The 68,777-nt window shown below is 37.2% G+C and overlaps 1 long non-coding RNA gene across 1 annotated transcript; it reads right to left on the reverse strand.

Annotated features, from left to right (window-relative positions):
• Positions 1-4,207: 4,207 nt before the first annotated feature.
• On the reverse strand, positions 4,208-26,279 carry LOC121735574. Its single transcript, XR_006036883.1, has 3 exons — positions 26,269-26,279; positions 22,484-22,489; positions 4,208-4,509 (listed from the first exon to the last, which is right to left on the reverse strand). It is a non-coding gene; the product is annotated as an uncharacterized LOC121735574 (long non-coding RNA).
• Between the last annotated feature and the right edge of the window lie 42,498 nt (positions 26,280-68,777).

Genomic DNA, 68,777 nt, shown 5'->3' on the forward strand with positions numbered 1-68,777 from the left:
GTATACAACATTTAAGAAGAAATTGATCTAATTTTGTTTGTTTACGTTTACATTTCTGCGTATATACCAGGGCCGCTTCATGCATAATTTATCTCACATTGTTCCAAATAAAATTATTTCCAACACTCAAGCGGCTTATGAATCGAATAAGCCCACTCATTCGTACATTTTCATTAATTAACATCACACGAGGAGGTTTAAACCAATCTTCAGAACAATTGGCTTTCCTCCGGTTTAGGGTGACAATGGTTTTGCGTTTTGAGAGAATAAAAAACTCAGGACGTGGTTGAAAATTTTGAGGGGACACAATACACAAAAAAATTTGAGGGAACAATACACAAATAATATTATCTACTAGAGACGTACTCAGAGCTATTATATTACTTTCCTATGTTACTTTACTAGAGGTTCTATTTAATGAAGATTTTGATGTAACATTACTGATACTAGTAGTAACTAAAACTATTGAAAACTGTTGAAAACTTTTTACAAATCCAATCTGCAGTTTTCGTAATACAAATAATAATTAATAGTCCCATAATTTTTTAAACTGGACTTTAAGATTTGTGGAGAAATGAAGGAAATAAAAAATCAGGAACAATGGAGTTACAAAGTTTTTCGTGCCTAATTATTAAATAGCTTGTATAAAGTAATACTTATAGTAAATTTATTTATTTGTTTTTGAAAATTAACGAAGACTAGACCCCAGTGGAATTTTTGCAATACATATTACATACCTCTTACTTTTACTACTAATAACTCTTTCTGCAAAAATAAATATAATTCTTATTCTTATGCCATGAAGTGGAATTGTGGGGACCTGTCCGCAAATTTCCAGAACGTGTGGTGACTGTGTGTGGAACAGTACGTGTATTACTCTTATTCAAACTTTTGAATAGAGTTTTCACAAGACGGGGGGAGGGGGGAATGGGGTGCTAATGATAACAGAAACTTCGCTTTTGCGGGTAAACACAATTTTATTTGGATTGCTCAATCGCTTGAGTGGGATGGACCTGAGCACTTAGAAAAATCGGCCAAGTGCGAGTCGGACTCGCGCACGAAGGGTTCCGTACTGCATATACTATATGTATACTGTGGTTATAGAGCAAACAAAGACCAAAAATCGTGTTTTTGTATGGGAGCACCCCTTAATTTTTTATTTTAATATTATTCTTAAATATTAAAGTAGACATAATATAATAAGGGCTTTGTGAAAATATCAAGTGCCTACTTGTTGCCATTATTGATATCGAGCAAAAAAGGCCAAAAAAATCACGTTTGTTGTATGGGAGCCCCCTTTAAATATTAATTTTATTTTGCTTTCATATGTGTCGTTATAGCGGCAACGGATATACACAATCTGTGAAAATTTCAGAACTCTAGCTATAGCAGTTCTTGAGATACAGCCTGGAGATAGACAGACAGACAGACGGACAGACAGACATCGAAGTATCATGGATACGGTCCCGTTTTCACCCTTTGGGCACGGAACCCTAAAAATGGATTCGATTGTTTTTAGTTACATATCAACATTTCTGATATGTAACTAAAAACAATCGAATCCATTTTTCTATAGCTTTTGACATAAAGCGCCAATTACATAATATTACTAGCTACCGGCAAACGTTTCTTTGCCATATAAAGTATTTCGCCCGTATTATTTTATTGAAATGACTAAATAAGTATATCACCATGGCAACGTCCATCGCTATCCTCCTGGACTTTCACGAATATTTCAAGGCAAAAAATTAGCCAAATCGGTTCAGCCGTTCACGAGATTCAGCGAGACTAACAAAAAATAGAAATATTTTTTAAAAATCCTAAACTTGATGAAACCTTTAATTTACCATACGTCTGATACCGTCAATTTCTGCACATCTATTATAACTTTGCAATCATACTATTAAGTGGCCTGACACCAAAATATCCTCCAGGATGGCACCCCATTATAAATATCCACTGCCCAAAAAACGACCAACGAAAGGCTTTAAAAAAGGTTGAAAAATGAAGCGAAGCAATTGCCAAAAAAACTGAAAACTAGCGCTCGGAGCTCCAATCCGAAACTGCCAAAAACCGTAATATATTCGTACACAATAACAAATGAAGACGTTGGATGAAGTGGATAACTAATATCTTGTAACATAAAAGCAGGGCTCATTTTTTCTCTTATAATTTGAACAAAACCTTGTAACTTAGCTAAATCATCTGGCTAACAGATCTAGCTACACAAAATCTACATTTTTGTTATTTCAAATCATTTTTCCGGTCCTATAAAAGCCTTTATTAATGCGAAAAACGAAATTGTTCAAATTGTTTGTTACCCACCCGATTTTAAAGCATCTATTTAGGCGAAAAACGAAAATTTTAAAATTGTCAGTTATCCACTTCATCCGCTTGCGTCTTCAATACAATAACCCTCCCTAAGACAAATAAAAATCCTCCTTAGACGAGATTTCGGCAACAATGCTTAATCATCGCGAACTCACGATACATTCATTAAGGCGGCTTTTGTTCTCGATGTATTTGGGGAAGGCAAAAATTATAACATACAGTGTATCGTGGGGCGAGGCGACGCGGAATAAGTGGCAAAATTTCGTTAGGGCTGTCACTTGCGAGTTTAAATTTAAAATGTGTTTACATATTTTAAAATTTAAACTGTGCGTTTATCTCGTAAACAAACAATAAATGTCTGGGTAAGAAGTCGTCTATTTGCTTAGTAAAATCGAAATAAAATATAATTATATTATACAAAGCAAAACAAAATAATAAATAGGTATGCTTAAAACGCATGCAGATTTTTATTAGATTTATTTTCATCTTACGTTCACAGTATCGAGTGATACATAACTGTGGCAGCGTTAGTTCTGTTTTCCATATTCATTTAAATCATATTCATTTACAATATTCCAATCCATTTATTCAATCTGAATGTAAACGGTTACTGGAATGCATAGTGCTCCACTCCAGTGGCCGTTTACATTTTTCCAGTAGCGCTGGATTGAATTACTGGATTTGAACGATGTACACCGGCCATTATATTATGTGATCAAAGTGAACCTATTGCCCGAGGTGGGACCACTTTCGTGTAATCGCCGTGAAATGGCAATCACTGGAGCATCCGGTATACAGCTTATTAAAATTAAAAAGCTTAAAACAGAAATCCAGAAGTAAATACATAATCTTAGTAGGTACCTCTAATAGATATTCACATTAAGAAAGGACATATTTTGATAGTTTCTGTCAGACTCAGGATAGGTCACAAGTCCATAGGATAAGGTGTCTATACCAAATTTCATCAAAATTCTATTAACGATTAAAACCACATTTTTCCAGGATTACCGACGGATACATTATTTAAATCTATAAAATTTGTATCAACAAATAATAAAATATAAATTAAAAAGTATAGAATATGCACCAAAATAATAATTTAAAATAATTTAAATAAATATTTTTGGCAGCCCTACATTATATTCACGATTTAAGGCGCCTCCGCTAATGCTAAGAAAACACCGATCTACAGGGTGATGTAAATTCATTCGGAGCACAAATAAATAAAATGTTGCCTCATACGTTTGCATAAAAGGAATTTAAAATACGTGCTAGCGGAACCATAAAATAAGTTCTGTATATTCTTCTGAATACTAAGAAATAAACTATAGAGCTATTATTTCCTTTGTCTTCTTGAAATCTTAAAACAGGCCTACTTTTGGTTTAAAAACTGTGGTTGTGGAAGTGTAAAATTCTTAACATCATATGCCATAGCCGCCATTCTGTTCCAAATCAGTCGCAATTCAGTCGCAACTCAGTCCAAATTCAGTTCCAATTCAGTCACAACTTTGCCACAATAATAAGTAGTATTTTAAAAAGATAAAACCGACTTCAAATTGTACGTAATTAAGAATTAAAATTCCCTATCTCCAAAATTACTAAACCGATTTTGATGAAACTTGCAGTATTTCCTAAGTTGAACAATACCTAGTTCAACAAAAAAAGAATCACTTAAATCGGACTAGTAGTTCCGGAGATATGCGTGCACAAACTTAAAAACATACATACATACACTTTTGAAATTTGGCACATTTGTTCAGAAGCCGCAATTAACATTATACAAAAACTGAACAGTTCTGTAAATATTACATACATACGCGTCGAATTGATAAATCCTTTTTTTGAAGTCGGTTAAAAAATTAGTTTCAAGTTGCAATTTTAACCGATTCGTTGCCACCTTCATTTTCACGACTTCTTACCACAGGCCAAGCAGTTTGTTCGATGACGCGCCATAAGCGTCACCGGCCCTGCTGAACGATGACGCCCCACGTGCGGCATTGGCCACTGGTTGTGTTTTATGCACATTCAGACTAAGGAATTGTAATTACAGTATAATGAATTAGTTTTAACGTGTTTTTTAACAATCCTTGTATGCCGCGCCTGGCGCGTCATCGGCCTCACTGAATCTTTTTAAATGACGCGCTGGGCACGGCAGTGGCCACGAATCGGTTAATCGAGCTTGAGATGACTAATTTATGTTCAGTTAAGTCTGAGTTGAGTACAGGCACAGGACAGCAGCTGGTTGTAGACTGTAGCATTCATAAACTTATAATATACTGGTAGTATTCATAAACTTATAATATTATAAGTTTATGGTAGTATAATAATACTACCATAAATTAATAAATTTAAAAAAAAAATTGAAATTGACTTCCCAGTGAAAACAATAACATTATTTATTGCTAAAAGAACTGAAAAGTATAAAATATTTCTTGCTCTTTAGTAGTGCCTCTTTTAGAATTCGCCTAAACCTCAACTAAGGGTGGGTTGCACCAGAGGGTGGTTATAGTTAGGGTTAAGGTTATCGTCAAATATAGCGTCCATTATGGACTTTTACTAGGGATTTGACAGTTTATTTGACATTTTGTTATGGTTAAAGTTAAAGTTATAGTTACAGTAAGTTGGTGCAACCCACCCTAAGTATTAAATTTCTGTTAAACAAAAACTTTTGTTTTCAAGGCTTTTGGCTTATTTATTTGAAACATACTTATTTTTATTACTTAACAATAATAAAATAGGTACTTATTATGTTTTCAATTTTTAAAGGAACCTAAGGACGTGAAATATCAATACGTCGTAGTAAATTGCTTCTGCTATTTGATACTAGATGGCGCTGCAATACACGTCTCAACTATTGAGTAAAGAAAAATAATGAAAATATTTTAATTATATTTACTTACCCAAAAACATATCACCCCTACTATAATATCTGTTACCGTAACTAAATAAATTATTTAAAAAAAACGGGATAAGTACAATTACTTCGTAGTCGATGATCCGTCAGTCTGTCACCAGGTTGTATCTCAAGAACTGTGATACCTAGTTATAACTTTCAAAAAATATTATGTTTCATACACACATTAAAAAAGTCTAGGGATATCGCATTGAATATTTAAATATGGTCAGGAATGTTACATAAACACTGTTATGTTTTTTTTATAATAAATAAATAAAACTTTTAAAAGAAGATACCACTATCTTCTTTTAAAAGTAGGAAGCATCCAATCCAGCCATTCATGGCAGACTTAGAAAAATGGCTTTCCTAAGCCTGCCATGGCTGTCTGGATTCGTCCCATCAGGTGTCACCATTGTAAACGATGCTGAACGGCGAGAAGAACCAAAACATAATCTTACAAATGCAGATAACTTTCTGATTCTTCTGAGTCCTATTTTCTTCTGATTAATTCCTTTGCGGATCCCAAGACAGTTTGAGCAATGTGTCCCTCGGGCTCCCTGAAATCATATCAAAGGTTTTCGTGGTTGGATACCGCTGTCGATCCTGGCGACACAGGAGATACAGTGGTGGGAATGTGTGGTGGGCCAACGCCCTTTTAAAAAATGCAGATAACTGAATCATTCACAACGGACTGTCACCAGCAGTATTTCCGGATCAATACGAACTGCAAACCTTCAAGAAGAGAGCGTATTCCCTCCGCAGGCAACACACCTGCACGGTAGTTGCTACCCGTCAGGTGACCCGTTTGCTCGTTTGCCCCCTTATTTTATAAAAATAAATCAAGAACATAACCCCCTTTGTACAGTCGGTACAGTAATCTCGTTAGCCCGACATATCTGATCATCATCAGCGCCACTTGACGTGCATTGTTCAGTTGTCAATACATCAATAGTTATCGCATTGTTTTGATTAACACGATGACTGTACCGATTTTAATGAAACTTTAATTGGTAAAGTTATCACTGCCTAGATCTCGGGATATCTAGATTGCCTGAGCTACCTCATGGTGAGCATGGTCTCGAGTGTGTTATGTCTTTCAGTGCCGTCTCTAGCCCATGAGGCGCCCGTGTGCAAACATTACCCTAGCGCCCCCTAACAAGCGCGCGCGGTCAAAATGAAATGGGTACAAAGTAAAAGTACAGTTTGTCCGGCCGCTTAAGGGTGAGGACTCTAAGCGGTGGCTTCTTTCGTTCCACCAGACAAACTATACCAGCACATCAAGTTACCACATAAGTACTGTCAAATTTCTCCAATATAAAATAGATTACAAACTCTATTGTTATTTGTTTGTAGATTGAAGTTTTTTTTGGTTTTGACCATGATATTGTACTCTTCAGTCTTGACTGAACTTAAATTTCATGTTCTACATCACATCATCACAACATCGGTATTAATTCGATTTCATTGAAGAACTCTAACTTCTCTACATCCGAAGAGCCAGCATGGCACAGTTTGTTTTCTAAATTAGAACACTGTGCTTTTTTATATCTAAATTCAAATCCTCCCACTACCTATTTTGAAAAAACTAGCGATAGGACACTCACTATTACACCAAATAATATAATCTTCATTTATGTGTTTTAAGGTTCATTTCACGTTGAAAAATAAAGATTATAATATTTATAGCTGAGCCGCACATGGCGCGCCTTGCTTTGCTGTAATTCTACAAATATAAGAAGCGCTTTGGATATTACACAAAAATGTTTGCAAACTGGAGTTCTTTTTACGTTGGTCAATAAAAAGTGGGCCGTGGCGCTCGGCGCCCCTGGGACTGCGGCGCCCGTGTGCACCGCACACGTTGCACCTAAGGGAAAGACGCCCCTGATGTCTTTGATCTTATTCTCAAGTAAAAACTTCTTGAGAGGCGTTTTGCGATGAGCCATATCAAATGTTCCTGATTGAGGGAAGGGAAGAGAGGGTTTATTTGGTTATGTTATATTTTCTGTCGACAATCCCGATCTGTTGTTTTTTATACGAGACAATCTTGTGGATTTTGCTACTTCAACGACTTTGTGGGCGGTCTAGAATGAATACCTACTGAACACGTCAAATTAAGTAAGTAACTATTTAAATATTTTGTCACAACTCATAATCTTCTCACTTCATCTTGTTCTCGCTAGCCCCTCATAATAATTATGGTGGATTACAAAGATGTAATGTATGTGAGTAAAGATTGGGCAATAGGTGGCTTAAAGGTTGCTTCGGTAACCTAAGGCTGCTTCGAGGACCAAAAGTTGCTGCGGAGAGCTGAGGTTGCTTTAAGTAAAGAGTTTATAATAACGTTTAGAAGCCTTTACGTTAGCCCATATCGGATAAAATTAAGGAACTTCCTATAACATCAACGACGTCGATCGTAGACGAATATTATTATCACGATCGTCTGTATTTGTCCATCATTGAACAGCTATGTCCATACTATGCGCTTTCGTCTTCAATTTTCGTCATCTTATTTCATTCACTTTCGTTTTGGCGCATTCAATAATTCGTCAACGAACGCAACCCAAGTTCTGTCATTTTTAATAACAAAGCGAAAGTTTTGGATATGGTCAGAGATCATGCGTCGCGGGCATGCCTCACGTTCACTGTTGACTGCCCTATAACGCATGCCCCCGACGAACAGAAAAAGGCACAGTGTGGACAAAGATAGTGTCTGTCAGAGCATCACAGTTCACAATCATGGTGGCCAACTTCACAAGCATGTGGCTTATGGCAAAACTTTGGCATTTCCACTGTTACAATTACTCTTTTCTATCGCTGTATCGTTCACGCTGCCTCCATGTTTCCCACGGCGTACATCACTTTTCCTATAAAGCATCACAATTTACAAAACATATTTTCAACCCTATGTTACTCCAGTAAGGTTAAAATTACCTTGCACGTGATTAGCATGATTTGTTGTTTCTTTACAGTTTTATAAGCTATCCGCAGTTGGATTATCAGCTTTGTCTGGTTGAGATAGAGTTGATTTTGTATTGTGGGATATTGTCCAGCGTAGCGAATGTGTACAATATTTAAATATTTCGTGAATCATGCGCATTCGTGTGTATAATTACGTTTTTATCGTGGTTCAACTAATCGGTCAGGGGTGCTCAACCTTTAATGGGAAATCGTTGGATGACCTGAAAGTAAATACCAGGACGTGGGATTATTTTATTACGAAATCCATACTAATAATATTATAAATGCGAAAGTGTGTCTGTGTATCTGACTGCCTTTTCACGCTCAAAACGCTGAACCGATTTTGCTGAAATTTAGAGATAAGTACTTTAAATCCCTGAAAAAAAAGAAAGAAATAAAAAAATATATTTTGATCTCAATACACAGTACACATATGACACAACTATAATAATATCAACAACACAGAGCAAACAAGTTATATAATAATAAATAAATTGTGACTAAAAAGTCCCAGTTCGGCTTAGGTCATGAGTCATGTCATGACGTATGTCTATTGTCTAATACTTTACACCGGTTTTCAACTGAACCGCTAAGTGAAACATTCGCATTTCTTCTGAGATAATCCTATCTTGTAATTATATACATTTTTGTCCATATCTATAGTAGAGTTTTATGAAGTGTTCATTATTCTTTTTTTTTTTGACCTTAGAGAGCCATGCTTCGGCATGAATGGGCCAGCTCGACCGGAGAAATACCACGGGCTCACAGAAAACCGGCGTGAAACAGCGCTTGCACTGTGATTCGCCGAGTGAGTGAGTTTACCGGAAGCCCAATCCCCTACCCTTTTCCCTTCACTGCCCTCTCCTATTTCCTTCCCTACCCTCCCCTTTTCCCTTCCCTATCCTCCCCTATTACCCTATGCCTTCTTAAAAGGCCGGCAACGCACCTGCAGCTCTTCTGATGCTGCGAGTGTCCATGGGCGACGGAAGTTGCTTTTCATCAGGTGACACGTTTGCTCGTTTGCCCCCTTATATCATAAAAAAAAATCTCTTGTGTACTATCTATCTGTAATTCTACATTTCTTAATATCTTGTCGTAGGCTTCTGGCAAACTTACTTACTTTTCCACTGTGTTGTCTAATTTATGCTAGTTTTAAAATCATGTACATAAAGAATAAAGAAGGTTGGGCACCCCTGCATAACGGTTGCGTAGCGTAGTGGCGGATTTGCATCGGGTCGATGTCACGACACTTATCTCTGGCCACTGGCCTTATTAAACGGTCACTTTTTAACCTGACGAATTACACAACTAACGCCTCCGTGGTCCAGTGGTTTAAAGGCTCTTGACGGAGGTTGTGGGTTCGATTTCCGCGTTGAAAGTTTCTAAGTTTGGCTGAGAGTTGGGACATTGCAGATTGGTTGGCTGAGTAAGAGGATCCATGCGTTGGATGACATTGTACAAGTCCTGCGTCGGATCTGTCGACAGTCCTGTCAGTCATCCGTCCCACTGAGTAGTAGGTTGTGAGTAATAGCTTGATTACACCTACCGGGTAGAAGGGCGAGACAGTGGACTCGGTCAAGCACTCGGTGCTTTCGGCCAATTTGATCTTGCCCCTCTACTTGGTGGATTTAAGCCTTAAAAAAACAGCTCTTGTGTATATACGTAGACTTGGGCACTATAAAATGAAATAAAAAATGGTCCATGCGTTGGATGGACACGTAAAATCTCTATGACTCACGAGAGTAATGGAAGAAAGAGTGCTCTCGCGTATTGCGCATACACTTGAGCACTATAAAATCACTCCAGAGTCCTACTGCATTGATTTCTATGATATCCGCCACTGTCACTGAAAATAATGTGGAAAAATAATAATAAATTTAGCAATGTTGTATTTCAAGAATTAATTCCCTTCTCAAATACATTGAGTGGCTAGAACAACGTAGAACAGTCTAAATTAATAGCTTATAACTGGTTCGCAATCTAGATTCTAAAATCTAGACTAGAACTTAGAAGGTGTGTCTAAAACCCTTGACATACATGAGATAGGTGACCAGTAGCGGCAAACTACGCCCTGATAAGAGTATAGTGTTGATTTTTTTATACATGTGTGTGTATATGTGGAAATATTTCAAATCTAGAACCTTATGGCTATAATAATAAGATCGAAATGTTACTGGTCTATCGTATTGCACTATGTTACATGCCTCACATATAGTATGTATGTCATACAGTGGGCGTATCATGTTTAGTCTATTGTGACATATGATATATGAAATTATGAATGCTACGAGCATTCATAAGACAAAATTAATAATGTCTAGGAATATTTTGTAACTGTTTTAAAGATCTGTTTCACACAATTTTTAATTAATTACAATGTTCTACAACCATTCAATATTATGAACGTAACTTAACGTGTGTAAAGAATATGGCCATACTCCACTCCTAAAAAAAATAACCTGACATAACTTTGTTAATCTAAAACCCTTATTAAAACGTCAATCTTCTGATGTTGCGAGTATCCATGGGCGACGGTAGTTGCTTTTCATCAGGTGACCCGTTTGATCGTTTGCCCCCTCATTTTATAAGAAAGGGCCGACATGCTTGTGTATTGTATAGCTACCAACTACATACAGAAGAAATCACACACAATGATAGATTGTCTCGTAAAGTTAGGCGTAGTCTCTTTACAAGTGTGTGAGTGTGACATTGCGTTGTTTGTTGGTGGGTTGTACAGCTCTATCTTTCTTCTATAATATTCTGGTTCCAATACTTAACTGAACAAATAAATAAATAACTGTGTACAGGGTTATTGGTTACAGTAACTGCTCTAATACTAGGCACTTTAATCAACATCCGACTTCTATATCTGTATGCGACATATCCATATTCATATTGCAATCGGCCCCCACACGACGATTAGCCGATTTAGATAAAACCTGCTCTAAAATATACCAATTATCTACAACACATGCGAAAACCACCCTTACTCCCCACACATAAGAGCTACGAACACAAATCAAAACGCATTCATACGATACACTGCGAGAAAATTTCAATTGTATCAATTACATAGAAATTAATGTTGTGAGCCAATTTAGATCGTATCACGGGGGCGTAAGGGATATTTTCGGGGGGCGTACCGAAATGTCGATAGTACAAAATGGTCTGTCATAGATTTATACGGGTTCAATCTGGGACAACATGGTACAGGACCTATGACCCAAGAGATGACAGTATTATAGGTGAAGTATGCTCCCATGTTACCTTTGTTGTTACCGACTTGTCTGGCATCATCATCGTTCCAAATAACGAAGCAAGCTACAGCCTACAAGACTTATTTCGCGCGGATTGGTCCGCATGCGGGTAACATGCTCCTGGAAACGAACGTGTTGTCCAGGAAAAACATAAGTATCTATAGCCCATATGCGTTTGTGTTTGTGATTGTGGGCAACTTACATCCTTGTGCGGGCGATAGTCCGCATGTGACAATGCAATATAAAAATTAAAAATTAAAAAAAAACGTGTTTTTTTTACTTCTTTTTTTAAAACTGTTATTTAATTTGTACTTTTCTCTGATCGATGACTGTAACACCTTCCATAAAGTCTTTGTCCTTACAGTTTTTTCCAATTGTCTTATTATTATTTTTTTTATACAGAAGCAATAAAGACCAACCTATGCTTCTTTCTCAATTCAAAGCATCTTTATCCATCTAAAGATACATCAGCAATAAAGACTACGCTTCTTTCTCAACTCAAAGCATCTTTGTCCACCTAAATCCTTTCAGCAACTAAGTACAACATACATACAGAAACTTTAGACTTATTACTATGGATTTCACAACACATTCGTGCATAACAATTCTCGATTCCAATTCAAACTTTAATATGTCCGATTCCGATACGAAACTCGCTAATCTCCCAATAATCGATACATCGAGTTAGAATCGGAATAGAATATATTAATACGTGGCGGAGTTAGTTTGGAGATGTCTGCTGCGAAATCACTGCAACAATGCGCCTAGCTCTGATTTGCTTATAGATGATGGTTCGATTTGTGTGGATACGGTCAGAGATGAGAATTTATTGGAAAACAGCAATAAATTGCATTTTTTTTGGCAACACGCTGATTTGTCACGGAGCTAGCTAGTTTATAGTTGAAACACTGTTTACGTTAACTTTTAATAAAAATATAGCTGATTACATTAACTATCTAATAAATAATAATATCTTACAAAACAGCCCACGAAAGCTTACACAGTTAATCGCATTGCTTTCATCATCAAGAGCTAAGCTCTAAGATAGTAGATACTGGAACATCCAGTATCTACTATCTTAGAGCTTAGGAAAGCTAGTAGCCTTCCACGTAGGAAACAAAAATTGTGTGTCAACATAGAATCCAGAAGATCCATGCGCAAGTATCAAAAAGGCGTCAATCCTGTGCCTTTTTTATAGTCGTATCGGTCACCCATTGGGGTAACACGTAAACACTAGAACTTAGGCGCTAAAATAGTAAACAGCCCATGGGGTGCTCCTGATTTCATACAACCGGCCACAGGCACCGAAACCATTTTAAGACACCCTGTCGTATACGCTTAGTTTCTACACGACGCATGAGTCTTTCTTTGCTCTCTTAAAAATATCTCACACGTCGGAAAGAAACCGGTCACCGTCACCGAAACACATAGATCCACATGGCCGGCCGGAAACGCGAGGTTATTCGGTCTCACACGTAGCCACCGCGCCGGAACCAAACTGTTCACCGTCACCAAAACCGTGAAATGAACACCCAGTCGTATCCACATAGTCTCAACGCGGCCGGAGACGCGCGGACAGACATCGCAAAGTCCGCTGGATCGGCTTATCGCAGCGCATTTCCCGCCTCGACTATGCGTCTCCATACCATATTGTACATTTTGTACAAGTTTTGGAGTAATAGAAATTAGATGTAGAGGCTTAGAACTCACAATATTTGTGATAACGAACATGATCTTAACTCAATTTGTCCAAAAACTTGACTACTTAATTGCACTTTTCGTGGTAATGTGTCACTATACGAAATTGAAACATTTTGTCCAAGTTTTGGGAAAGAAATTAGATGTAGAGGCTTAGAAGAACTAATTCAGGATGATAGACAATTATTATTATTGTTAGTTACATTTCGTGTGGATGTTAGCAATTTGTGTCACTTACAAGACGTGACATTACAAGTGAAGAGGTAACAGATACACACACTTTCACATTTATTAGTATTGATTTAGTCCCGGAAAAAGTCACCAAATAGTTTTCGCAAAAATAGTATGTATTCGGTGCGTTTTTTTTCGAACGAATTTCGGCTCAACCAACACGTCTTAAACATAAAGGTCCATTCATCAACCTAAAAACTTGGAACAACTCCACCTACACGTTTGATCATCTCTAAACCATAATCCCGAAACCATAACATGAGGTATACTCGTCATTATAATATCCCATCCCGCCATTCCGCAATCCCGCAATCCCGATCTGGATCCCGCGCGTGACTCGCGCAGACATTTTATTACCATAATTTAAAACAAATATCTGATTGTACAATAAAGTGTTAAGTGAGGGATGCACACGCGAAGTTTGCGCTTTTGCACGACTCGTATGTTGAGCATTTTCATAATTTGTTGTCCAAGGTTAAATTTCTAATAATGAATTAGAGAATTAAGGCTCATAGTTTTGGGGCATTAATGGGAGTTTGGGAAAATCGTTGTGTCATTTTCTCATCTATGTAGGTAAGAAAACGATAAAATATATCTATTTTGGACATTTTGCCGATTTCGTTTTTTACATGAAATGTTACAAGTGGATATTTAAAAAGCTTATATTTCAAAACTATGATTGATCTGTTTTTATTTACTTCATTATTTAATAGTGGCGAGGTGTTTGTCACTAATCTCCATTTCAATCGGCATACTTCTCAAATTTTGGTAAACGTCATCCAATAACTTATATTAATTCATAAAAGCTTGGGCTTACCCGTGAGGAGGTGACGATTAAAAGTAGCTCTAACAACAATTTCATTGTAGTTCTATAATCAAAGGTTAGGAGCATATTTTGTCTATAATACTTAAATACTGGCAACATTTTGATATGCAAATGTTGCTCGCGTCGAAGAATTAGTTCCATTTAAGGCCCTATTCTAAATTTATCATAGTAAACGTTTCTCGCCTGGCCTGTCACCTCTATTTGAATTCTCCGCAAGTGTTGTCCTTAATAAACACTCCGGCAGTCACGGACCGCTCGGCCTATCGCGGCACACATGTCGGGCTAAGCGCATGCACTTATTTACTGGTGTGTGCACGAGTAAATAGTCTAGGAGGTGGAGGAGAAAAATATTTTATAGTATTTTAATAAACATAATATATAATATAATATAAAATAAACATAAGTAGGGAGCTTACACAAAAAACTCGTTATTAAGAGCCGAAATACAATTAATGAAAAAATGAGACACTTTTAAAAAAAACTTATTTTCAAGAGCCAAGATACAAACGACTAAATGAGACACAAAATATATTTTTTCACTTCTAAACATAATAAAATTAAAGAAGTGACACTACTTTTACTGTTGATAATCGTAATAAAATGTCGGATATTATAAAATTCTACACGTTTTATCATAATAATTATTATCTTACTCTACTATTTCTTTCCAAACCTTACTGAAGTTATAAGTAAATTCTTTGAACATAAAAACTGTCGGCAGAAGTGAACACTAAACAGCACTGGCCGACATTTATTTTTGCAGCGTGATAATACAATAAGAACGGGAATCTCTCATATTATTATGGATTACGCTGCGCCGGTGGTCTTCCACCTTCCAAATTTTCGATAAAATACTGTCCTGACGTTAACAACCTATTACAAAAAAGTTCACAACGTCACTAAACTCACTGCAAAACTAAATTAGCCACGAACCAGTTAACACTATCAAAATGAATTCAGCTCCTATCCTATAGGGCTAAGAACTGTCGTTCTGCGTGGTTCGTGCGGCATGCCCCGGGCATCTCAGACGCAATCTTTATAAGGTGGTAAAACATATATTTAATGCTAAACGCCCGACACGATCGCCTGAGAAACGACCGCTACTAAACCTGCTTCATATAATAACAAATTATTGCAGATCGCGCTTAGACTATGACGGGTGGGTTATGAGATTTTTGTGGTACTTTTACAGTATGGATCTTAGACTATGTTCCTTTGTTCATAGAAAACATGATTTTTATACAGCTTTGTATAAGGACATTACACTTTTTTACAGAAATTTCGAAAATTGAAAAAGTAAAGTGCTATTTTACTATTCTTGTGCTTGTATTGTTAAAGTCAAGAGTGTCACGTTTTCTCAAACTTAAGGCAAGACTGTCACTTTTTCGATCGAAGCCACATTATCTTTAAGCTTATTGTTATAAATTGATTTAGTTTAATTAAACGGTTTCGGTGGGATCCAGATCCACTTAATCATTGGCAGGAAGGTCCAGGCCGTAAATCTCCGATCTGGGTAATGTGTTTCTGTTCGCCCCTGGACAGAACCTGCCCTTAAGATATCTCGTCAGACAGTTCTGCCATTCCTTTGTATGTGGATTTGTATGGAGCGGTTAAATTATTGTGTAAATTCTAATTGTGTTGTTGTATTTGACCGCCAAATAATTCTTATTTATTTATTAAAGACTTAACAGCAGACCTCCAGGTTACTTCCGCACTTGGTTCAGATTGGGTGCATGATTTAGTTTTAGATAATATTTAATTTTAAGTTATGTTTTTTGATACTTAACTAACCCTAAATTTTTAAGTCTGTTATACTAACCAATGCACCATTATAAATAGTAGTCTGAAATAAAGATATTTGTATTAAGTTTCAAAAGGAGAGACTACAAATTTAGTATGTTTAAAAATTTGTTTGAATTCTAAATCATTCAATTTAGATAGAGATGCCTGGTTAACTTCTCCGCATTACGCTTAAGATAAACAAAATGTGATAACTATTATAAGTAAACTGGCTACGATCTTTCCAATAAAAAAGAAACACGTTTCAAATATTACGTCTGATAATATTATTAAATCAGACGTAATTTTTGAAACGTGTTTTTTTTTGTATTGTTGCATAATTATGCAAAATTGCTGCCTCTAAAATTTGAAATCGGGCACAATTTTTTATATATTTTTTGGAATAAAATACTAATAAACCTCTATATGGTTACGCGATACCCATGGAGATTTAAAATTTTGAGATAAAACAGCTCCATACAATTCCTAACAAAGTTATCGTTTGAGGCGCGTGATATATCCCCGTCTTCAGGAAGGGTTAAGGCCTGAGCCCATTTACAAATCACAAACACTGACCACCCCCATCCCACCCCACACCCTACTCCCACCCCCACAATTATATATAACCGCTTTATACACCTTTAACTTGAAATATGGTGGATTTCGGACACCCCTTAATTGTCTTGAATCGTCTGGGGAATGGTAATATCAATCTTGAACAATTTCCATACTCGCATATGGACCGCCACTATTATGCGATATGCGTCCAATTTTAACGTTCTTGGACTCCACTTACATTGTAGATATGTATTAGAAAACTTTTCCAAATTGGTCTAAGAATCCGTAGAAATTTTGAACAGAAAACGACATACGTGGGAGAGCCATGCTTCGGCACGAATGGGCCGGCTCGACCGGATAAATACCACGTTCTCACAGAAAACCGGCGTGAAACAGCGCTTGCGCTGTGTTTCGACGAGTGAGTGAGTTTACCGGAGGCCCAATCCCCTAACCCCTACCCTATTCCCTTCCCTACCCTTAACTATTCCCTTCCCTTCCCTTCCCTACCCTCCCCTATTACTCTATTCCCTCTTAAAAGGTCGGCAACGCACTTGCAGCTCTTCTGATGCTGCGAGTGTCCATGGGCGACGGAAGTTGCTTTCCATCAGGTGACCCGTTTGCTCGTTTGCCCCCTTATTTCATAAAAAAAAAACATTTTCTAACTTTTTTATGTTGTGTTCCTATTTATTTGAACAAATATATAGTTTTAAGTGAAAACTTCTTTAACGACGTAGTGCACATGCTGGGAAGGGTAAAAAGTGTGAAACTTACGTCAGGACTCGTGACCTGGCCATTTAGCCGAAACTTTATCGTTTTCGCTTCGTTATAGAATCGCCGATCAAAATGTATGGAATTGACATATTAAGACGAATCGAACGTTAACGTCATATTAACGAACGTTTCTAATAACGTAGACTATAGTCGTCATAAATAGTAACATTTAAATTGAATTTTTGTCGGCCGCGATAAAGATCGGGAAGGCGCCTTCAAATTATCTCCGCTGTTTGTCTATACTTTCATTTATATATATTGTATTTCTACTGTAGCCATGCTACGGCTGCTGATTTAAAATTCGTCAACATGGATGTAGACTAGATTATTAGCGAGGCGTAATATCCCCGCTGTTTACCGCACCGGAAAAATTTATGTCTACTGCGGAAAAAACAGTAGGTTTTGTCTTTACTTGTGTCGGCACTTCCGAAGTGCAACCCGTTATTGTTCCATAAAAACCAGTGGTTTTCGAAGATTCTTGTAACCTAATACATTTAAGTCGACTTTAAACGTATACGTATAGGCCTTATTTAGCCTTATTATAAGCTAATAACTCCTTAGTTACACTCGCGGACCTTTGAATGAAACCGATATAATGCCTCTAAAACATGCTTTCTCATGCGAAAAACAGACCTACGGAACCCTAAAAAGTACACCTATTGTCAATAAATTAACCATAGAAGTCCATTACTTACTTTAAATAGGTCAGCCTACTGCCTACCCCCACATTTGAATAACTATCACCGTCTAATTCCTTAGATAAAGGCGGCCATGTTGGCACGACCGTTTCCGCCGGAAGTCCAACTTGGACGGATATTCAAACTTCACAGGAAGTGAATGGAATTTCAACATATATTTCAAAATTGGAATTGCTTTTGTGATTTGGGATTGAGCGATATGCTATACATATCAATATAATATTATATTTGTCATAAGATACTGTAGACTGCTAGTGTTGACTGAGACTTAGGGCTGGTATAAATAGTCAGCACTTAAGATGTATCTCGATCTCGAGACACGGTTCAGGCTCTGTGATTTGGACCAATCATAGAGCCGAACCGCGTCTTGAGACCGGGTCGCTAAGTACTGACTATTTATACCGGCCTTCCGTTCCGTTCCTTTCGGCCCGTCACCATTCATTTATCGAGGTGGATCCAAATATTTTTTCGGAATATAGACTCTTCTTAGATCTTTATCTAGATAGATCTAGATAGATCTTTTTTCTTATCCTGAGACTCGAAGAATTTGCACATCAAAATTCCCTAATCTTGACTCAGCCTCTGAAGCGTAAGGAGAAAGAAGTGCGGTCTCTCAAGTCAAATTTATAATTCAAGGCTGACAAGCTAGGATTGGTATTAAGTTGAACTATGAAAGTGGTTTATTAAAAAGGGCCGTAGACACTTTTTCCAACGACTATTAGAAGTAACAAAATAATTAGTGTTTCGAACAATAGCGTAAAGGCGAAATTCGAAATAGTTTGAACATAAATTTCCAATAATCGCGAAATGAGAATCGCCGCCAATTTAGATGTTCGTCTAATTAGAGACGGTCACTTGAGCCAGACTAGTTGTAAGGGCGGGAACGCACGAGATGTAATAGTTAAAGCAGCTTATTATACACCTATGTAGTTCGAATGTTGGCCTCATTAACTAAACTTAGGTTTAAAAATGATCCGTATAATTTCATTTTGATCTAATTTGGATAAAAGCAGTACCTACTTTAAAAAAAGTTAAGATGCTTTAATAGTTGCTAAATTCACCTAATATATGTAAGTTACGATCCGATATTACCTGTATGTAGTCTGCAGATATAAATTATTATTTTTAACAAAAAATAAAAACAATAACATTACTTATTATTAAATTAACTATGTAAAATGAATTTCCGCCGCGCGGTAGAAAGAGGGGGATATTATTCTAGAATAATAGGGAGGGGCATATTATTCTAGAAAATATCGTAAGATGGTGTGAGGGTAGCCCTAGAGCTAACCTCACACCATCTTATGAATTTTCCATTAGTTTTCGTGTCCTTTCAACTCAACTCCAAAAAGTACACAATTCCACAATTTTTTAAATTCTTCTTATTTGTCTTTTCTTTACGCATAATTATATTATTATTATTATGTCTTCACGTAGCGATAAATTCGCTTAGTGACATTATGACATTTAGATCAATCATGTTTATAGCAAAACACCCCTGATTTAATTACAACTTAATTACAATGCGCTCATGTATATTCAGCCTTACAATAAGTTAGAGGGTAATCAATTAAAATAATATTTGGACGAGCGGTATGGAGGCGGCGTTATACATTAGGACTGTCCGAGAAAGGCCGAAATGTGGTCACTCCCAAATATATCTTGGGATTTCATCCCAATTATCGGAAGCTACCTAGGATTGTGAAAATTGGCCATTGTTAGGAAAGGCAGAAATGTGATCATCCGGTACAAAATTATAATGATGCCAAATATAATATTATTTCTTATGTTTTGGGGATTAAACTAGTAGGTACTATTCAACAGTCGAAAGATGAGACTAATGGTCACTCACTCAGAGACATTTAAGGGCCAACCCACACGTACCACAACCACTCCACGTCGCAACGACAAAATGCCGTCAAGCAGTGGTGTCGCTGCAGCTTTTTGTAGTTGCGTTGTGGTAACGACAAAATATCGATGTGGTTGCGTTGTCGCCAGTAGTTGCGATGTGGTTACGTACGAAAGTCAATGAAACGGAGGGAGGGAAGAGCGCGGGCGGTGTGCGCGCACTGACGTTTCATCGACGCAACGTTGTGGTTGCGATGTGGTCGGTATCACACAAGTGGTCGACAACGACTGCAAAATTTGATACGTATGAATAGTCCCAGTAGCTCATTTACAATACGAAATATGGCGCGTATATTTCCAACCATGTGGTGTGGTCGTGGTTGTCGTGTGGTTCTGGTACGGATTAGCCCTAATGATTAACATTGATTTAATGAAGATTTTGATATACTGAATACAATATATTATTATGTCAAACTCTTGATTAAATTACTGCTAAATAATCATCTTCTCCGTGGCAGTTAAACTTTGATAAAAATATTATAATGTTTTAATAAACTTTGATTGAAATTTTAATTCCTTGGTACGAAATAAAATATTATAAGTAATACTCTCTTTTATGTTATACTATGATGAGTATAATTACTCTTAGGACATCTTAGGACTGGCGATCAAAGTGAAATGAAGAATTATTCAAATCGCCAAATCATTAATTATTCTCTAAGACATACGTCAGAGGGGTCAAGATATGCCGAATTAATATTCATATACCAGGTGGACGTCACGAGCTGAGAAGGGTGGACTTAAGGAATGGACAGTGGTTAGGGAGTAGTTTGCAGAGGGGAAAATATTTGTTGATGCCTACGAGTAACTTGAAATGTTAAACGAGATTTAAATAAAATAGGAAAAAGGAAGGAAGTAATGTTCCCACAAGTCATATTTGTAAAATTACTAATGAATTGTGACAGGTGAGTGTAAAAATTTCATTTTACTAAGGGTTCCGTACAAAACGCTTTTAGTTAAGTATTTTTTTATAATATTTTGTGTTCAGCGTCTACATATTATAAAATACTATTATTATTTGATTAGCTGGACCACTATCATGATTTATAAACGGTGAGATAGAGAAATCTATGGGTCCGGTTATTGCAATTTGTGTCCCCTAAAAATCTGTCGTTCTATTCGTTCCACTTTTGATCCTCGAGCAAATCAGAAAATTGTAAGTTTATCCTACTAGTCGGCGCCGAATCTATATCTATACATATAAATAAAATTGGAGTGTCTGTTTGTAATATTAAAATAAGCGTTTTTTACTACATGCATATGAATATTTAGACGGTACTTACATCAAAATGACAATTTTTAGAATTTTTGTCTGTCTGTATGTCTGTCTGTTTGTTCCGGCTAATCTCCGAAATGGCTGGACCGATTTTGACGGGACTTTTATTGGCAGATAGCTGATGTAATAAGGAGTAACTTAGGCTACTTTTTAACCGACTTCCAAAAAGGAGGAGGACATATTTTTACTTTTTTATTTTTAACCTATGTATTTTACATTTTGTTGACGCGGACGAAGTCGCGGGTAACAGCTAGTTTTAAATAAGAGTAGATTACTTTATTTTCGCCGCCCCATGTACCTTATCTGTAGTTCCTCTATGGACGCTGTCGCCTTTAGCCGCGCGTGGCCTACAACGACCTATTTATATTATAATAAATCCGGGGCTAATACTAGTAGACCGTACGTACTAGGTAGCATCGTAGCTCCCGAACCACTTTTTTGTAGTTACTCCTCTAGATAGTATCATACAGTAGGTATAATAGTTTGTCGTCTCTACCCCTAATCTGCTCTTCACCAGGGTGGCACCAAGAAGCCGGGTCGTCTTATCTGCCCACGCCGGGAGCGGCTGATGGATTAACTCCATTGTTTCACGGAATCCGTAATTGCGGTTTACATACTGTTTTGTTTAACGTCATAGCTAAGGTTTTTTCTGTTTCTTTTAATTCCAGATGATATTTCTAGGCCAAACAGCGCGCGCGTAGTACTGAATCGCGCAATTATAGTTCGTAAGATCGGTGAGACTTAAATACAACGTCTGAAATGACAGTCTACGGCCTGACTGAACATACTTAGCTTAGTTAAAAGAGTCTTCTTTGGGGATCTCACGCGTGTTCTCACCGCGTGTGACCCTGGTGTGATATTGCCACGTATTGTTGGACATTACTCCATCTAATATTATAAATGCGAAAGTGTTTGTCTTTCTATCATCTTCTGTTCTCTCTTCACGCTTAAAGTTTAAACAGCTGAACAAATTTTTTGAATCCAAATATCACATGCGTGAATTCTTCAAAAATTACTATGTCTAAATGGAAGACGAATCAAAATTTACAAGCTGAATAGAACTTTTTTGGTAGTCGGTTAAAAGCTTTATGCTTCCATCACACAGTTATTACAGCGTCTTAAGCATATATTATTGGAGACCCCTTCAATTAAGGTGGGAGGGTTTGTTTTTAAGATTTGCAACGGTCGAGCGGCCAACAATAACTTGGCTTAATTTAGTTTACGTTGATAAGGGTCCGACCCTTTGTACTTCAGGTGGTCAGCGGAACTGGGACAAATATTTAAACTATCAGTTACAGACTCCTGAAGATTTATGGTGTATTATCATCAGCAGGAAGGATGGTGTGCTATCTTTATCTGATAAGGATACACTATCTTTTCCTGGGTTTGGCGAGAAACACCCAGAAATTACATTCCAATTACTAGATTTTGTTCAAGGAGATTGCTTATTTGCTTTACATGTATTTGCAAAATTCGTTGAAATTACTAGATTCCTATATTATAATAGTAGTCTTCAATATTAGAACAAAATCTTTTCCTATAAGGGTGTGCATTGACTGTAAAGGCTTTGTGAAACAACAGAATTTTCCAATTTTGTATATTATTGTTCTAAGTAAGTAGGAGTAAATGCATACTGAAATTTATTTCCAAGGGTCTATATGTACCATCGAGGATATTGATTCCTAGGCAGTTGACGGACCAACGTCATGTGGTCGGCTTATATCAATTCAATGTTAGCTGTGATCGGTCGGATGGGTTTGACGTAACGCGACCAAATTACTTAGGTCCGCTATCTGCCTATGGAACCAACTTCTCTGATAAAACATTATACATTTGGATTCATGCTAAAAACTGGCTACTTGTTAACATTATTTTTAGATCAAAAGGGTCGTCCACGAAACAACTAAAAAAACTTTTCATTTACAGCCCTAAAAACCGAATAAAAAAACTTCCTCGCGACAAAGTTACATAGAATACATCTATAATAGTTTCACGACGTGTAAAGGTTTCGGTATCTTAGACAATAGGGCTGCCACAATAGCCTTTGTCTTCCACTTTAATTATTAAAAGTGCAGTTTTAAACGTTTTCTTTTTAACTTTGTATAATGTGTTGCACCTGGCGTTTCTTGCCTTTTTACAATTATGAATAAAAGAACAATTTGCAATATTACTTTTAGTCTAGTCCTGGTTGATATTTAATGTTAGAGCTATTGTTGTATTTATCGTGGTGCACGTTTCGAAGAATTTCACTGAATATACAGTATATGATAATAGAGAAAATTAACAAAAATGCGTAATATGCTACTTAAATATACAAAATTAATTTATTCACTTTTAGTGTGTTTTATGCAAAAATTTCCCCTAAACCATCAGTAGAAAGCCCTTGTTGCTCTCCAGGAGTGCCACCTACAGAAGCTAAAACAAAACAGCAGGCATGCATTTTCGGTGCAGTAGAAAGTTAGGGGGATATAACTTCCTCTCTTACGGCGGCAGTGTACTTTTACGACTTGATCAAATCACGTGTACTAAGTCCTAACGCGAGTGTACCATTTTTTACCCACCCAAAAAACCGCTAAGGAAGTTTTCACTCCAAAAATGTTTTCTTTACCGCAATCACTTAAGTTTTTCAGTGGCCAACCAACACACGATCATTTCCCTGTACAGTTGTGAACAATAAATCAAAAACTTATTTCACTCGAACAGAAGCGCGTTGTCATCGCACACTTTTCCGAGCGAGTGTCTTCCCAAGATGTAAGTCATTCCCACCACACATGTCAGGAGAAATCCGTCTTTAGTGGCCACAGAATAGAGTTGGGTTGTGAGGAATGTTTGGGAATGAAACACACGGTAAGAAATTGCACCGAGCATACTAAAATGCTCGCTAAAGGACATACAGAGAGGCTGTATGGGTGAGGAGTTTGGCTGACTATATTGTATCTTTCGACAGCAATGCATTACGCGAAAGTCGTATAAAATGTACTGTCAAACAAACATTTTGTCACAATCACCCTCCAGTGACGTTCGGACTCGTTCGTTTGCATGCTAGTCCGACTGGACTCGCGCATACACCAGGGACTGCACGAGTCTAGTCCGGTTGGCCTGGGGTCGGTCGACGGGATTAATTAGTCTTGTCTTATCATTATCGACATTATGGAGGCCTTTTACGTAGACTGTATAAAACCTTACCTTTACGTATAAGACAAAAGACTAAAATTAGGCTTATAACTTTTTTCCTATGAAACACAGCAAAACAGAGCAAAGAAATTATATATGTAATTGATTGTACTGTCGGTTCTTGGTGGAAATTCATGTTGTACACTAATAAAACACACTTTTCTTGCACTTTTTCCACTATACCGACGTTAAACTTACACCTGATGATGAATAATTTCGAAACCGGTCGTGTTATTTGTTAAAAGTTATAATAATATCTAAATATAGTGGAAAAAGTGCAAGAAAAGTGTGTTTTATTAGTGTACAAAAGAAATTATACTTTTTCTTTTCAAGACCGAGCCGCTCGACAGAACATCACCCCGTGTGTCAACAGGAAAGGGTAGGGTGTGCTGTAGCATAAATGATCACCAGTAGACGAAGACAAATGGCCCCACAAACTGAAGATAAGGTAGGCTGAAATTAGCTTCGTTTTAGTTGTGCTCGTTAAAGGGTGGGAAAATGGAACTCCATTTGAAGTGTTAAGGATCGAAGTTTGACCAATACTTTTGAAATACTGCTGTCAAATCGTTCTGTAGGGACAAAAAGGTTCCAATAGGTACGTTGTGTTAAATGCACGGATGTAAAAAAAATAGGGACGTAACCTAGTCTAATCACGAGTGAAGCATAGCTATGGCCGCGTGTGTAGGATGTGTGCGTGTCATTGGTGCAGTCACTCAATGTACAATGACAGCGGGTTGTAATAGCTAGTTGCGTGTGTGAGTGTCGGTCACGTGTACAATAAACGAAATTGTCGTACCTTGCATGCTTCACGTCTTTATAGTGTAATGCTACGTCCGTATTTTTTTTACGTCCATGGTAAAATGAAGAAAAATAACAACCCTTATTTAAATTTTATAAGAGTCAGAAAACAGAATACAACCTACCAAATCACTGAAAGTTGCTTTCAGCCTTCCATGAAATAGATAAACCTAAATTTTCTAGCACTGAGCGTGCTAATGATAATGATAAATGCTATAAGAACACTCTCAATTTCCAAGTAAGAGAACTAGGTTAACATTGATGCACTTGTTTGGACGCTACGATGCCCCAAACATACACTGTCAGACAGACAAGTAGACAGACACGTCAAACGTTTAACACCCCTTCTTTGGTCGGGGGTTAAAAATGGATAGATTCCTTCAAGGCACTTCCACCTAAATCGCTATTTACATTACCTCTCATTAACTTTCCGGCCACCCAAGATGGCGGAGTTGGCCGGAGTTGGCCGAGTAACGAGGTGTTACCCCACCTGCCGGCCCGCACGTCAGGCCGATTGTCCGAAAATTAGCTTTGACCGCATATAAATACATTAAGATAATCTCGGCACCCGTACAAGGCATGAGCGGGAGCGTTGTATCGAAGTTTTAGGTATAATATAATTTAACATATATAGTCTTTACTCTTTTATAACATTATTAGCTAAAATTTTTGTTGCCTTTTCACACTAAAATTATGGTAAAAACAGATATTGATGTACTACACAGAATTTAGTATGGAAATAGTTTAAGTTACAGTAAAGAATCTGACTCTTTGGAAAAAAGGTAGTTGGAATTTGGATATGCAATTAGTTAGCTTTAAATAGGGAGTGAACTTTAATTTTTAAGTCAAGTTGCTTAAACATAATAATAATAATAATCATTTTATTTTCAGATGTTATCCATAGTATTTTTTTAAGTCATTACGTTACCAAACATTACCAGAACATTGTACAAATCATCACTTTAAATGTTATTAATTTTACGGTTCACATTAAAATTATGACAAAACCTATCCTATTTTTAGTCCCATTAAGATTTTTATCCATTTATCTTGAATGGGACAGTCAAATCTTGCATATATCATTTGCAGGATGCTGTTGCTGCTTTCACGTAAGCGCTGACGCATAGACGCTACTTTTTTGCGAATAATCGCATAAAAATCGTCCGTACGTGCTTCACAAAACATTGAAGAAGCACTACAGAAGCGAGGCAGCCGCAACAACACCCTGAAAATGTCATTGTACACGAAGGGCACTGGCTGTCCGACGCCGATGACGAAACCACAAGCTACTCGAAAAAAAGGATTGACAATAGGCCTTGAAAAAAGTTATCTTAACTTCACACGAGCAGCGCGCAAATCTGCGTGCCAGCATGTTGCCTCGAACAGCCAGAGCCCTTCGCTCCCGCTCTATATCATCGTCATCTGACAAATCATCTGCAACTACATGTCCTAAGTATCTAAAAGTTTTTGCAAACTCTAATGCAACATTATTCAACCTTATTGGCTGGTTATGAGCTATTTTATCTCCACTGCTTTTAAAGACAAGGACTTTGCTCTTATACTTGAGCCCATGATCCTCCGCATATGCCTCTCACAACGATAAAAGCTTTCTAACTGACCCAACTGATGGGCCCAGGAATTATCCATTTTAATTTGCTCTTGCCTATCTTGACACCATTTGAGCTTTTGTTTAAACTCTTTTCTGTTATTACACATATCAAAAAAGGCACGGCCTTGAGCTGGTTTACCAGCTTCCACCCAAGCCAAAAACTTTAACCTGGCCTGTCTGTGGAAATAGGCTACGTGTTTGTTCCAACCAGCTATGTAACCGCCCTTCCTACGGGTTTTACCACGCTTACCAGTAACGATCGCAGCACTTGAGAGAGTAGAGACAAGCTCGAGGTACATTTTAGCTATAACATTTCTATGTTTCTTATCCGAGCACATCCCATCACAGCAATGTGATAACTCATCCGGAAAATGTCTATTCCTCAATTTTGAATTGCAAATATTCTGATATTTTAAAATTTGGTCTTTTGAACGTCTTCCCCATACTACGCCACTCTGAAGTACTGGGACATGCTCAGAGAGAGACATAATATCCAGATCATAAAATCTTAGTTTACAGGCTAACAATGCAACGAATTAAATAATTTTAGGAACTATGACTATAATATTGTGAGCAGTGTGTAGTAGGCGCCTTTGTCTTTTTAGTACAACGAAATTATCACAATATTTTGTATTCAAAAATTTAACATAATAATACCAGTCCTCATCCAGTCACTGTTTTAAATATATAAAATTAAATCTCAGGTATAAGTTATAACCTTCATAAACCAATGGTCGCTGTCGCCTATAACTTGCGTATCATCTTGTAAGGGGGTGGCAACTGGCAAGTCAAACACAAGACCGGCGCTGAGGTACGTTTGTGAGGGATAAGACGAGTTTTACGTTTGAGTCGGGTTGACCGCACAAGATGGACGGCCGTCATCATCATCAACGCCAATTACAATGAAAACTTCCTTAGCTTTATTGGAAATAAATCACCTTGATGCGTGGCAGTCTTCCACCGTGCGTTTCACTTCCACTTTTCGTTTTCCGTAACTTTCTGCCGCACACTCTAAAACTCTGGAACAAACTGTCACCAGCAGTATTTCCGGACCTATACGGCCTTCAAACCTTCAAGAAAAGAGCGTATTCACTCTTAAAAGGCCGGCAACGCACCTGCAGCTCTTCTGATGTTGCGAGTGTCCATGGGCGACAGTAGTTGCTTCCCATCAGGCGACCCGTTTGCTCGTTTCCCCCCTTATTTCATAATAAAATAAAAATAAATAAATTATATTATATTATACGAGTAATAAAAATTAACAACTATTTATTATCCGTAGATTTTAACATAATATTCCGTTGCAATGCCGTTCAAAACTCGCCAGTATTGGTACTTGCGCTGATCCGTCCGTTTCTTTGAAGTCAAAGTACTGATTAGTTCTATTGTGACAATGGTTAGTAACTTAGACCTTCGAAATACTTGGTGGCTATTAAGAAGGGTAAAAAATGTTAACTCGCGTTAGGACACGTGACCAGCGAAAGTTAATCATCATTATCATCAGCATACTGCCGTCCACTGCTGAACGTAGGCCGCCCTCAAAGAGCGCCAACCATCCCGATCTTAGGATTAAAATAACGCGACCAAATCACGTAGGTGCTTCATCTCCTTTGAATCAATTTCTCAGGTATAAATTTCATTTGAAAACTAGCTCATGTGTTTCAATGTAACTGCGCAATTTTGCAGCCATTCTCGATTTTTTTGGGGGCAAATTTTTGAAGTATTAGAACCACAGAACGTAATTATACCAACATAATATTAGATTTAGACCATGAATACAGTACCAAATTCAAGCTCTTGTCCTGTAAAATAACAAAATAATTTTGGAAAGCCACAAACGGCGAAGTAATCGTTGAACATACAAAAAATCCACAGCCGAACAAAACCTCCTCCTTTTTGGAATTCGTTTAAAGTTTGAGTTAAACCCAGAGTATAAACAAAGTAACATGGCAAAAGCTAGTGTATTTAGGTCCATATTAAATTACGTTCATGTCAGGTATAAGCTGTATAAGCGTAGTCCTTAAATCTTGGACCTCGGGGTACGTCTGTAGCCACCTGCTCGCCGCACATTCGGAAACACGTAGCTGAGAATTTGTTTAAGTTTGATTTATTTTTCAGACACTTGAAAAACTTTAAGGAGAGTGTTCAAAAGCTGTAAGATTTTTTTGAATTGTACGATCTTTAAAATCTAAGAAGTTCGTTGGAAAAATGTCTAGTTTCACCTTTAGGACTTACGAAATACAAGAAAATGAAATTTGGTCCTGAAAAAAGACATAATTAGTAAGTTTTTCCCGGAAAAATGTATACTTACCGCGCGATAAACCAATTTCAGTACAGAGTTGTTGTTGGCAACATCTAGTGAAATATCTTATATCTTAAAACGAGCAATTCTTGTTTATTTATCTATATAATTGGAATATATCTATGTAATCTATATATCTATATAATTGGAATCTCGGAATCGGCTCCAACGATTTTCATGAAATTTAGTAAATAGGAGGTTTCGGGGGCGATAAATCGATCTAAGTAGGAAACATTTTTACAAAATGTCATCTTATTCGTGTTTTATCGAATACCGAGCAAAGCTCGGTCAAATAGCTAGTAACTTAATAATATGAAAACATGTAACGAAAATTCATAATAATATCATGATGACAACTAATCGAACAACAAACTCGCACAAGGTGTGCATCGCCCACACATCTTATAGCACCGAGATTAGAAACCAAAATCTTTAACATCAAGACTCGTAGACCTCACCAATAGTATGAATAGTATTAATTAAACATTTAGTTGCGCTCTCCCCACCTTGTACCCCTGACCATCACCCCAGGGGTCAGCTGCCCCCCGGGGGGTGGGGAAGCTCCCCACTTCCAATACATTTCATATTCCGTTGACAGAGGCACAATAATAACGCGGTGCTGTCCGTGGAAAAGCAAGACATAGTTGATGGCCAACGAGATAGTGTTAGACTGGATGAGACAGTGTTATGTAACACCTTATAATCAGTGTAGTTTCCAAGGCAACAATGCTATACGATACTTTTTTAAAGGGTGATTCAAAATTGGATTATCCAGCCCGACACCACTCGCGTTTGTCTAATGACAATTCATTGTGTAGTATAAAGTTAACTTTTGAAAGGATCATGAAAATGGAAACAATGAAGTATGAATCCAAACTACGAGCTTAGTCACAAAATTTGACCTTTTTGACATTTTATGTAAAGTTTTGTGGATTGTGGCTTAAACCTTATAAATATACTCGTTAAAAAGTTACGTCCATTTATTAACTAAGCCTCATATAAAAATAAATTTGAAAGCTACATCCTACTACGTACTGTAAAATATTTGGAACTGTAAACAACAGCGTTTAAATTCAGTGTGATATATTATAAAAAAATATTTAAATAGTATTTTCTAATTCTTTCGCTATATCAGGAAAATAATTTGAACTCATTCCCAGAAAAACTTATAATAAGTTAATGATTTTGGGTTTTGACAAATTGGTTTATTAGAGGATGCCGCATCCAGTGGCTATACATCAGAAACTGACCAATAGTTGGAAATAGTTGAATTTGAAGACGTTTGGAATTTACGAGTGGTTTTGACCCTATGGGTGCCGGACAATGGCCAGGATTGTGTAATGACTGCTTGGTAACGGCCTTCCACAAATACTTTACTGTAATAATCAATAGGATTGTATTGCAAAATTGCTGTGAAGAAAAGGCTTGAAAAGATTGCGTGGACGTTACGTAAAGTGCCTTGTGAGTAAATCAAAACCAATTGAAGACGTAGACGGAAAAATCAGGTAATTATTAACAGTTAAAATATTGGCGTTTTTTAAATAAATGGAGGCTTTAGGGAAAAATGATTTGAAATCAAAAACTGTGGATTTTATCTGGCTACAGCCATAGAAGCTAGATTATGAAGTAGATAAATTAGAATGTTTGTTAAAATTATAAGGGAAATACTGAGTAAATATCCTTATGTTATCTGGTTCTTCCACTCACATTTTTAATTAAATAAAAAGAGACAAAAACGCGTCGCCAAGTCACATGGAGTTCGCGATGCCCTTTGTCAAATACCAAATCTGAAATCGAATAGAATCTAAGTTATCACTGATCAGTATCATTATGTAGTATGTTTATAATTAAGTTCAGGCAACTTTATTTACTTAATATGGTTTATGAAACTACATAAAATATGGTCACACTACGTAGATCTATATTATGTATAGAATAAATTTATATTGTGATATAAGACGTTACACTATTTCTACAAAGTATTTAAAACCAACAATATTAGGTTCACGTTAATAAAATAATTTCGTCACAAAACTAAGGATTGTGCAGAAAACATAACTCTGAAAAATTAACTATACGTCCAGTTAAATCCACTAACCTTAGAAGTTAGAACTATGCATCAATTACCTTCATTAGACTAACATAATATAATATGTCTTACCAAAACAAAGGTCCCCGACTTTGGGAGATTGGTCAAATCCACGCCATTGTCTCCCGAACTAACTTAATTGAGACAGTGTGTGGGGTGTGTTTGAACTTATAATCAATGCAATGATTGAATTTCAACTTGCATTAGTCATCATCAGCCCGTGTTGGTCGGTATAATGTTATTATTACTTGACTGTGTTAGGGGGGTTATGTTTTTCGGGAGTATGTACTGTTTGGCACGCTCTGCAGCCTGATGGCTTGATGGATTTTGCTTTAGAGGTATCGTCACGTGTTTAATAAGAAAGTGACACTATATCAAAATATATTCGGTAAAATTTTTTACCCCCGATGAAAATAAGGTGTTATAACTTACTAGACGTTCCGCGCAGCTTCGCCCGCGTAAATTAGATATTTCACAGACAAATAATTACTCAGTCCACAAAAAATTGCCTATGATCCTTTACGTGGTCTACTTCTTATCTGTGCCAAATAACAGAAAAAATGCTCCAGTAGTTCGTGAGATATTAAGCTCTTTCAAATAATTTCCCCCGTTTTTTCCACATCTATTTCTTCGCTCTTATTAGTCTTAGCGTAATAAAATATCTCCTATAGCCTTTCTCGATAAATCGGCTATCTAACACCGCGACTTCCCACGCGACTCCGTCCACGTAAATAGGGAGTTTCCCGCAAAAAAAACATATCCACATCCGAACATATTATAACCTCCTCGTTTTTTGGAAGTCGGTTAAAAAAGTAAACTATGTTCTTTCTCGTGGTGTACTCTATATCTATGCCAAACTTCACTAAAATCGGTTTTGTAGTTGGGATTAGCGCGTTCAAACAAATAAACTTTTCAGCTTTATAAGATTACTAGATGACGCCCACAGCTCCGTTGCGCCAAAATTCGTTCATCGCGAGGGAACCGTATATTTTCCGGGATAAAAAGTATCCTATGTTCTTTTCCGGGACTCAAAGTATCGTCATAGAAACTTTTTTTATGTAAACGGGTCACCTGATGGAAAGCAACTTCCGTCGCCAATGGACACTCGCAGCATCAGAGATGCAGGTGCGTTGCCGGCCTTTTAAGAGGGAATAGGGTAATAGGGGAGGGTAGGGAAGGGAATAGGGGTGGGTAGGGAAGGAAATAGAGGAGAGTAGGGAAGGGTAAAGGGTAGGGAATTGGGCCTCCGGTAAACTCACTCACTCGGCGAAACATAGCGCAAGCGCTGTTTCACGCTGTTTTTCTGTGAGCCCGTGGTATTTCTTGGGTTGATCCGGCCCATTCGTGCCGAAGCATGGCTCTTCCACGTTACTTTCAGCAAAATAGGTTCAGTGGTTTAGGCGCGATCTGGTAACAAACAAACGGACTTTCGCGTTTATAATATTAGTAGGATTATAAAATTTATAGTCTTTTAAATTACATGTGCATAGAATTACCAAGGCGTAATATTCAAACTATCATAATTGGTCACTCGTCCCTATTCCGTTCGGACCGCAACTGTCTTTAACTCTGGTTATACAGATAGATTTATTAATAACTGGGATGGGATGGGGGATGGGGGGTGGGGGCGGTGGGTGCTCGGACAGGAGTAGCCATAGCTAAGATGTTTTGACCGGCAGTAATTTCTTAGTTGGTGTATTTAGGTGCGATACAGGTTGATCCGCTTTTGGATTTGGAATTTTGTTTGAAAATTTTTGTTGAATTTTGGTTGGATCTTGTGGATTTAAAGTTTGTTCTCATTTCATAATTTATACTATTATCAATGATAATATTCCTATACAATCTACAAAAATATATATATTTAAATTTGTTGGTCTCGCTGAGACTCAATAACGGCTGAACAGAATTAGATAATTTTACCCTTGAAACATTCGTTGAAAAAGAAATATGAAAAAATTGCGAGTAAAATACTAAAAAAGGTAAATTTTCATTTCCGAAGTGATATGAAATTGTACTGGCTTTGGAGTTTTTGAGTACGCAAGAGTTATTTCATTTGTCACTGTTTTAGGGATCAGTAGCCTAATGGCAAAAAACAGAGCCCTTATGGATTCGTCATGTCTGTATGTCTATAAAACCTAGTTTTATATATAAGCCCACTCCATTCTAAACTAGTTTATATAATACAATATAAGCCCACTCCATTCTAAAGTTCGTATTTACCATTTAAATCTGATAATATTTCGGGACGTTTAGTAACCTCCTGTATACAGCCACCAAAGAGCGTCAGAATACGATTGAAACGTTTGTATGTGAGTCAGATATTAAATTCCTCCAGCCTGAAATTCTGATTTACATGCATCCCCCATTAAATACTATTTGAATAAAGATGGTGATGATTCGTTTTTTAGTTATATAGCATCTTATACAGTGAGAAAAAAAAATCATGTTGATTTCAGATTCCTTTTAAGTGACTGCTAAAAAAGTTAAATTCAATTTTTTTTTATTTACAGAATCTATATTTTAAATAAAAGAAGTAACAAAACTTTAGAGATACGTATATAATACTAGCTGTCCCGGCAAACGTTTCTTTGCCATATAAAGTATTTCGCCCGTATTATTTTATTGAAGTGACTAAATAAGTATGTCACCATGGCAACGTCCATCGCTATCCCGTCGCACAAACAATGGTCGCCGTCAGTCTTGAGTTGTAATAATTTACTATTATTTATTCAACAAATGCACTTATCAATATAAAAAGTACCCAGTAGCCGATTCTCAGACCCACTGAATATGCATATAAAATTTGGTTAAAATCAGTAAAGCCGTTCCGGAGGAGTACGCACACCAACATTGTGACACGAGAATTTTATATATAAGATAATATATCGCTTGCATACTATGAAATTATTACAGCCCTAAAAGATTTTTTTTGTGTTGGCAAATTGATGATGTTGGAGCATTTCTCATCAAAACGAAATATTAAAAAGTAACTATTTCAGTGCAGCGTTTCTCAACTAATACTTTCATGAAAGGTACATGTAAATGTTGAATCCTTAAATACTTTATTTTTTAGCGGCTAAAATGTGAAGATGTAGAGTGACAGACATACACACTTATTAGTACGGATTTATAAGTAGGTCCGTGAATGTGCAAAATATAGTTTGAAGTTAGGACAGTTGCCAGGCTGGTTAGGGCTCTAATGACCCTTGACTGATCCAAGTCAAGTTAACATTAAATTAAGTAATTTGTACACTTAACTACAGTTCGGGAATTCTTAGTTTCGAGGGCGTAGAGCTTATAAATAGTAGAGATGGCTAGTATATTATCTCCTATAATAATTATCTAAAAACCTAATATTTGACAACAACTATTATTTTAGGCAACTTTTTTGGGCACAGATAATATTATAGAGCATAGAAAAACCAATTTAACCATAAAAATGTTGTACGGTTTGCAAAATTTTAAGTTGCTCAAAATTAAACACAATTTTTGGCCTATTTTTGCTCTATAACGGTACAGAACCCTTCATGCGCGAGTCCAACTCGCACTTGGCCGATTATATTTTGTTGTTTCAAAGTTTTACAGTTGTCTTTTTATGTGTTATCCTTCTGTATTTGTTTATAATACTTATTTAAGAAAATAAAATAACTGTACAGGTGTTCTATCTAAAATCCCTTAGGGCAATGCATGAAGTGAATTTGGGTAAGATGGATACGAGGCGGCAACCTCGAGAGCCCTAACGACTTCCCTTCAGGTGCCAATCGCTCGTTAACTCAAATCTATCCATACAAATTGGGCTTCAGGATCAATAAAAGATCTGCCTATTTCTAAGACGTCCACCGTACTTGTATTCTGATATTCCAAGACCTATCATCATGTTTGTTGTATTTAGGTTCAAATACTATAATGGATTATTTTTGTCGTATGTACATTGTACACTGTTGTGGAAATGAAAATAATTATTTCTCATCTCCGGGCGGAAAACAACAACTTTCTTCCGGCTGCGCTTACCGATGTTGCTGTTTTCCGCCTCCGTCGATGAGAAAAATAGTATACGAATCATGGGCAGTAAATAAGAAAGCCTCAGATCACATGTTTGTTGACCTCGGCTTCGCCACAATTACATGTGATCTAAGACATTTCTTATTTTCCTGCATTAGTACATTATGCAAATGTACTAACTACTATTTCGGCTCAGTTGCTAAATGTCAAAAATCCATCCGGACGAGCATATCGACAAGTCGCTCCAGTATTGTCGAATAGCTTAGTCCACACTGTGCCTTTTTCTGTTCGTCAAGGGCATGCGTTATAGCGCAGTCAACTGCGAACGTGAGGCATACCCGCGACGCATCTGACCGTATCCAAGACTTCAAAAATTACAATATTGGCGTTGCGTTCTTGACGCATTCAATTATTGAATGCGCCAATATAAAAGTTGATGACGAAAATTGAAGATGAAAGTGCACAGTGTGGACATAGCTTATAATATACACACTCCATGTCAGACTTTTTTGCCTGCAAGCAAATCAGCTAGCCTGCAATAGCTTACAAGTTAAAGATCATACTAAAGCTCTAGTAGGTTGATAACTTGCCAGCAAATCAGAACATATTACAGCCAGCCTCAGACTAACCAGCTCGGTTACTAGCCTGCCAGCGAATCAAAGATCACACTTCCAATCTTATCCAATATCTGACCCGGGGCATGTATAAACAACCTTATTACTGATAGCCGTCCATATTACATTTCTTCAAACGCCCGGCGCACGACTCGTGCAAATGGACGACCATTTCTTGGGCATTGCTCTAAATCACGAGTGGTCAGGTATCAAGATCTTCCGGTCGACGCTCTAAGGGAGGTGGCACACTGCATGTGGATTATGGGCATCAGACAGTTTAGTATACAGTTTAAGAACAATACACTGTAGGTGCAGTACTCATGAACATACTACCATACTTCCATATCCATAATAATATTATAAATCAACGGGGGAGAGCCACGCTTCGGCACGAATGGGCCGGCTCGACCGGAGAAATACCACGTTCTCACAGAAAACCAGCGTGAAACAGGGCGTGCGCTGTGTTTCGCCCAGTGAGTGAGTTTACCGGAGGCCCAATCCCCTACCCTTTTCCCTTCTCTACTCTCTCCTATTTCCTTCCCTACCCTCCCCTATTCCCTTCCCTACCCTCCCCAATAGAGGTCTTTTAAAAGGGAATAGGGTAATCCCTCTTAAAAGGCCAGCAACGCACCTGCAGCTCCTCTGATGCTGCGAGTGTCCATGGGCGATGGATGTTGCTGTACATTAAGTGACCCGTTTGCTCGCTTGCCCCCTTATTTAAAAAAAATAAGCGGACTTGAATAACTGCGTAACTAACTTTATTATTTTAAGGGGTAAAGTAAAGTAAATTTCAATTCTTATAGTTTTGCCCTGTTCGTCTGTCTCTCCCCATGCTAACTGCGTCTGTCACTTTGTTACCTCTTCAAGCTTAAACGTCTATGCTCAATTTAATTAGCATGCTTTGGTCTCGAGAAAAGACTTCAGTAGCTCTACCATGAGTTTAAAGCTATAGTATTTGTCGATACTCGATACCGACTACGTAAATATTTAGTATGGTGATTTTAGTTTTTAGCTGTAAAATTTGCTAAAAATTTACGGTAGTGGTATCGAGTATCGAGAAATACTATAGCTTTAAACTCATGGTAGAGCTGCAGATAGTTTTAGACACCAAGCTCTACGGAGATGCTGAAATAGAGAAGTATCAATGCAGAAGTAGAGTAGCTCAAACTCATGTGTGTTAGTAAACGTAAACTTAAAACTACTAAGCAAGTCCTTTGTGCAAGGTCCATTATATGATATACCCTATTCTGATCTGGGCCTCGATTGGCCCGTATTGTGAAGCGACGCGGGGCACTGATTCCGATTTCGGTGCAATGCATCACCGTAATTATATTTAATATTACACTTACTGGTTTAAGTATAGAACTAAAGATAGTATACATTGCTCCCTAAGACGCTGCAGTGGATATAGACTGGCCATTTGTGTAGGACAGAAAGCTGTAGTATAGAAAGGAAGAAAAATAAATTTATTTGAAATTATAATATTTTACACACCTAAGGACTATAAAAATAAGTATAGACGGTAGATCGAAGGATTGAGACGCTAAAGTGGAACTGGTTTGCCCATTTCTGTTGGACTGAGAACTGATTGAGCAGACAAGTGTTGGGGTGGAGACTACGATTAGGCAAACGTACTGTAGGACATCTTGCAGATCGACGGACAGACGATTTAAAGAAATTGCTAGCGGATAGATGAGGACTGCCCAAAGTACTTGGCGCTCGTTCGGAAAGACCTACGTTTAGCAACGGCGATAGGATGATAATGATGATGAATACGAAGCTTTACGACACCTAGGGTTGATTCAGACCGCAACGTGACGCGTAGATGCATTTTTCAATTTTTCAATTTGACAGATTAGCAAGACGTTTCACGCAATTGAAATCTGTGGAACCACACAAAATGCCGCGCCGCGCATCGCCTCGCCTCGTCGCGTTGCGGTCTTAATTGACCCTTAGGCCTTAGTTTTTGTAGCTTGTACCATACAAGCTACAAAATCTCAAAAAAAGAAAGTCCTGTTATTTATACTACTAGCTGTCTCGGTGAACTTCGTGTCACCTTTAAACCTTCCCTGGACATCTATTATTTTTAGACTAAAATTAGCCCAATCCGTTCCGCCGTTTTCGAGTTTTTTTGGCTGAAAATTGGTAGTGATGTAGATTAAAACCAGGAGATCGACATAGGGTACTTTTTATCCCGTTCCCGTGGGATGCGTTAAACGACCAATGAAAAGGACACGGAACACAAGTAAAAATAAAATAAAATACTCGTGCAGTAAATATAGTGATTAGCATAATATCATTCCTAAACAATACAACAACTTCGCTTCCCAGCATGTTTGTTTTATCGATGAAGATGTTCCAAAGTCAAAGGTTGATATGCATCCGAGAGAGCTAGACCAATTTAAAATGATCCGCACCACACAGACCGCTCCTACAGCATTGTACGAATACCACATCCTAAGCAGATCAATCTTAGATGGAACGTGATTTCGCATCCAGTTCTTCAAGACCTTCAAATTAGGTGGTACAGCTAAGGTTTGTTCGATGGACGGAGGTCGTGTTACATTGGATATGTTAGTAAATTATAGATGGCGCCCCGGGAGATGGTTGTTTACATTTCGCTGAGGTTAGGTGATCTAAGGTAGTTTAGGAGGTCAGAGGTTACCTGTGATTACATGTTTGTTCTAGGGTTTCATACGAATTATCAGGAAGATTGCTTTGATTAAAGGATAAGTATTGGCTAGGAGTTCCTCTCGAGATTTAAATACAGCTACAAGGATGTGTCTTGTGGTTGGCGTTAGCGTAGACGCAATATAGCTGTCCCACGAAATCACAGAAAACTAATTTATTTAGCTTATGCTAATTACTCACATACGGTTTCGCTCGATAGTTTTACTCTAAATCGAGCAATAACCACCATGTGGACTGCAAAACTGACAGCACGAAGGCTCGCTTGGAGCCGGCTCCGATGGAATTAAATATGTCAAATATGTCATTTCCTTCGATCCGGAGTAAAACTATCGAGCAAAACCGTATAATATTGGCAATATATTATGCAAAATTATACTTTGATGGTATTGACGGTTGGATGAAATAACTGCGTTCTAAGTAACCCTCTACGAAAAAGCGAACACAGTTCTAGTTTTCGCTACACGTCAAAATATTATTTTCACATAATACTTTTATTGTACTCATGTTGAAGAAACATTACACTCATTGTATAAAAAGTTTAATTTCATCTTGAACTTCCAAAATATAAGGTTCAGAGAGCCTAAACAATGCATCATTTAACATAATTTGATATACGCAAACGACCTGTTAATATCGAACAATAGACCAAACGAGGCGCATAATAAAACAAAATTACCCCCACATGTGGAGTCGGGTAATGATCCGATCATAAATAAGTAGACCAATTTGAAAAGCTAATGATTTAACTGAAGGTCTACGTACGGGAGACCGATCGAATCCGGTCAGATTGACGTCATAGTTCGACCTTACGGGAATCTTTGTGCATTCCTGAATTGAATCAGGCTTCGGCATGAACGTGGCGAAAAAAGGAACTAACGCTGTCATGATACAAAAACGCAATTTTTGACAGTTCTCCTTTACCAGCAGCGCCCCCGCCCTCGTTCATTTAAAGCCTTGTCGGACCAGCAACAGACATCTGTCAAATTCTGTGGTCAAAGTTAAGGTTAAAGTTAAGTTAGCCTTATTATAACCATAACTTTGACCATAACTGTAACTATAACCACGCCTCTGGTGCAACCCACACTAAGTAATTTGTACCCCTTATGGTCAAGCTATGGTTCCTAATTATTCTGTACCATAAACTCAGAAACAGATAATACAGCGATTGTGGAGCGCGTGACAGAGCGCGCCGTGCAGCGATTTGGTGTAATCACTCGCTGGATTAACCACCGATACTTACATCACCGGCTTGGGAATTCATCATCAGCAATTATGGTGATCACCTATGAATTTTAACCAATACTTACAAATAAAAAATTCTAGATAAATGTAACTGTCACCAGCAGTATTTCCAGACCTATACGACCTGCAAACCTTCAAGAAAAGAGCGTATTCCCTCTTATAAGGCCGGCAACGCACCTGCAGCTCTTCTGATGTTGCGAGTGTCCATGGGCGACGGTAGTTGCTTACCATGAGGTGACCCGTTCGCTCGTTTGCCCCCTTATTTATTAAAAAAAAAACTGTGTGAAATAATCATTACAGAAAAATGTTGCCCTGGTAGCTCATTTTATCATTTCATGAATATAAGAGACATCCTTTGTTATCAGTTTTAGTTTGGCGTTCAGGCCAACCAAGTTTCAACGTCAATTACTATGGACCTTGGTCCATTGGCTCTTGAGCCATCGTTAACATATTATATTTCGAATTTCTACACTTTCATGATCGCGTGTATTTATCTTTGATGTACCAAACTGCCAACCCATAAAACTGGCATTAACCATAAGCCATAGTATGTCCTTTGTGCATGACATAACATAGAGTCTCGCAATCATGGTTGCCCATCGTATTCCAACGCGGAGGAAAGTCTTTAATCGAACATTATACATTCCTAATACAAACTAATACATTTTTCCTTCTCCAAAACTGACTTACCTATAATAAAGAATTACTCTCATTAAAATTTGACACGACAGAAGACCATGGAGTCGTTAGTAATTATTACATTCTTAGAGCGTGTCCCCGGGAGCAGAGGGGGCAGAGAGGCGGGGGTGGTGCATTTTTACAAATTGATACAAATTATTTGAGCGAGCTCCCGCTTTGTTCCAACGATGCTTGTTACGACTGTGGAGCGGCATTTTATTATTTTAATACGCGCGACGCACAGTTGGCTGAAATGACGCTGGGTAGCGTTTTGGTTGAAATTTCATTTATTACTTATTTACTCACATGTTGATATTTCAAGATATGAATGACGGTTCACGCTTAAAATGTTTATCAAGCAGATACAGTACATTTTGTCAAATTCTACCCCAAGTGCTTTTCCTTAAAAGCAAATCTTCATTCTTCACGTGCCAATTTTCTTCAAAATAAAATAGGTTCAAGCGTCGACTCATCTCTCTCTTACATACTATTACTAATTTAGTTAACTGCTATCTTAGTAGGTATTAAAATGAAATCATAATTAAAATTACATCGATCATTGATTTAACTTATCTTCTATAGAAAAACGTCGTGATTATTTAGCTGTACATATTTTTTTTTCATAAAGATGTCCACGAGATGATACTCAAATGTCTGTAAAATGTATTTTCTGTAAATGAACGCACAAAATGAACGACAAAAATACATAATTACTATCTTACTAATAAAGATGTTGTGGCGGTACCCACAATTCGCCTAATATTCCTGCATCGCGCTATCGAAGTTTCGTAGAACGGCAAGATATATACAACGTCTGAAATGACGTCAGTGGGCTTCGGCCTGACCGAACATGCTATCTCGCTCGGTCGGAAGATCTTCCTTTTCGGCCGCCACTAACAACGTTAAAATGTTATACTATCCAAGATATGCCAGACCTTAGTAAACCTTGTTTAGCTATTTGATGTATAACAATTTCTTCAAACAAATAACTATACTAATATTTTATTAGAAACGAGGCATTATACTATGTTTAAAGAAACTATTTTTTTATAAGCTACAACTTTCCTCTTCCTGAAGATTTTCCAACTAGCAATAAGCATTAACACACAGACAGATACAATTTAAACTTTCTAACAATAACATATTTTCGATGTTTGATATACTTAAAACAATGTCCAAAATAAGAATTATATTATCAAAAGCACACATTTAAATTTTTTATTAATAAACATGTCCATACAAATTCGATCTGCGTTTATGATACCAAGTGTGCGTCGCGTATGCCACCTCATTCTATAGACGGAGCCGAAACATCTTATTCGCGCCCTCATAAAAGTAACTGCTTTGGCTCGTTTTTATTTCTACCTCTGTACCTGTACGGCCACAGTATTTTAATAAACGAACTCGGGGGCTCCTCGAAAATACACCCTGTGCTTTTGTTTTAAGGTCGTATTTCGTGTTTCACTGATAAAATCATGTCTCGCCACTTGTATCTAGGACAGGACGATTCTAAAGGACAGGAGGAATTCCAATTACTTTATTACACGTAGATGTTTTATGAGATAAAATATGCAATTTGGTGAAATTCCTCTAATTGCTTTTGTGCTTAACGTTTTTTATAGTTCAAAGGTCTATGGTTAATTAATAGATAAAAGTAGGAGTACCTTATGTGGAGTTTGACGACTAGTTTTTTTTATTAAATTTTCATACTTTCATACTAATTACTATACACGCGAAAGTGTATCTGTCTGTCTGTTACCTCTTTACGCTTAATCGATTTTGATGAAATTTGGTTTGAGTCCCGGCCCCGGGAAGGACATTGGATACTTTTTATTCCGGAAAAATGTACGGTTCTCACGCGATTAACGAATTTTGGCGCAACGGAGTTGCGGGCGTCATCTAACTATAATATCATGTTAGTAAATTTGTTTTGTTTTTAAAATAATTAAACATTACCATATTTTGCTATTCATATACATTATACATCATCATCATCATCATATCAGCCTATAGTCATTATACATATTACAATGTAATTATAACAATAATTGAAATGTACCATCGGAGAAATTATAACATAACCCGACCAAATAACGCAGGTCCTGCCACCTATAAGTTACTTTTTCTGATGAAACCTAAAATACATAATATTAAATTATACTTATCTATTAATAAGTAGATACTTCTCTGTATTTCTCGGAAATTAATTAATAGATATTGAACTGATATCTGTCGGTAACGGTTCTCCATATTTTTTCAATTCAATTTACTCGTTCACTCGTTCATTCGTTCAATAGAGATAATGGAATGAATCAATACACCGAGTATGGTCGGCAGATTTTATGTTGACTGAACAAATTATAAAACCCTATGTCATAATATTATAAGGATTTTAACATTCTGCAAATTTAACAATAAAAAATAAAAATAATAACATATTATTGTTAATTATAAACTATGTACTTAATAAGTATAATTCTAATAACTTAAATGCCGTATTAAATGCTAAATACTTAGCTCGGGTTTGCTTTGTATCCATACTTCCATACTAATATTATAAATGTTTCTGTTTTACCTCTTTACGCCCAAACAGCTGAACCGATTTTGCTGAAATTTGGTATATACATACTTTGAGTCCCGGGAAAGGACATATGATACTTTTTGTCCCGGAAAATGTACGGTTCCAACGCGATAAACTATATATTTACTTACTATACTTAATTCACTAATTATAGTAAGTAATGTCATTTTTCTTTGAAAAATAACATAGGTATTTAAACTCTCGGACTACGCATAAAGCTCTGAACTGATTTGGAGGAGATTTATATGGATATACTTTGATTCTAGGAAAGGACATGATATGTAATATGTGGATAGTTATTGCCCTGATTGTAGGCGCAACAAGTTACAGAAATCATCCCCTCTCTGATTAAAAATAATAGATAAAAAATATCTAGGTTGGTACGACGTACATATCATTTAAGTAGGAAAAAAACTTGAGAGGTGTCAAGGGACACCCGAATGTAACGAAGTTATTTCTTATGTTGAAAAAACCTGTATACATATTATACATTCAAAAAAAATATTAAAAAAAACCATCTATTGACGCCCAGGTATACTAACAACGCCTATTTATGTAAAAAAACGCCATTTACTTGACGCACATGAATACTTACTATCAACGCCCTCTGCCCCTAACATGCAGGTACTAATAAAAAAGTGTCGAGGTCAAATCAAGGTCAAATATCGTTCTTTCTAGCCTTCAGATTTACGCCGAACGCGCGGTAAGGAACTTCGTTCTAATAATTACTGTAATGACTCTGTCCAAACCAAACGTCTTAAATCGTATGATCAAAACATCCTTCATCGATTTTCCATATACATAATTACACACCCCAATCTGATGCATATTTCTTATGCGAAAAAGGGGAATGAAAAAAAACTAATTAAAAAAGCAATCAAGGTTTTCTTGACGGCGCGCACGTTCGCCCATATCGTCTTACCCCACTTCCTGGGGAGTCCCCACTGGGGGCCACCCCTTTCCCCCCGGGAGGTAGGGGGTTACGGTACTAGATTTACGTAACACGTTTAAAGTGTGTTTTGATGAAGTAATCATCCCATTTCCCTGGACTACGTTTAAGAATTTTGCGGCCGGCCTCGGCGACAATTTTTACTTCAACTCTTTAAATCTTTTCTTAACGACTCTATATAATGTTTCGTAAGCAATTTCCACGTGCAAATTGCGTTCGTAATTAAAATTGTTGCTGTAATCGTGTTTTATATTGTGTTGTAACTCTGCTTATGCCAATATTATAAGCGTGTGTAATGTTCCTGATTATTTTTATTGTACATATTTACGGATTATCAAAACTAGTAAGTACATATTTTATTGTTTTACCTAATAAAGTTTCTTTCCTTCAAACTGATGAACCGAATTGAACGAAATTTAGTACTTTGAGCCCCGGAAAAGGCCATATCAAAATGTATGGTTTCCATCCTCTTGATAATTTGCGGCTAACATCAGCTGTAGGTCGACCTCCAACTAGGTGGGACGACGATCTCCGCTTAGTTGCAGGCCCATGTTGGATGCGAGTTGCAGGAGATCGGTCATCTTGGCGTTCATTGAGAGAGGCCTATGTCCAGCAGTGGACGACTATAGGCTGATATGATGATGATGATGATGAACATCAGCAACATATAGCAATAAAATAGTATGTGAAAGTTTCTTGTGTTTATAATTCCTAAATTTATGCAAAATTGAAAGTAAAGAGGTAATAGAAAGAAAGACACTTTCATATAAGTATTTATAATATTAAGGGCCTGTTTCACCACTTTCTGATAAAGTGCTTAATAGGCTATTCACAACTTTTTTGACAGACTCTCCATACTTGATCTGTCAAGTTAATTGGTGGATAGCCTTATCAGGAAGTGGTGAAACAGGCCCTAAGTATTGAAAGCCAACAGAGCTTTGCGTATATTTATATGTAGAGCTTACGACTTTACGGTTACATTATCATCATTAGCCTATCACCGCCTGCACAAAGGCGAGAGGTATACAGATGATAATTCGTTTTGAAACCGGTCAGCAGGCGTAGCACGGTCACCGTAGAAACGGTTTCTTTCTACGGAAGAATAGACAAAGTGACAGACAATGGAAATCCGATATTTTGTCGACAAAATCTGTCAGTATATCGATTCTTTGCCATTTCTACTGTTGCTATGCTACGCCTGCTGGTATTTTGTTTAAATTGATACTAATTATCAAATATTATATAGTGTTAAAAATGCACGCAAATTGTGTTTTATGAGTGTTTAATTGGGGTGACGCCTACGTTTAGCCAACGAGCGCCAACCATCCTGATCATGGCCAGCTCTCATCCATCTGCTGATCTGCCGCTACGTGTTACATGAAAGGTTTAATATATTTGAATACCTACCGGAAATAAAAAGGGTGTAAGTGCCAAAATTTTCGAAACTTATTTTTTACCAGAAATGTATTCTATGTGCCATCGCCAATAACCTAAAATAAGCATAGTTTTTTGCTCGGTATTTACATTTATAAGAAAGGCGGAGAAGCGGAGGAGGGACGCATATTGTTTTATAAAAGTGTTTAAGTCCCTGGCAGGGAGCCGCCAGTGTTACGAAGATGGTGGACATTGCACCTGTTGTTGTTACCGGTTCGGGAAGAAAAACGCGTTATGAAGCTCTTTTAAATAGAATAGTATGAATAATGTTTTATTGATTTCATTATTTTTACTTGGTATTTTAGTATGTTGGCTCAAAAAATTTGTAACTTTTTTGTTTCTAATTATTTACTTCTATAATATTATCACGTCACTACTTCACTAGTCTTTGTCGGTCTTACTACAAAATATTTAAACACCCGTTGAACAGTTGATTAGAGAAAAATTCAGTACAATGGTCTCAAAACAACTGTTCAGCAGATGTTTAGTTTTTTATGGTAAGACCGAATGTGTTTAAATGTTCAAACTCCAAAGTGCCAATTTACCGTAACGAACTTGGGACTTAGATATTTATTTAAAACATAATGCATGGCACTTAGAGCCTAATTTAAGTTAGTTAGAATTGAACTTACAGTTTTCTTTAAATCGTCAATTAAAATGTAAATTTGATAAATAAAACTAATTGATTACGTAAAATACTTTGTTCTTTCTACACAAAGAGATTTTATCGTTACATAAGTATTTCCCTTAAAAAATTGATTATGAAGATGAGCTACTATTTTAGTCATCAATTCCTCCACATTTTGTTTTTGGCACAATATAATAATTAGTGATTACCCTTTTTATTTTCGGTATTCGTTTATTATTTTGCATTATGATTCATGACACTCATAAGTGTTTTTGAATTAGTTTTTTATTAATATTATATGACCGAAAACTTAGGAAAATTTTCTTTAACATCACTTTAATGACGCGATGATCCTCGAAAAAGGGTACTCGACAATTTTCGCCCTCGGAGAGGGGTGAAAAGTTTGCTTATGTTTTCACAATTGATCCACAAATAAAAACTTTTAACCATTTATTAATGGCAATTCTAAGTTAAGTATAATTATAAAATAAAAAGCAGTAAACAATAATTGTAGGGGCGAGGACCCCTACACTGCAACGATGGGCAGAAAGGAAACTGGGGTTACCTGGTGGCTGAGACAGCTGGGCAGATGGGCTGATAGGGCTGATGTGCTGATGCTCGTAGTCACACGACACTGTCACCTTCTATTTCACTGAGCTGAGGATTTATCGCGAATCACGGGAACGGCTAGCCGATATTTTTTCGTATGTAACGATCGCGCGCCGGTAATGGACTGTGTCGAACGTATGACAGCTGACAGCGCAGACTCATGCGCAGTGTTGCCAACTGCCACATTCGTCGCGCTAAAGTTTGGCGCGAACATCCTGGGGGGGCCCGGCAATGGGCATGAGCTGATCCCCATCTTGAGCTGAATCCAGTGGGAGCCGGGCAATCTTGCCGACAGGTCTCCGCAGCTGGCCTTGTGAGGTGGCCAAGTCCACAACTCTGATGACTCCATCCTTCCCAGGTAGTAGGCGTGTGATTCTTCCCATCTTCCATTGGAGCGGAGGCAGATTGTCTTCTTTGAGTAGAACCAGTTCCCCAATTTTGGGTGGAGAGGAAGAGGAAAGCCATTTGGAGCGGATTTGAAGGGTATGGAGGTAGGACTTGGTCCAGAGAGCCCAAAAACGCTGAGAGAGAGATTGAATGAGCTGAAAGCGCTTAAGGGGGGAGATGACTCTGTCATCTATTGTGTGCTCGGGAAGAGCTGTGAGCGGACGGCCTATGAGGAAATGGCCGGCTGTGAGGGGCTGATAGTCCGTAGGATCGGACGATAGTGGGCTGATAGGCCGAGAATTTAATACGGCCTCAATTCTAGCGAGCAGAGTTGAGAATTCCTCAAATGTGAGGCGTTGTTCACCGATTACACGGTAGAGAAGTTGCTTGGTAGATTTAACATTAATCTCGTGGATGCCTCCCATCCACGGGGCCTTGGGCGGATTAAGTAACCAAGTTATATTTTGAGCTGAGAGTTTATGGGAAATGGCGTCATTATTGTCATTGAGAAATTGTTGAACTTCTAGGAGCTGATTCCTAGCACCTACATAGTTTGTGCCGCAATCGGAACGTATTAAAACGGGAACACCGCGACGTGAGCAAAATCTTTGTAACGTGGCAATAAATGCGTCTGTAGAGAGTGCAGATACTGGTTCCAAGTGAACCGCTTTTGTAGTGAGACAAACGAATATACAAAAATAACCTTTGATTAACTTAGCATTCCGTAGTTGACTTGATTTCAGTAAAAATGGACCGGCGAAGTCTGTTGACACGTGACTAAATACGGGCTGAGGTATAACTCTGTCGGCTGGAAGGTCAGCCATGACAGGCATTTCGGGCTGAGCGCGGCAACGGAAACATCTTATACATTTATACGTTTTATGTCGAATGATGCGGCGTGCTGACAATATCCAGAATTGTTGACGTAATATAGCGTGTAATGTATCGGTGCCAGGGTGACAATGAATACGATGATAGTGATCGATGATAAGGTCTGTGAGCGGACTAGAACTAGGCAGTATGAATGGATGCTGTGCATCGTATGTGAGTTCCGAGCGAGTGAGTCTACCACCTACTCGAAGGAGACCGTCCTGCATAAAAGGTGATAATCGTTGTAACCTAACTGTGCAGAGTTTGTTAATTTGCAGGCGGTGAATGTCTTCTGCGAATGAGTTCTGTTGAATAGAGCGGATCCAGAAGAGCAGAGCTTGTCTACGTTCATTTACAGTTAGCGGACCTAGTTCGCGCGAGTGTGTAGGTAATTTACAGTTAGAAATAAATCGTCGCATGTACGCTGTGACGCCGATAAGTTTATCTAATGAGCTGAATCGTGTAAGAAGATCACTATCTATACCGGGGATTGTGAAATGACATGGAACTTGCTTAGGTTTGAGTCCCGGTAATTCTTGTCGAGTGTGAGCTGAAGGCATCTTGGGCCAGGTATCCTCTGGCAGTTTGAGCCAAGGAGGAGACCACCATAAGCTATGTGAAAGAAGAGAATGTGCTGAGATTCCTCTGCTGGCACAATCAGCAGAGTTTAAGTGTGTAGGTACATGACGCCAGATGAGTGAGAGAGAGTTATTAGTAATTTTGGTTACTCTGTTAGCTTCAAATGTTTGTAAACGATGAGTAGGAGTTTTAATCCACGCGAGTACAATGGTGCTGTCTGACCAACAGACGTGTTGAGATATTGTTAGATGAGCGGAGAGATGTTGAGAGACACGAGACATGAGTTGAGATAAAAGTGTAGCCGCGGATAATTCTAATTTTGGAATTGTGAGTTTATTTTTAATAGGGGCTACCTTAGATTTAGCAATTATGAGTTGAACGTTAGCCGATCCGTCGTGATTTAATTCGTGTAAATATACGACTGCAGCAAAACCATTTTCTGAGGCGTCTGCGAAGCCATGAAGTGAGTATGTAGAAGTTAATTTGTGTGGAGCTACGTGTCTGGGAAAATGTATGTTTGAGATGTGCGGAAGATCATGAGAAATGCGCTGCCAGTCTTGTGTAATGTTATCTGGAGTGGGGTCGTCCCAATCCAATTTGAGCAACCACAATTTTTGTAGAAGTAACTTCGCGCGGAATATGACAGGAGTGATCCAACCGTTTGGATCATAAAGAGAAGCGACAGTGCTGAGTATGGATCGTTTCGTTATGTGAGGAATTGGCGGTAGTGAAATGTGATATGTAAATTCATCAGACTGCGGAATCCATCTAATACCTAAAACCTTAACAGATGGAGAGTCTGAGCTGATGTCAAAGTCCTTAGGCATTTCGCATTGATCCTCTGGGAAACGTTGTAAGAGTTGAGGAGTGTTAGATTTCCATTTACTGAGCTGAAAACCACCAAGCGATAATAAATTAATGAGCTGAGATTGGAGAGCTGAAGCTTCTTCTATGGAGTCATGACCACAGAGAATATCATCTACGAATATGGAGTTACGTAATACATGAGCAGCTTGGGGATAGCGATGACCTTCATCATCAGCTAGTTGTAATAATGTGCGGATAGCATGATAAGGACTTGAACGTAATCCGTAGGTAACAGTGTTGAGTGCATATGTGAGTAAAGGTCGATCAGGAGACGATCTCCAGAGTATGAGCTGATAATGACGTTGATCTGGATTAATAATAATATTTCTAAACATCATTTTTATATCTGTGGTAAAGACTACACGATGTGTCCTGAATGTCAGAATTATATCGACAATATCACGCTGAAGGGCGGGGCCTGTATGTAGGCAATCATTAAGGCTGACACCATTGGATGACTTACAACTGCCATCGAATACTGTGCGGAGTTTATCAGTACCTGATTTAAATATACCATGATGAGGAATATAATAATGAGGTTTATGGGTAAAAGTAGAAGGATGACAAGGTGTCATGTGCCCTAAGTTTATGTATTCGTTCATAAATTCTATGTATTTTGAGCGGAATGAATGGTCGGATTGTAATCGCTTTTCTAAGTTAAGAAATCTACGGAGAGCAATAGCATATGTACTACCTAATTGCGGAGCATTCGATAAAAATGGAAGAGTTACGATATAACGTCCCGATCGGTTACGAGTAGTAGTTGAGCGGAATAAGTCTTCACATTGTTCATGTAATGGGTTTGAGTGAGTTGGACGCGGCTGGGGTTCTTCTGACTCCCAGAATCGTTCTAGACTTTTATTTATATCTTGATGAGAATGAGAATGAACCGAATGAGCGGATTGAGCGGAATGAGTCAAATGAGCGATATGAGCGGAGTTAACTTGAACTACTGAGTTATCATATAATTGTTCAATGGGACCTATGAGTGCAAAGTCAAAAATCGTGCCGAAGGCTATGGGCTTCCCCGGGCCCAAAGTCACCTTAGTACCATCTAACACATGGCCTAAAACATCTGAGCCTAAAATGAGATCGATGGGCGCAGGAGTATGATAATTGTGATCCGCTAAAGGAATAAGCTGACTTTCCGAGTCATGTACTACATCGGGAATTTTTTGCATAGGTAGGTAACCTGTGACATCCTTCAAAATATGAGCGGAAGTTGTGATAGAAGGCGTGTCACTACGTGTGGGCCGAAAAGTAATCGAAACATGACCTTTAGAATTTTGTATGTGCTGATCTCCAACGCCTGTAATTTTTAATGAGCAATGTTTCGGTTGTAAATTAAGTGTTTTTACTAAGCGTTGAGTAATTAAAGTTATCATACTACCACAATCAAGTAATGCGCGTGCTTTATGATAGTTACCATATTTATCTGAAATTTTCAAAACAACTGTAGGTAATAATATGGGAGTTTGTAATGAGTTATTATTATGCTGAGTAGTATTAACTTGAGCGGAATCATTATGAGCTGAATTTTGAGCTGAGTTATGAGCGGATTTATGATGAGAAAAATTATTATTTAAATTATTGGGCTGATTTTCTAACTCTGAATGCTCCGTGATGGTAGGTAGTCATTGTTTGTTATTATTATTATTATGAGGCGAAGATGAATGCGACTGATGAGATGTAGATGGTTGATGATGAACGATCGTATGGTTAGTATTAGATGTGTAGGTATGAGTATTATTATTATCACGACGACGGGGCTGCGCGCGCAGGTGAGCGGGAAGTAAATGAGCTGATGATGTTGGCGAGCGTGGTGCATCATGACGATGAAGAGAAGTGTGATGATTAGGACTACCACAATCCTTACAGACACCAGTCGACCTACATTCGTTTTCGTAGTGCGGACCTAAACATTTACGACATCTACCTTTTGACTCGATAAAGTCCCAACGTCCTTGAATGGGCTGATGGTTATACTTGGGACAAGCTATTAATTTGTGCTCTGTGGACCTACAATATGGGCAGTAAAACTTAGATTTAAAACTGGCTTGAGCTGAGTATACGTGCTGAACTTGTCGGGGGGGAGAGGGGGGTGCATAGTGTTGGCGAGAATGAGATGTAGCTGGGCTGACATGCGGGGTATGCATGGTATGTGCTGAAGGCGAGCGCTGATACGCGGGGCTTATGGGTCTAAAGCGGAGACTGCGCGGAGAGCGGGGGGAGGGGGGTTGTTGACGGGAAGATCCCGCTTGACCTTGAGACTCAGTGCGCGCTGGCGTTGGACATTTTGTCTCGATGCAGCGCGCGTGCTCTTCTAGAAAAGAGATTAAATTATCTAATGTGGGCAGAACATCAGAGGCGCCGTATCTCCTCTCGAATAATGTGCGGAGCTCCCCCTGTAGTTTACGGACTACAATCGAGACAAAAACATAGTTGCTGTCCATAGGCAAGTTTAAGTTTTTTAATGCGCTTTGAGCTGAGATGAGCGGAGTGAGAAAAGTAGTTCGGATACTCGAGCGTATATAAATATTGGGCAGACCGAGTATAATATCGACAAACCTGTCGATCAACACGCGACGGTTTTCATATCGACGTGTTAGTATGTCGAGCGCAACACTATAATTCTCGTTAGTGATTTTTAGATGAGAAACCATGGATAATGCCTCCCCCGACAGGCATGAGAGCAGGTAATGTAATTTTACCGCGTCCGACAACGTTGCCATGTCGTCCATCAGACTACGGAAAATCGTAATAAAAGAAGGCCATTCTTCAACCAACGAATTAAACTTCGGAAGCTCAATTTTAGGCAAAACGGAAGAAGTGAGCTGAGGAGTCTCCGAAGTACTTTGTGTATTTTCGGCCGCCGTTAAAATAAAATAATAGTCCGAAATCGCACTGTCGTAATTGGACGTATATAGTTTTTCGTTATCTTGGGATAAGTTTGGGTCGTCTAGAATCTCATGATAAATATTTTCTAACCTTGTTTTTTGATAGGGGACTTCCTTAAGACGCGCATTAAATTCCTTTCTTAATGTTTGAGAAGACTCCTTGGAGTCGCCACTAGAAAGTGCTGTCGCAATTTCTTTGAGCCGACTGAAAGCCTTGACGGCCTCTCTGAAAACGGCAGCTTGCGATTTAGTAGGCATGCTAGTGTAAAGGAACCTTAACGAGCTGATAAAAATGTATATAAGTAGTTAATAAACTATGTTGAAAAAATAATAATGTGCTGAGTTAGTATATCTGAATTCTAACGCAAGTATAACTCGGTAACAGCAATATTATGTAATGAGCGGAGACATAAAACGTTTAAATGCGATACCTAAGACGCTTGTTATTGTAATAGTTATTAAAAACAATTAACAGATGTTTCTTATCGGAGCAGAGGTGCTGAGGTATGCGCGCGCGGCGAAAGATCGATCGCGATAAGGCAAGTAATTAAGTCGAAGTACCTAAGTGCTAAGTTAACAAAAACAACTGTAAATATTTCAATGAGCTGAACAATAATAACACTTAATGTAATGGGCACAAACTATGTGATGTATGAAAGTTTCTTTGTTCCTACAACCCGACGGAATTATGTTGAAGATATTTTTATATTGGTGTTTGGGCTGAAATATATTCGGGAATTTAATTTAAATGCAATATAGACGCAATATATGGGCTGAAAATAATGCGATTACAATTACACAATAAGATGATAGGGGATTAAATTACCTATGCAAATTATTACTTACTTAATATGGCGGACGAACAAAATCGTATTTGGCAAACTTGCAAAAATATTGCCGTAAGGGGGTAAAAAATGGGCGGAGGCTACTTTATTCGATAGAATATTAGTAATAAAATGGGATTTCAATAATACTAGGCAGAAATATGAGCAGAATGAACTGTAGTTTTAATTTTCGCCGGGCCGGGCATTAAAGCGGGTGGGTGAAAAAAAAAAAAAAATATTCCTAGGCTCGCTATGGACCAGGGAGTGTGCTGAAAGGCTCGAAATGACCAGAAAGGTCACTGGACGGCTCGAAAGGACCAGAAAATGTAGGGGCGAGGACCCCTACACTGCAACGATGGGCAGAAAGGAAACTGGGGTTACCTGGTGGCTGAGACAGCTGGGCAGATGGGCTGATAGGGCTGATGTGCTGATGCTCGTAGTCACACGACACTGTCACCTTCTATTTCACTGAGCTGAGGATTTATCGCGAATCACGGGAACGGCTAGCCGATATTTTTTCGTATGTAACGATCGCGCGCCGGTAATGGACTGTGTCGAACGTATGACAGCTGACAGCGCAGACTCATGCGCAGTGTTGCCAACTGCCACATTCGTCGCGCTAAAGTTTGGCGCGAACAATAATTTATAAAAACACTAGGAGTTAGAGAAGTAAGTACTTGCTATGATAGCTAATACCTAGATCTCCAATTTACTTCATATTAGGTAGATGTGATTTAACTAACACTAATAATAATTATATAATCAATTACCTTGAAGATACTTAAACTAAATATATAATTACTAGATGTACGCATGGTCATCGTAAAGATACACTTAATGAATTAAACTGAATTGACATAAGCCGACCAAACGACGTACTAGGTACGTCAGGCGTCAACTGTCTAGGAATCAATTTCCTCGATGGTACATACTATTATTATGAATATTACACATTATCGGCAAAATAGGGTTTTACGGTGTGGCGGTACCCACAATTCGCCTAACATTCCTGCATCCCGCTATCGAAGTTTTCTGAGCGCGTCGGTATATATACGACAGCTGAGATGTAACACGTGGGCTTCGGCCTGACCGAGCATAACACCTCGCTCGGTCGGAAGATCTTCCTTTGGCCTCCACGCTCATATCCCACAATCGGGTTTTTCTTATCATAGGAATTTAGGTTACTTTCCGAACCAGAAGTAGGTCAATAATTCTGAAAAAAATTGTTCGAAACAAAACATTTTAATTTTAATTTTGCACCTAACTATGTTTTATTATGCCTACACAACATACTCCTCATTCTATCAATTGGGCTATCACTATGCATTTTTCTGAATCAACTTTTTTCTTTCTCTCTTAATTACGAAAAATTTCAATAAACCACAGACGAAGTCGCACCGCGCTCTAGTATTTGCATATCGAACTCATAAGACCCTTCCCTACTAATTTATACCTTCTTTCTCTTTCATTATAATTATTATTCTTGGCAATTTATTTTCGCACACGGGGGGACCCCCCCTAGGGGGACGGAGGGCAGCTTCTTCTAAATGCCCGTTTTTCGGCAAGAACTTAACGCACCCTTTCTTGGCCCTTTTTGTTTTTCATTACATTAACTTTTGAGACGGGCATAATGCCCTGCGAATGTGTGCGTATACTAATTATATTTTTGGGTGGTGAGTGTTTTCTGTCGGGAAATAAGGATTGTAAAATGTTTGGATGTGTATTGATTTTATTGAGAATACAATTTTGTTTTTATGATTCTTATCATATTATGACATTAAGACTAGCATAATAATTGTGATACATTATTATAATGGTTAAAATAAACAATAACAACAAAAAAAGTTAAAAAAAAAATACTCGCAATTAAAAAATTAAAAACGCACTTCATTTTATCGAAGACTAGCTGTCCCGGTGAACTTCGTGTCACTTTAAAACCTTCCCTGGACTTCTACGAATATTTTAAGACTAAAATCAGCCAGCCGTTCAGCCGTTTTCGAGTTTAAGCGCGACTAACACATTTGGAAATCTATTTTTATATATAAGATTAATATTTACTAATAAAAGTATGTTTAAAATTAAATTCATACTTCTAAAATTATAACTATGTTTAATGTATTTGAAAGAGGTATCGAAAACATGGCGACGATGTATCCCACACATTTCGAGTTTCGTTGTCGAAATTGTTAAGTGCATCTTGATTCTTGACTAAACAACTTAAAAATAAAAGTTACGATGTTGCAGACATCTCAGACAACTTAGCCGCACACATGTAAAGTACGGAACCCACTCAACATAACGTCTCCACTCAAACTTCGTCTACATGCTCCGAAACAAAAGCGATTACAGACTTCGACTACTCGAAAACAAAACGTAATTTTCTCTTAAGAAAATGAGGGAACTCTTTCTCCCCATTGAAAAATCATCAACACCCTACCCGCCTCCTTGGGGGGGCCTGCGTACGCTTTAATTAAAAATAAAACATAAGATGTAACTGGATGAGCCGAGCGGCGGAGGAAAAATGAAAGAGAAAGCCGTCCGCCCCCCGGGGGGGTGCCGCGTGGAAGTCGCGGGGGCGGCGAGGGGGCGGGGGGAGGAACAACCCCCCTCGCTGTGTCACAGAATGACATCACTTTTCTTGTCGCTAATGAAGAGAACGTCTTAGATGGTTTTATTTTTTGTGAAACTTTATACAACTCGACAATAAATGTCCCGCAATAGTTAAATACAAGTTAGGTGGGCTTTTAATTACTTTTTGTTGGTGATTTAAAGTTGACGCGTAAATGTTTTAAATAATTAAATTTTGAATTTTGAATTTGGAAACTACATTCTACGAATCCTACGATACGTGTGTTTTACTAGATAATGAAAACGAATGAGGCATAGGCTGTAACTTTTATACGTCACACTTTTTCTATTATTTTATGAAAAATCATAATATTATTGTAGTATTAGATGTAATAAAAAGTTTGTTGTCTTTTTTTTTTTTTTTAATAATTCACGAATTAATTCTTACTACAGCTGTCATAATTATTATAAATGCAAAAGTGTGACTTTAGTCACCGCTTCACGCTTAAAACAACTGAAATTATTTAGATAAAGCATCACGTAAAACAATTATCAAGAAATATTTTTTTTTAACAGATTTAGGAATATATAAAAATAAATAAATATATTTTCTTCGTTTTTAGATATATTGAGTCCCAGAAAATACTATGTTAAGATGCTTTTTATACCAGATTCCGCGCGATTAAGCCTTCATAGGCTCTATGCTGCGGGCCGAAAATCGCCTGCGAATGATCATAGTACGATGAGCTTGGGCCTAAGCTACTCTCACACCAAATAGATTGAAATTCGCTTTTCCAAAAGCCCCATTAATAAGCTTACATTTTCAGCCACAAACACGTGCCTTATTTCCAAGAACCTCACATCAAATCATTTTTCCACTATAACATTTTTCACCAAAGAAATACCTCAAAAGGATTCAGCATAAGCAGTCAAAGGTAACATGTGCTCTAATGAGAAGATCTGTCGATGCACAGACGATAGGAAAATTAAAATGTCTAGACCTTAGAAAATATTAGCTTTTCAGTGTTTGTTACGATCGTGTACGGTAGCCCCATTTCCCCTATTCGAGAACATCTTATTATGAAAATGCTTTCAAAGAGATTCCAGATACATTATGAGTTTGATTTTTAAAATGTAAGACAATGGTATGGAAAATAAGTACTTACTGCCTTTCCTCATAAGTATATTTTTATATCGACAGACTTATGTTATTATCGTGTTCTCGCTACGTTTAAGTTCAAACTACGATCTTGTTAGGAAATATATATTTGGAAATAGTTTGGAGAGACTTTTTATATGACATCGTATATTTCAAAAAGTTTAGTTTATTACACGAGTACGAGGTGCAGTTAGTGTTCATTTTGCCGCAAGGATAGTTTTATCCTATATTATTTACCGGACCTTATAAGTAGTAAGTATAAATACATAGTACCTGGATGACCGAGCTTTGCTCGGTATAGCAAACACTCATTGACTTCGTGTTACTTAATAACGCCATCTGCTGGTCGTTAAAACAATTAGTTGCTAACAAAATAGTATTATTATTCGCCAATAGATGTTAAGGAAGAGTCATATTTTTCAGTTTATCGATTATCGATAAAACACGAATAAAAAGACATTTTCTGAAAATGATTCCTAGCTAAATCGATTTATCGCCCCCGAAACCCCCTATATACTAACTAACTTTCACCTACCTACTAAATTTCATGAAAATCATTGGAGCCGATTCCGAGATTCCAATTAAAATATATATACAAGAATTGCTCGTTATAAGATATAAGATATTGAATAAAAATTTCATCAAAATCAAATTAGGCCTAAATGTGAACGTTATACAACGTTACGTTAACAGAAATACAGATAGACAGACCGACACACAGATACACAGACAGAGATAGTTTAGCATTAATATTTTTATGGATTATAATAATATTTTCCCTAGATAATATGTATTATCTAGGGAAATTTTATACGTGGGAGAGCCATGCTTCGGCACGAATGGGCCGGCTCGACCGGATAAATACCACGTTCTCACAGAAAACCGGTGTGAAACAGCGCTTGCGCTGTGTTTCGCCGAGTGAGTGAGTTTACCGGAGGCCTAATTCCCTACTCTATTCCCTTTCCTTCCCTCCCCTATCCCCTTCCCTTCCCTCTCCTATTACCCTATTCCCTCTTAAAAGGCCGGCAACGCACATGCAGCTCTTCTGATGCTGCGAGTGTCCATGGGCGACGGAAGTTGCTTTCCATCAGGTGACCCGTTTGCTCGTTTGCCCCCTTATTTCATAAAAAAAAATATTATAATTATTATAGACTAGAATGTTGATAGAGAAACACATCATATATTCTACCAGGAAAAAATAAGAAGAGAAGTTATAATATACTCCAAGACGTATTCAAATTCAGTTATTATCCCGTTTCCAGTGAAACCCCATAATTGACTAAACAAACGAAGAAAACAAAAAATATTTCACGCAAATTAGACCTAAAGAATCCCAGACCCCACACACTCATTCAATTTTCTAACCCATTTGCTCCTCAGAAAAACGAATATAAATCTTCATACCCGTACTCCATAATTCCATAAGCGTGTGTACTTCTTATTTCCCCCATTCCTCCTCATTTTTCCCCATTTTCATCTTATGAATTGATTAAGAGTTCATATCGAATGGGGTTTTGTGCAGTTTTTTGCAGCGCTCAGAATATGGAGTGTCAAATGTCTGGAAGCGCCATGTTTAATTTTATTTTATCTAAACTTACTAAGAAACTTTATACGTGGGAGAGCCATGCTTCGGCACGAATGGGCCGGCTCGACCGGAGAAATACCACGTTCTCACAGAAAACCGGCGTGAAACGGCGCTGGCGCTGTGTTTCGCCGAGTGAGTGAGTTTACCGGAGGCCCAATCCCCTACCCTATTCCCTTCCCTACCCTCCCCTATTACCCTATTCCCTCTTAAAAGGCCGGCAACGCACCTGCAGCTCTTCTGATGCTGCGAGTGTCCATGGGCGACGGAAGTTGCTTTCCATCAGGTGACCCGTTTGCTCGTTTGCCCCCTTATTTCATAAAAAAAAATGTATTATACTCCTTTTATTATTCGTAGATTATACACACAATATATTGACATATTATGATTATAATATAATATTTTTTCGCTCTACTTTTTTCTACATAAAAAAGTCACCTCATTGAGACATGACTACTCATATTTTATACTTAGTGTCTTCTTTGGTTTAAAATTTTTTTGCAAACGTAGACTAAGATTAAAAGTTTAATATTAATATACTATATTGTAGTCATGATTATAAGTAGGTAAGTGATTAAAACTAAGTGGCGTTCGGTTTAGTATAGAAAGTTAAATATCGCATCCAGTGGTTCTGTTATCAACAGAACTTGGTTGACTACTGTACCCTAAAACGGAACCCTAACCAGCTGATTTTTTGTATATTGGTAGGTTAATAGTTACATAATTTAAGAGTAACCTTGTCCTACAAATAAAACAATTTATATTTTAGGACCATCAAGTCAAAGTATGAAATCCTTTCTATCTTTGACGACCTCCGTGGCTCAATGGTTAGAGTGTGTGGCAACTCATGCCGGTGGTCGCGGGTTCGAATCCCGCCGACGGAACAAAAAGTTTTTCAATGTTCCTGGGTCATGGATGTGTATTAAATATGTGTATGATATAATAAAAATCTTAAATATATGTACGAGTATAGTATAAAAGTATTAAATATATTTCCGTTGTCTGGTACCTGTAACACAAGTCCTTCAGGTACTTAGCACGGGGCCACACTGACGTGGTGTGAAGCGTCCATAGATATATTATATTATCTCTGTTAGCTACCACTTTTGAGACTTTTCGAAAATAAAAATGTTGTTCGTCTTATCAAAATGTACCTATTCACAAAAAATTTGCTTGTTAGTAATTACAAAAAATTTTGTTCTATCATGGTTCCCTCGCGAAAATTGTAACTGAATGGTGATTAAATGGCACTTCCAGTTCTTTTCTTTTTATATTCCGTGGCACCAACATTAGTCCCGTTTGGTATTGAAAGTCTGAGTGCATTTATTAATTTGTTATTGAACGTGTATTGAAATGCTAATTTCATCGGTTTCGGACTATTGAAATATTGAATGTTATGAAGTTTGTGTACCGTAATTAATGTTATTCATTCATATTTATAGTTTGATCACGATCATGATCTACTCAATTCTAATATTTAAATGTAGTTTCGTTACTTGATTTATCCAGTCTTCTTCCTACCTCACTATAAAAATTGTATTCTCAACAATGCTTTGATAGAATTAGGTCTGGATTAAGAGAGAAACGAAGCTCCATTGATATGGGATATAGGTTGGAAAATTATCATATATCTCAAACGTCTTATTAATGTAGTAAGATCAACAGAAGGACAAATGGTATCTGCTGCTGTTATATTAATTAGCTTTTTAGTATGACGTGTTTTATATTTTTACCGTGCATAAATTTATATGGACGATTTAAACCACGATTTTTTTGTGCCGTAGGATACTTCAAAAATTTTTATCTTTCCTTAAAACATTTTCAATCTACCGAAACTTACACTTAAAAATTCCAATCACCAAGATGAATATTTGAAACATCTCATGGGGCGCGTGGGCTTAATGATCTAATTCTTGTCATGTTCAGGAAAGGGTTAGACCCCCCTAAAAAACTTGAAACAAACCCCGCAAAAACCGAAGACGTTCACCCCCTAGGGGGCGAAGGAGGTGGTGAATAATTATAAAAGAAATAAGATAGACGTTGGTCGTTGACTTAGCGCAGATGAGTAGAGTAAATATACCTACTGCTGTGTTTAGTGATATGTTGTGTTTTGTTTTGTGAATTTTGAGGATATTATGGCTTAAAAAACTAAATCATTTTATGTGTCCCCATCAATTTGTAATCTATACTTACTGACATGAAGTTTTTGAGGCTAAAAAATATTGTCACAGAAAGTAACTCTCTTTATATAGGCGAACTAATTACGCCCAGAGGATAGTCATCAATAAGATGAATTTGTTACTTTTAGTTGGACACAATTTTTCTGCCTTAACGTCTTTATGTAAGCAATAGATCAAACTACTTCAAATAATCAATTACAGATATTTAGGTATACCAAATATCTGTAGTTAATTATTTGAAAGCTTATTGTCACCAGTAGCCAAAAAAATTGTCTAAGTCCATAATTCGTTATATTTTTTTCACAGTCAAATATATTCATTTAAGATACCTATATTAGTATTAGAAGACGTTAATAATTATATTCTATATTAATCTTATTATTTTACATATACCATACGATAAGTTCTAGATAATTACAAAACAGTACATGTCGTAGCATAAAAATCGAAGCAATATAAAAAATTAAGATACGTTTGAGTGCAAGAAAAGTAATCACCGCACCGCGTCTGTTACTTCGACGGGGAACAGGGGATCATGTTGCCTTCCTTATAGTTCTGACTTTTAAATATATTTTTTTGTCGTTCTATGAATCGATTGAGAAGAAAATCTATGTAATATTCTAAGATATTTTATCGGTACAAGAGATAAAAAGCGTAGAAAATTGACAAGTTAAATCCTACTTACGGTATTTAATTATAAGCCACAGAAAATTGTTTGAAGACGATTATACCCCTTTACACATAGTTATCGCCCATATAATATTTTGTCTACGAGTTACGACCAATGCAACGTGGAGAAGGAAGGTTAGTGCTCAAGCTCATGAACGTACATTGTAAATTCACAATTTTTTTTCTAACAAGAACCTCCTCATCACAAAAAAACCTATACCGTGTTCCTTAAAAAAAAACTTCCCAAGATTCGAAAATAGAACAGTGTGCAGGTGCATTCCCGCCCGATGGAGCGTGGCGGTGGGGCGAGGGGGGGCAGGGGGGTAAATTGATTACGTGTAAGGCTGTAAGACTACTTATATGCACCTCGGCGACGTTTAAAGCCATTTTCACTAGACGAGAGTTAACGAATGTATTGAATTTGCAGCTTCTGTTTGAGATGGGAATATTAATCTATGTATCTTTTAGCTCCGGCAAAATCTTAGTGCTTGGGTTCTTCATTGCACACTCTAAGCAGCTCTAAGTAATGACATATCATATTTCACGACTGTGTCTAAACACACTAGGCCGAAAATATGCGACCGAAGTTCGGCATGATTACGCTTGCAATGCGCTACGCATTACAATATAACGCGACGTAATTTCGGCATCAGGCATCACTCATCAGCAATTCAAAATACATTGCAGGCATAATCATGCCGAATTTCGGTCTTGTTTTTTCGGCCAAGTATGTTTAGTCCATATTAAACCAGTTTGTGTTCATCTATGGTTTAGACACTTAGATCAAAATATCTCATACGTCTTTCTTGTCGATATTTATAATTTTAATCAACGATGATAATTTGGCGCATATAGCATATAGCTGCCCACTGCACGTAACCGCTTATTCATTAATTTTTACCGCTCATTGAATTATTTTACTGTTTAATAATGTTTTCAATGATCCATTTCATTATTTTTTACAACTCATATTTGTTTAGTTTTAACTGCTAAACTAGTTATTAGACGTGCCATTTATAATTTTTAACTTACCAAACTGCAATTTATAACTGACCCTTTAAATAAATGTCTTATAATATAAATATTTAATACAATAAATAAGTACATCTTCTTATCTTCATAAATTATTTAAAATTCTCGTGTCACAATGTTAGTTACCTTACTCCTCCGAAACGGTTTTACTGATTATACTCCTATTAATCCTTCGATCGTGGATTCTTGGAAATCTATTGTTATTCTATTGTGTCTCGCTCACCGGTGAGCTTGTAATAAGATACGTAGAATAATATACAGGTGTATTAATTATTCTACGTATAGTACGCGATAGTTTACTAGGTAACTAAAAAGAGTGAAATTATTATTTTTAACAAAAAATTGAAACCGAATTCCAAGGTAAAAACAATACTAACACCCATATAATATGAATTAAAAAGTATTAAATAATTTTTCCTATCTAATAGCGCCTTTTTCCGAATTCGGCTAAAACTCAACTATTTCTGTACTCAATCTTCATCATTTTGAAGTCGGTACCAGATATAGCTGAATCTTCAGTCTGCCAGAATATTTGAAACTTTTGGAACTGGCACCGACTTCAAAATGATGAAGATTGAGTACAGAAATAGTTGAGGTTTAGCCGAATCCGGAAAAAGGCACTATTAGATAGGAAAAATTATTTAATACTTTTTAGTTCATATTATTTAAAGGATGTTATTATTGTTTTTACCTTGGAAGTCGGTTTTAATTATTTGTTAAAAATAATAATATAAACTCAGGTACGTTTTATTTAAAGAGCTCTTATTTATCTGAGGTTGTCAACTCAAAAATATGCACACCAAACATTTATCATTGTTTCGGTTTTTCGTTTTGGAATTAAAATGATTAAAAAAAACAAATCCCCCGTCTTTTAATCAGACCTCGTTACGATGTGCAAATGAAAATTCTAAAACCTTATTTCATACCCTGTGTATAAATCAACTTCAGACTAAAAAAAGATAACCACGAACTTGCAGCAAGTGAAAACTGCAGAGATAATGCATAAAAGGAAATCGTCACTCCTTATTTGCATATTTTCGGGACCCCTTTGTTCCGAACGTGTGTGGCTCGAGAGCAAGCGTGCAGATGCGTCACTTCAAAGTCAATGTTGATCTGCCCTAGTAGACAAGCGGCAAGCGATTATCGTAAACGCTAACAAAATGTATGCGATTTGACACAGGTCATCGTTTTGCTAGCGAATACTAATGTTAAATCCCATACATTTTGTGACGTTGGCGTTGGCGTTTACGATAATCGCTTGTCGCTTGTCTAGGCCCTCTGGCAGCTCGGAGATACATTTCCTGAACAAATTACATCGAGCCATAATCTGCCTATGAATTTATTTCTGTAATAGTACTAGTAGAAACGATAATTGAAAAACTATTTAGGGATTTTTCCTCCTTTAGATCCATACCTGCGTATTTTTCACATTCGACATTTGCAAGAGGAAAACGGATAAAAATAAATCATCTTTTATCACTTCACTAAATTTACATTGCATGTAGTAGAGATAAGAAATAAAAATGTTGTGCTTAAGTTGCATCATTGACATTTTACAACAATAGTTTAAAAATCTTAATTAGTAACTAAAACTTCGCATTTATTTTATTCAAAATATCGTTGTTTTAAATTTTTTTATTTATGATTTAATAAGATAATTTTGGATCAATAGTTTAAACAATCAATTATAACCAGTAAGATCTGCAAGTATCCATTGGGCCCATAACTACACATCGTACATTCACCGAGTTTTCCGTTTTACTTCGGACTGTCCACTCTACGGCTGCCTGCTCTCCAACCGTACGGGGAAGTCATTAATTTTTCAAGGCTCAGAGGAAGCGTGGTTTTTTTGGGAGGGTCCCAAGCACTAAAGATGGCAAAGTGCGATTCCACACGGATAATTCTAATTATGCCCGTCAAAGTATTTAGCTCAAGTAACTTTATTACCGCGCGTAATGGGGCGTCTGATGGACTACCTGAGTAGTTCTCATCATCATCATCGCTTATATCACCGTCAGCGTTTATGTTAACATCATCATCAACCTCGCTTAAGTCAGCGCCATTAACACCATTCAACTGAAGCTAATCGACGTAAAATGTATGAACATTTAGAATTAATTAATTAGAACATAAGACGAGTAACTTATGGGCAGTTTTTGACAGTAATTATCAACCACTGTGTTCATTAATATTAATAATTTGCATAACTTTGTGGCGTGCAAACAATTAACACCATAATCCTGCATCCCACTATCGAAGTTTCCTACGTGCGTTGGTAAAATACAACAGCTGAAATCAATCACGTGGGCTTGGACCTGTAGTGTTAGCACGGCGACCAGCGGAAATGCGAAAGTATGGACAAACTGTGGAAATAAACCTAAGGTGCCGTTCCGATCTTTTTTCGTTCCGAAAAATCGGAATCGGAACGGCACCTTAAGTTTATCTCCACAGTTTGTGACTATAGTCTGTCATAAAGTGGCATTTTAATTGAATTTTTCAGAACGAAAAAAGATCGGAACGGCATCTTAGGTTTATTTCCACAGTGTCTCCATACTTTCGCATTTCCGCTGGTCGCCGTGCTAGCACTACTGACCGAGCATATAACACCACCACGTAATATCCCCACATCTTAACTGTCTCAGAACCATTCTTGCACGTTCAATATAATATTTTACAAAAATATTTTATTTAAAATGCAAAATAACAAAAACTAAACAAATTGTTTTGGACGAATTTTGACCACAATATGGTGATATCCCCATTCCCCAATCACTAACAAAAAAAGTGGTAACGTAACAGCTTATCTGCAGTTTTCCCCTTTAGTTTTTTCCACTATAATTATATTTAATTGGATGATATAACATTATTTCGGTTCGCGTATATCAAGTGGGGATGGGGTGGGTTCGCAATTAAAATTATAATTTTTGGCAAGAGTTTTTACCCCTTCTTTATTTGTATCTTTGACTTAGCCCGCCGGTGGTAAGGGTGGTGATACACTGAGATTAGAAATATTATGATCTTTAAATAGTTGTATCTAGTTTTAGGGTAGGTTTTAGATCCAATGTGTATTTAAAAGCGTGTTATGATATAATAGATATCCTTAAAAACCGTCATACAGATTATGGCCTCCATTGTTGATTCAATCATTTTAGATGAAAATGTTAAGCCCGAATAAGAATCATTAAAATATAATGATAAGCCTGATCTATCATCGCAAAGTTTTTTTTTTAATTTAATAGAAAACCATAACCACAAAATTTCTATGGAGGTTCATGCAACATGTCATGGTTTGAACTTTAAGCCTAGGTTCCGAAATAAAACCCAATATACTTAAGAGTTAAGACGTCATGTATCCGACGTCATAATATTGGACTGATGGTGGTGTGCCACTGGTGAGACAAGTGTGACGTATTATAATGACATCCCACAGAGCCATAAACTTCAATGCACTGGCGTATATTTTGGAACGAATCAACGGCATTGCGTCGATTGTTGACGTCATGAGCACTGAGCCAGTAACACTGGGCTACGTTTCAGAACATACGCAAAATAAATATTGTACTGAGTAATTAATGATATCGATATAAGCAGCTTATATCGGTATCATTAATTACACTGCTGTTACGCTCTGTGTGTTCCAAAGCTAACCCCCAAAAATACGTTTCTTTGGACACCCTGCCACCATTGTAAGCACCCTTTAGGTATTAAATATTCATTTATTTCTTTAATTGTACCTCGCGCATAGGATTTCAGTTTCTTTGTTTAAGATTAAAAGGATAAGCCACACAAACACACACATTCGCATACTCAATACTTTTGAATTAGTAATCTAGTATGTTAGTAATATATATATATATATATATATATATATATATATATATATATATATATATATATATATATATATATATATATATATATATATATATATATATATATATATATATATATATATATATATATTTCCACCCCGGAGTTGATATTACGTCCTACATGGCGGTTTTTACCGATGATATTGCGTCCGACTGACTTGTTGCATCCTGTATACGGACGCAAGATTGACTATCTCTCAAATTCAGCCAGAAGTAGTGTTAAGGTTAGTACAATGGCTGGGTGAAATATTGGCATGGACGTTGTTTTGTCACCGGAGTGCTTTTCGGCGTATTTCTTAGTTCCGCTATTTGGCGCGCGAATTTTGGAGGTCGCTACTGTGCGCCGTATATCGGTGGCGTATATTCGATACTTTGTTTACGTATAACACGCCGATAATGTGGATTCCTGTATATAATAAAGTTTTTATCAATTCTAATGTGTGATTTAATTACGTCCCACAAAACGACATCGTCCCAGAGGAAACGCGGGGGTGACAGAGGCGAGGGGGCGGAGTTCGCACGCGACATGCAAGGGCATGTTTTTGTTTATATTTTTTGCCGGCCAGCGCGGACGTAATGACGCTTGTGGTATAAATATTGTGTAGTGGGGCGAATATTTGAGAGAGACTAAATTCATGTCTTCAAAGTTGGGTTCACAACGCCTTCGTAAATTTGATGTAACATTACACATTTCAAAGTCTAATTAACTTACAAAAATGCTGCTAAAACTATTTGAAAGTAGAGTTATTATCTCAAAAGTTATTATAAAAAAAAGTACCACATTATGAAATTTTTGCGTGTCGTTTCGATACTGCCGCTCACAATTTATTATTTATAAAAAAAAATGAGCTAGAAAGGATTAAAAATTTAATGTTAATTTGATGATAAAGAAGAGAAGAATCCGATACCAACAAATAACACATCAACTTACATTAAATAACTAAAAATTATATTTTTAAAATGTTCATAAAATTCGCGTCATTGTCCTGCGCATTGTTTGTTTTGAATGCCTTGCCGATATACTCAACGTGACGGGTTGAAACCTATTTTGCGATAAAATCTGCTGGCTCACTTTATTTGATCGCAGTGCTTTGGTGTGGATAGAGGTCTTCGTTTTATGCTCTCTCTCTCTCTTTGAAATACGTTCTACAAAAATTTCCAAATAAGACGTCATTTACATTTCTCGATGTGTGCCAACATTTGTCTGTTTTTCACTACTTTTTTTATACCAAGTTATAAAGGCCCGCAACATTTCTAAGTTCTTAATAATTTTCTTTATATCAATACTTAATTATAAACGAATTTTGTGAATTCCTTATTTTACTGAACGTCTTTTTCCTGAATAGCCCTAAAAACATAATGACGATCATTCAGAATAATGATCAAATCTGTAACTGTATTTCAGGAAAACAGGAACAAATATATCGAATCGATGCAATGTCGATATTACAATTAGGTAGTTATTTGACACATTTTCGAAAAATAGTAGTAGAATAGTAAGAAAAGTAGTAAAAATGTTATCTACACTTCAATATTATAAAGCAGGAGAGGTTGTTTGTTTGTTTGAACGCGTTAATCTCAGGAACTACTAGTTCGATTTGAAAAATTCTTTCAGTGTTAGATAGCCCATTTATCGAGGAAGGCTATAAACAATATTTTATCACGCTAAGAATAATAGGAGCGAAGATATAGAAGAATAGAGGAAAATATGGAAAAAACGGAGGGAAATTATTTGAAAGGGCTTATTTGAACGCGCTTATCTCAGGAACTACTGGTCCGATTTGAAAAATTCTTTCAGTGATAGATTGTCGTGTCAATGGTTGTCGTGATTGATGTAGATCGTTTTTTTTTAAAAGAAGTGATTTTAAAAACTATTTTAAAGACAAAATAAAATGGCCTTGGCCGTCGACCCATTTTGTAATACAATAAAAATGTTTTAATTGTGGTGCAACGACCAAGAATAATATCAATATTATTACAAATCATTTTGTTCTACCTATGAAACGAAAGAACATAAAATCGCTATATAAATCTTCATTTTTCTGGTGCAGCATATTTATTTACAAATAAATATGCAATTTACGATCATTATCCTGACGTCCAGTGTCCTGTTTGTTGTTGAACTGTTTATATACTTACCTGTCTAAAAGTATTTTGGATCGATTGTATTAACTACTATGTCCCTACCTACATACCTACGTATATGATTTTCTTTGATAAGTACTTACCTATTGTATATTTTAAACAAAAGCCCATCAGTGACTGAGTTTAGACTGCGAATTGGGTTGGGACTAATGTATTTTTAAATATCTATACTTACTAATATTGTAGAGACGAAATATTTAATCGTTTGCTTATTACTATTTAACTTACGAGTTACGAGACTGAACCAATTTAAATAATTCTTTCGCTATTAGAAAGCCACGGTAATGAGAAAATAGCCCAAACAAGTGCATCAAAACTCAACGTCAAGTGGTTACCGGGTCATGGGCTAGGCTGTACACTGTACAGTGTTCTGAGATTTTTTTTAAATCTTGACTTGGTGACTTTCTTCATTCATAAATCGACACCCTTGACAAGATTTATAGTAACTGTGATGGCATACTTATAATAATAATAATGTACTTTTATTCAGCTCGATAACATAAAAACCTTAATCTAGACAATTACAACATGCAAATTATTTTATTTTCAATGGTTTTTTTAT

The sequence above is a fragment of the Aricia agestis genome, chromosome 17 (genome assembly GCF_905147365.1).
Source record: "Aricia agestis chromosome 17, ilAriAges1.1, whole genome shotgun sequence".
In the NCBI taxonomy this organism is placed as follows: domain Eukaryota; kingdom Metazoa; phylum Arthropoda; class Insecta; order Lepidoptera; family Lycaenidae; genus Aricia; species Aricia agestis.